Source organism: Nuphar pumila, chromosome 1 (genome assembly GCF_984573655.1).
Source record: "Nuphar pumila chromosome 1, dmNupPumi1.hap1.1, whole genome shotgun sequence".
In the NCBI taxonomy this organism is placed as follows: domain Eukaryota; kingdom Viridiplantae; phylum Streptophyta; class Magnoliopsida; order Nymphaeales; family Nymphaeaceae; genus Nuphar; species Nuphar pumila.
The window spans coordinates 31,517,072-31,589,160 of NC_143249.1; the positions used below are offsets into that span (position 1 = coordinate 31,517,072).

The 72,089-nt window shown below is 35.5% G+C and overlaps 1 protein-coding gene across 2 annotated transcripts; it reads left to right on the top strand.

Annotated features, from left to right (window-relative positions):
* The first annotated feature begins 1,402 nt into the window (after positions 1–1,402).
* LOC149848579 (uncharacterized) lies at positions 1,403–36,851 on the top strand. 2 transcript variants are annotated; one of them, XM_090011855.1, is made up of 8 exons: positions 1,403–1,660; positions 3,359–3,439; positions 3,595–3,683; positions 3,775–3,849; positions 32,492–32,550; positions 32,643–32,702; positions 34,550–34,747; positions 36,537–36,851. In XM_090011855.1, exons 1-8 carry the CDS (start codon positions 1,538–1,540, stop codon positions 36,566–36,568), a joined length of 717 nt encoding a protein of 238 aa, XP_089867981.1. In that variant the 5' UTR covers positions 1,403–1,537; the 3' UTR covers positions 36,569–36,851. The 2 variants fall into 2 exon arrangements, with proteins under 2 accessions (XP_089867981.1, XP_089867977.1); XM_090011851.1 differs by having other exon boundaries at positions 1,405–1,660; positions 36,520–36,851.
* The last annotated feature ends 35,238 nt before the right edge of the window (positions 36,852–72,089 follow it).

Genomic DNA, 72,089 nt, shown 5'->3' on the forward strand with positions numbered 1-72,089 from the left:
ACGGTTTGGGACATTTGAAGTGGTGATATCTTTTCTTTTAAACTTGTGGTCTTTGCTGGTTTTTATCATTTTTGAGTTTTAGTTAGGTTTTTTACTTTTCTCAAAATTGTGATTCTCTGCATTTCTAAAAAGAAACCTTTTATTTATTTTTTTTACAGTCAGCCATTCTAAGCTTGGACACTTGTTGCTGTCGAAGCCAGCAAAAGGAGTTGGGAAATCTTTTCCAATTCCCTCTCCATTGGAAAATATAATTAGGAAATATTTGGCTAGTTTTTTCCTAATAGGTACCATTTTGTTGTAGATATGAGAAAAAAATGATCAGTTGTTTTTCTTTCCTCATAATAAATTTCTTTTCTCAATCTGTCACTTTCAAGTGCCGCTCTCTATAGCACAGTTTCGGTGGGCACACTTTTGGACTAGGGTGGGCCCTGGTCACACAGGCCTAAACCTCACTGTTAGGGTATTTCAGGTCAGGGTGAGCACAAGCCCACCCTAGCACCAACCTGCCTCTGTCCCTACAAGGCACTGAGCCAAGTTGCTGTGATGAACACAGTTTTCTGGGTCCGAACCTACCACCAAAGCAGTCTATTATGGTCAAACTGGAACTCACTCAGGAGCTAAGAGGGAATGCCCATCATCCAGCCGAACAGGGAAAGCTAGGGTTAGCCAATTGGGCTGGGTACCCTATTGACTGTGGGGTGCCGGTCTGTTATAATGAGGCACAGGTGCAAAATGCAGCCCAGGCCCAATTCAGCTTGAACCGAGCTCAGCCTGATTAAATAACTGAGTTCTAATCAGTAGGGGTGTCAATGGGTCAGATCTGGTTTGGAACCAAGTAATCCAAACCAGATCTGATTTTGAGGTGTGGGTACTGGGTCTGAACCCAGGTCTGATCGGGTCCGCTATAAGAAAGATTATATTCGGGTCCTATAAGGATTACATGAACCAGGCCCACTTTATACCCGGTATTTTTTTTTATCTTTTTTTTTTATATTGAAAAATCACAGGTCTTAACCACGTCAAACTCGGGTCTGGATTGAAATTTCACAAACCATACCTGACTCCATGCACTAATCGGATCCTTTGGATCTGTGCTGGTTTCTAGTTGGACCTCTTTTTTTCTTTTATCACCAAGACCCTACGGGTTGAGCCCGGGTCGAACCTGTCCCATTGACACCCCTGCTAATCAGGCCGGGCAAGCCGTTCAACCTGGACAGTCTGGTGGTGACCTCGCTATTAGTTATGACATAACCGCTAGTGGTCTAGGGAGAAAAGGAGGGTTTCCAGCGCGCGCGTTTGGGAGAGAGAGAGAGATAGAGAGCGTCCGTTGATCTAGCGTTATCAGAAAGTTTAACACGATCTCCTTCGTCCATTTTGACTACTACTACTATAACTCTTCTTCTTCTTCTTCTCTCTCTGTTGCAGGTTTAGTGCTCTGGAGAATCGAAGAAATTGAGAGATATCCTTGTTGTTGTTGGAGGTGTTCTTAGATTTGCCTGTTTAGTTGTTTCTGAGTTTGAGACTTGTGGGGGAGCAGATGGATCGGTACCAAAGGGTCGAGAAGCCGAGGGAGGACAAGCCCATAAACGAGAACGAGATAAGGATCACCACCCAAGGGCGGGTGAGGAACTACATCACTTATGCCACCACCCTGTTTCAGGTACCCCTTTTTCTCCTTCTTCCTATTTAGAGAATCGCAAGTATTGATTCTTCCGATAGGTATTCCTTGATCGTTAATTTTTCCGTTCGTTTTTTCCATTATGCAACGCGCTTCTGAACCATGGAAAATTCAGGTTGGTGGAAGGCCTTGATGTAAAATATCCATTGGTATTCAAATTCTGGTCCTGGATTTGTGATGCTTTATTGGGTTGGGTAACGTCGATTGGTGTAAATTGGAATTTCCCATTTTTCTATAGATTGTGTTTATTGGTGCGATCGTTTATAAGATTTAACTCGTCATTATTTTAGATAATGTGTGGATGCGAGCGATAATGGGTGTTGGTTTGAGTTGAGCATTGCATAAGCGTCTTAAACATTGTTGAGTTCCTGTGAGATCTCTCTGTATGTGGCATAATTATAAATTTTAGATATTCATTAGACTGTTGGAGATCCCATGCTGAGAGTTTGAAAGTATTTTTTTATAAATCAATATCACAGATATCGCTAATATTTTGAGAATGTCATTAGATTATTGCCATGTGATAAAAAAGAAAAGGATTAAATAGGTAAAGTGATTCGGTATATCGCAATAATATTTTCATGATAATATGGCGATATTATCGTGATATTTTTAGTTATTTGTTTCTATATTTAGACTGAGATTTATTTTTTATTTATATTTTGATATTTTAAAACACTTTTATTTGTGTTTTTCAAAAAGATAATTTCTAAAACCTGTTGGTCGTATCATCCCACATCAATAAGAGAACCTTTCTACGAGGGTGTAATTCCTTGCGATGTATCCATCTTGCATAAGTCTGGATCAAGATCATGAAGACAAATCCATACTGGAATTGAGGGGGACATTTATGGCATCAGTCTCATACTTGGTTTCCCTCCTTGTGGTATCAACTGCTTATGAGCTACCGAACAAGGACTCTTCCGTCATAATTTATGCTATATTGGTATGTCTTTTTGCATGACTCCCTATTTAACATCGCGCCTTTCTTTAATGATGGAAATCTTGCATTAATTTGTTTCTTAGATAACTCATATATCATAATTACATCCTGTTATTCTCATAAGACATCCCAGAGGGGTCCTTTGCAGGTGTTAAAGTGGAACTATGTTCCTGTAATGATCGTTGGGAATGTACAGTTAAGTATGTAATCCAGTACCTCCAGCTTTTAATGGTTCAGTTGTCCCAGCAGAAATTTGTTATGGCCAGCTACTTCCAACCTCTGCCTAAATATGTAATCCAGTACCCGTTAGTGGTTCATTTATCATATTATGTGTATCTTTTTCTTTTGATTGATTAAGCTGCTTCGAAAGAATTGCATATCGTCTTCATTTCCTAATCTGAAAAGAAGGGGAATTGTTTCTTTAATTTTTAACAATTGGTTAATCTGATCATGTGTAGATGGTTTCATATGCATTATATCCTAGTTATAGTTCATATTCAAAATTATAATTCTTATTTTTCATTTCATTTTGTCAGTTCAGTATTTGTTTTTCTTCTTTCAGATTCTTTTTCCCTTTTTTCGCCTTTATTTGGTTAACCTTTAGTATGGATCCTACTGATTATTGTCCGCTTCATTAACATAGTTGGGATGGATTTTTTGAAGGGATTAATCAATATTGTGAAAGACGTGTTCTGGTTGGATCTAATTCTAATTGTTTATCTGGCCATGTCTTTTAGGAGAAAGGGTCCAATGAGATTGTCCTTAAAGCCATGGGGAGAGCAATCAACAAGACTGTGATGATTGCAGAATTAATAAAGGTGGGTATGTGCATGCACATGTGAACTATTTAGTTTTTCTCATTCGCTGCATATCTTTCATTGCAATAGTTAATGTCTTACTATAGCTTTGTATCATTGCTTTTTGGATTCTGAGGTTTTTTGTTTTTCTTTGGGTATATTTCTACTTGATCCAGAGAAGGGTAGCTGGCATTCACCAAAACACCTCAATTGGGTCGAATGACATAACCGACGTGTGGGAACCATTGGAAGAAGGATTGCTTCCGTAAGATTACTGTATAATCTGGATCATTTGCTCTCTGATTTGTCAATAATGAAGGGTGCAGTGACAATGGTGTCTCTATTTCAACATGCAGGCTTGAAACTACACGGCATGTATCAATGATCACGATAACTTTGTCTAAGAAGGAGCTGGATACATCATCCACTGGGTAAGTTAAGAATGTATTTGCTGGTTTTGGTTTTGTTTTAATCTGGAGAAAAGAGAAGAAAAGAAATGGCCTTTCATGCCAGACAGGATGTAGCTCTCATGGTTTGTAGATTCCTGCCTGTATTCTAATAGTGACAAGATTAAAGAACATGACTTTTTGGTTTGTTCTAGACTTGGATTTTGATATGCTTGTACTGTTAGTGGTGTATGTTGTTTGCTGATGATATTGTTTTGATTGATGAGTCTAGAGCTGGGGTTAATGCTAAGTTAGAATTATGGAGACAGACATTGGAAGCTAGAGGTTTTAAGTTGAGTAAGAGTAAGACTGAATATATGGAATGTCGGTTTAGTAAGCAACGAAGTAGTGATGGGAGTGTAGTGTAGCTTGGTGAGCAAGAAATACCGGTGAATGATTATTTCAAATATTTGGGATCCATCATTCAAAAGTATGGAGAAATTGATGGAGATGTAAATCATAGGATAAAGGTTGGGTGGATGAAATGGAAGAGTGCAATTGGAGTGCTGTGCGATCGTAGAATGTCATTGCGGTTGAAGGGAAAGTTTTATAGGACGACTATTAGGCCCGCTTTACTATATGGTACGGAATGTTGGGCTGCCAAGAGACATCATATTCAAAAAATGAGTGTAACTGAGATGCGGATGCTTAGATGGATGTGTGGAAATACAATAAAAGATAAGATTCAGAACGAGGAGATACGTAAGAAGGTAGGTGTTGCACCCATTGAAAATAAGATGCGAGAGAATCGTTTACGGTGGTTTGGACATATTCAGCGAAGGCCTAATGATGCTCCAGTTAGAAGGTTGGAGAAATGGGAAAATATATTAGTTAAAAAAGGTCGGGGTAGGCCTAGGAAGACTTGGATGAAGATGATAGGAAAGGATATGAATGCTTTGAACCTCACCGAGGCCATGGCATTGGATAGAAATGATTGGAGGAAAAGGATTCATGTGGAAGACCCAAAATGAATTTCTTTTTTTGGTTCATATCGCTGACCCCAATTGTTTTGGGATGAAGGCGTAGTTGTTGTTGTTTGTTGTTGTTGTTGTAATACCCTCTAGGGGTAAAATCGTGTTTTCACATGTAACACACACATTCACTTGAATATACGTCTTTTTCTTTTCCTATTTTTTCTTTTCTTTTTCCTTATTTCTTTTTTGTTTTTTATATCTTGGAGGGGTCCACATTATAGACGTTGGACCCCTCCAACGGTCATAAATATGACCATTGGAAGGGCTCCAACGTCTATATGGGAGCCTCTCCTTGGGTCCCTTGTAGCCTATAAATAAGGGGTGCTTTCCCCATTGTAATGTCATGCTTTGTAGTGCTTTCTCTCTCAGTAAAAAAATATTTTTATGCCTTTGTGCATTTGTGCTCCTTTGTGAGTGTTTCATTGTGCCTTTGTGCACTTATTCTCTTAGTAAATCTTGTGGGTTATTCAAGTCATTTTTGAACTTGATATTCTTGAAGATATTTTCACATGATATCAAAGCTTGGTTTATGAGAAGCTAGCATGTGTGCTGCATCATCAAGGTGACTCCCTCGAAAAATGTGCCCACTCTTCATTTTTGTATTTTGGCATGGAAATCTCTTGCAATCCTCTCCCCGTTTGACGTTCTACATGAAATAGCTAAAAGAAGACCCGTTGTAGTAAGTGCTCAAAGTGTGAAGATTCTTTTGTCTCTTATAAAGGCTCCTCAATGGAGGAAAAGGATTCACACTTTTCTCTCGGATTCAAACTCAACGGGTCAAACTATCATGTTTGGGCCGATAATATGGAAGCTCATATCAAGGAAAAATGACTTTGGGGTTACATCAAAGGTACGATTCTGAAACCCGAGAAAAAAATTACTATAGTTGAAAAATGTGAAATAAAAGTCCTTGAGGGAGAGGAAAAAGACAAGGCTTTTGAAGAATATAACAAGAAACATAAATAATGAGAAATGAAAAACTACAAAATTCTTTCATGGATTTTTTTCTACGGTTGAGACTAGGATTAATGCTGATATTTTGAAATTTAAAAAGACATTTCAAGTTTGGGAATATCTTGAGAGGATGTATACCTTGAGAAATTTGTCTCACAAATATTATCTCCAAAAAAGGGCTTTGACCCTCTTACAAGACAAAATGACTATTAGAGAATACTTTGCCGAATTATCATTTATTTGGGATGAGCTTGCTATTTTTGAACCAAAGTGGAGTGGAGCAGCAATTGAGTTACGATGCAAACAATTAAAAGAATTTCGATTTTTTAATTTTTTGAATGAGCTTAGACCCAAATTCGAGTAAATTAGATCTTCTCTTTTATCTTCTTTCACTTCTCCACCTCTTAAAGATGTTCTTACCTAGTTAAGTGGGGAAGAAACTCAAATATGAATGAGTAAAACCAATCAAAGTTTTCTAGCTATGCCTTCAAATAAGGATGATAGTGAAGGGGTCTATGCCGTTTCTAGACTCAGAAATAATTTAAAACCTTATAAGCCTCATCACTTCAACAACTTTCAAAATCAAAATCAAGGAGTAAGAGAAGAAGGTGACCAAAATGGAAGATAAAATCAAGGAAGGGAGTATGGAAAAATTATTTGTCATTTTTGTAAAGAATCAGGACACATTAAACCGGTTTGTCCAAAGTGGAAGAAAGTGACTATGTCTACCACATTTCAACCACACAAAGAGGAGAATCCATCTACTTCCAATATTAGAGCATTATCATTAAGTCAAGTCATGGAGGCTCTTCAACCTCTCCTTAAAGGATCCATTTTCAGTGCCGCCATTTCATCCTCTTCTCCTCTTGGTAAGATTCTTTGGCTTTTAGATTCGGGTGCCTCATTTCATATGACTCCCAATATTTTTGCTCTTTTCGAATACACAAGAAATATTTTACCTTTTTTTGTTTCAACCGTAAATGACGCTTTTCTTGAAATCAAAGGAGTTAAAATTTTTGAAAAATAAGATTTTTTTTATTCTCAAAGTTAGATTTATACCAAAATTAAATTTGCTTTCAGTCTCTTAACTCTCGAACCATGGATGTGATGTTAAGTTCTCATCAAATAAATATTAGGTACATGATCGCCAGTTCGAGAAGTTGATTGGGGAGGGCTTTAAAAAATGAGATCTCTACTACATGGAGTTTCTACAAATTCTAAAACATTCTTTTTGTAATCTTGCCCAACGTAAAGATATAAATGTTTGGCATAAAAGACTTAGGCATCCTAATTTCATCAAGCTTTTTTATTTACATTTTGTTAAAGATCTTTGTAAAAGTGACTTCACTTGTAATGATTGTATTCTTGAAAAAATGAGAAGTTTGCCTTTTGAATAAAGATCTATGTTTTCAACCAAACCATTTAAACTTGTGCATTCAGATGTATTGGGATCGACACCTATCATGTCTAAGGGAGGAGTTGCATATTCTGTTATTTTTGTTGATGATTATTCTAGATATTGTTGGATATATTTCCTCAAGCATAAATATGAGTTTTTTGCATTATTTAAGACATATCATATATTGATTAAAAATCAATTTAATTGTAACTTAAAGATTCTTATAACAGACTCTAGAGGTGATTATCTTTCAAACGAATTCAAAATTTATCTTGAAAATAATGAAATTGTTCATCAAAAATCTTGTTCCAAAACCCTTCAACAAAATGGTCTAGTCGAAAGAAAACATAGACATATTATTGAAACCACTAGAACTTTGCTTATTTCTCAAAGCGTTCCTAAAAGATTTTGGGCCAAAGCGGCTCTTGCATCCGTTTATCTTATAAATCATCTTCCTTCAAAAAATTTAAATAAAAACTCACCTTTTGAAATTCTATATAAAAAAGAACTCGACTACAGTAGGTTAAAAGTCTTTGGATGCAAATGTTTTGTTCTTACCGATAAAATGATAAACTTTCACCAAAAGCTATCTCTTGTACATTTTTTGGTTATTCCGAAACTTAAAAAAGGTTTTAGATGCTATGATATTAAAAATGATAAATTATATGTTTCTAGGAATGTAATCTTTTGAAAAAATGTTAGTGGTTTTGAAGAGTGTGAAAATCATAAAGATAATGTGGATTACTCTTTTTTGTTTGAGTTGTTATCTAGAAATGATGATGTTTTTAGTGATGATGAACTCGTATGCAGTGATTATGAAAATATAGAAGAGAATAACAACTCTCTTTATCCATATTTTGATCAACCTACCAAAGTAATAACATCTAGTGATCCTATCACCTATACACAAAGATATAATCATATAAACACTTTTAGAACTGCAATTGAGAGATACAGTGAATCTAGTGAGCCTACCTCCATAAATAATCTAAATCCTTATAGAACTGAAAGAGCTAGAAGAATTCCTTTTAGATTCAATATCCTATAAATCCTTTTCACCTAAATATAGAGTATGCCTTAGTGCTATTCATTCATATGTGAAACCTAAAATTTTTGAAGAAGCCAAGAAAATTGTCGAATGGAGGGAAGCCATGGATAATGAACTTAGAGTTCTTAGAAAGGCGAAAACTTGAGAATTTCAAGATCTACATAGTGAAAAGAAAACGATAGGATGTAGGTGGGTTTTTAAGGTCAAGACCAAGAGTAATGGGTCCTTTAAAAGATATAAAAGGATATAGTCACGAATATAGAATAGACTACAATGAAACTTTTGCTCCCATTGCGCGTATGGTTACTGTTAGGTGTCTTATTACTATTGCTTCAATAAAAAAATGGAACATAAATCAAATGGATGTTAAAAATAATTTTTTAAATAGTGACTTAAACGAAGAAGTCTATATGGATGCTCCTCCAAGTATGGATGTTTCTAAAGGTAAAGTTCTTCGCCTACGAAAAACTCTTTATGGTTTCAAACAAGATCCCAAAGCTTGATATGATCGATTTAATATCTTAATGATAGAAAATGGATTTACTTGATGTTATATTGACACTGCCTTGTTTGTCAAGAAATCCATTGCAAGAATCGTGATTTTATTATTATATGTTGATGATATGCTAATTACAGGTGACGATGCTAAAGGGATTAAGAGTATAAAGTCTATACTAAAAGATAAATTTGAAATGTCAAACTTAGGTTTTCTGACGTACTTTTTAGGCATTTAAGTTGCCTACTCTCACAAGGGTTATTTTTTTATCTCAAACTAAACTTGCATTTGAGATTATTGACATGCCAGGAATTACAGATGATAAAGTTTGTGAAACCCCTGAAGTGGTAGGAACAAAGTTAAAAATTGATGATGGGGTTCTCCTAAAAGATCCCACTCCTTTCAGGCAAATTGTTAGGTCTTTGATGCATCTTAGCATCACTAGACCTGATATTTCTCATGCCGTTCATGTTGCAAGTCAATTCCAGCATGCTCATACATCAGTTCATATGAGTGCAATTATTCGAATAATCAGATATATAAATGGATCTTTGAATAAGAGAGTATTTTTATCTTCATCTTCTGAGTTAAATTTAATTGCTTATACTGACTCTGATTAGAGAGGTGATCCAAATAATCGTCACTCCACTACTGATTTTTGCGTGTTCTTAAGTGAATCATTAATCTCTTGGAGATGCAAGAAACAACAAAAAGTGTCTCTGTCATCTACTGAAGCCGAATACCGAGCTATGACCACTATAACCATGGAGATTGTTTGGATTCATAAGCTGTTAGAAGACATAGAGGTTCATGTTCAAGGGCCCATGAAGTTGTGTTGTGATAACAAGACTGTAATTTATATTGCCAAAAATTACACTTTTCATGAGCGCATGAAGCATATTGAGATGGACTGCCACTATGCGAGAGAAGAATATCTGAAGAAAGTTATAGATCTACCTTATGTAACATCAGAATATCAATTGGCTCACTTTTTTATGAAGGCGCTCTGCTCTCCTAGATTCAATTTTCTCCTTGGCAAACTTTCGGTCATTACACTGTAAGTTTGAAGGGGGTGTTAAATTGTATCTCTCTCACACACATATATATATATATATATATTTACTTTTATTTTCTTTGTAATACCCTCTAGGGGAAAAATCATCTTTTCACATGTAACACACATATTCACTTGAATATGCCTCTTTTTCTTTTCCTTTTCTTTATTTCTTTTTTGTTTTTTATATTTTGGAGGGGTCCACATTATAGACGTTGGACCCTTCCAACGGTCATAAATATGACCGTTGGAGGGGCTCCAACATCTATATGGGAGCCCCTCCTTGGGTCCCTTGTAGCTTATAAATAAGGGGTGCTTTTCCCATTGTAATGTCATGCTTTGTAGTGTTTTCTCTCTCAATAAAAGATTATTTTTTATGCCTTTGTGCATTTGTGCTCCTTTGTGAGTGTTTCATTGTGCCTTTGTGCACTTATTCTCTTAGAGAATCTTGTGGGTTATTCAAGTCATTTTCAAACTTGATATTCTTGAAGATATTTTCACAAATAGATCTATGGGGGAGAGCAGGTTTCACATTTTTTAGTTGTTCCTCCAATATTTTGACTATCATTTCTGTTTCTGTTTGTGTTATTATAATTATAATAGCCATAATAATAACGATTATGTGCTGTAAATAGGCTAAGTAAAAAGCACCAAATGTGCAAGTATATCAATTAGGATGAAGCATGGTTGCAAATTATTATGAGAAAATTATATATTATTACTTTTAAACAGTTATAAAATAACAATAAATTGACAATGTCATAGCTCTCCATTTAAAACAAACATATCATGATTTTTATCTCCATATGTTCAATTCATTGACAGTCCATTTAAGTTACCTATTTTATTGACCTTGATTTTCTTACGTTTTTAACTTAATTATTTTGTCTAATTTAGCAAGATTTTTCTGCTAAAATCTCAATTAAATAAATAATGTGAAATTTCCAAGAAATTCATGGGCTGAAAAAGAAAAAGCCGTTTTGTCATTTATAACTGTGGGATGAAAGATATCCAGTAGTGCACATCCATGAGAGGAGTTTTCTGGGGTTCCTCTTCTTTTGGTGGGATTGACAGATTTGTGGGCTGATTACATGATGGACATGTTTCCGGTATGTCTTACAGATACTTCATTGTTTCACAACCATCAAATCACCCTATGGTCTTAATGACCCTCTTTGAAAAGGTTGTGTCCTGCATACCACTAGATTTTCTTAGTAAAAGGCCTTCATATAAAGATGTATCTCATATCCTGCAGCTATATCCATGCAGCATAGCCTTGGTGGCTGGGAGTAGTTTCTAGTTTGACATGTATTCTTCACTAAATGGTACCCTTCAGTGGTGTGATTTATTTATGGTTCTGTTGGCAACACCTTAATTTTTCCCTGTTAGCTATTCTGTTAAGTTTTCTCTTAGAATGTGCTTGGTGCTCATGGGTGGCGCTGAAAACAGTTGTGTAATAGACATTGGGCTTTGAAGTGACTGGACCATTTTGACTCAGGCTAAACTTTACTTCCTCAATCTCTTAGCATTTGATTTATCCTTCTCCCAGATCTCAATGGTGGCAGTATTTCAAAAATTTCATGGGTGAAAATAAAAATGAATCCTGAAAGATAAGGTCAAAGACTGCCTGTGAAATCATAAAGATTCTTTTGAACAAACCTCACATACTAGCAAATTAGCTTCAATGTTTAAAGATGTTCATTGGCAGGAGAATCTTTAGAAGAGGATTCTTTTATCCTGTAGCACAGCAAGCTAAAAACCATTATGACCTCCAGATTACTCTGATTGTTCGAGCAAGGTTGTAAATATTGTATCGTTACCCGTATCGGTCGGGCCCATAGTAACACCATATCATAAATGTATCATAATTTTTTAATAATTTTTTTTCAAAAAATCAAGAAAAATCAGAAAAAAATAGCAAAAAATCTAAAAAAATCATATAACATGAAACAATGATGAATTGCACAAAATACAACCATAAAATTACATATGAAGCATTTATGTCTCTATGAGCCCCATAAGACATCAAATATTCAAACATCAACTAATATAGAATCATAGATAATATTGCATGCATATTACAAGAACAATGCAAAATATTAAATATCTTGCAATTAAGAATGTGCCACAAGACTCATACTTTTATATTACATAAAAAAACAAAATAACCAAGTTTATGAACAATTAAGTGTTAAATAACCAAGTTTTTTTAAAACATATTACATAAAACCTCAATAATCATAATCATCTTCTTCTTCTCCTCTTCCTTCGACATCTACATCGTCTCCGAGATACGTGGGGTTTTCGTCATCTACCTCCTGTGCTCTTTCCACGTTAATCCATTGAATGCCTTCTTCATTCAAAAAATTCCATGGTTCTTCTTCAACCCATGCATCCAATTCATTAAAATGTTCCAAACTAATGGAATCAAATTTCTCTTTGTGCCTTCTTGATGATAACATTTCGATTTGCTTAAAAAGATGACATGAAAAAACTTAAAATTAGTTGAGTTTTGAATTATATAAAAAAACTTTAAATAAACACATGAAAATGATAAATAAACATTATAATTTTATATACCTCTACCTCAGTCGTAGGTTGTAGCGAACGTAGACGAGGTCAATGAGCCCTTTATGCTCCAATCTATTTCTTCCTTTGGTATGAATTTACTCAAAGACACTCCAATTTCTCACATACACTTGCACATGTTTGGCTAAGAATACGAATGTCAAAAGCTCTCAAATTTAAAACGTCACTTCCAAACCTGACCTATCAATGTCTAAAAAAAACAAGAAAATAAGAATTTAATAAGTCAATAACATATATATATAATCATACAAAACATCATAACTAAATAACAATATGCAATTAAAATTGAAATAGACAAAATACATTACCTGGATGCATCGTGGCACAGTTTCACACTACTGCAGGTCTCCCCATATCATACAATACATTATCATAAGTTTTCATTTCCTTATGAATTTGATTTTGAATGCTATAATCAGAGTTCAACCTTTCGATGCAATCCAAAAGTCTCTTATTGACTTCTCTATCCATTTTAAACGCAAGGAAACATCTAAATGCATGATTTAAATAATATGCTTAGAGGTTGATGAAGTTGCCTAGTCCACCTATGATCAATGATTTTCTATATAAGTATGTACAATTTTTTATGCTCCTTCAAATTATCTCTAATGACCTCTTTTTCCTTAACTATAGCCTCATAGATATAACCCATAACTGGTATTTCTTCACTCTCAACCAATTAAATCACTTTCACCAAAGGTATAGGTATTTTAACAACTTTACGCATGAATCTCAAAATTCACTTATGAATATAATATCTACAATTTCTCTGGGCTTTCTTTTTTATGCATGGGGATAAGCATTCCACTCATCTGATAAAAACAATTTTTTTAGTGCGACTCTATTCTTTACTAGACTTTGTACTGTAAAAAAATTCGTAGTGAATCTAGTAATTGTACTACGAATCAATTGAGCACCACCTGTGTACTTTCTTATTTGGCTCAAAACCCATGTATGATTGTAAATAAATTTAGTAATTTCATGACAACATTCAACTGTTTATTTTACCTTATCCATGAGGTCTATGCAATGGGCAACACACGGGGTCCCAAAGAATGACCTAGAAATTTCTGCCAATTCTTTACCTGCTGCCCTATAATTTGCTGCATTATCAATAATAAATTGCACAATATTTCGAGGTACAACCTCTTGCACAATCTGATAAAAAACTCTGAGCAATACATCTACTGTGTTGGGCGTATCAGACAAATGAATTGACTTCAAAAACATAGTTCCTTTGGAGCAATAGACAAAAAAATTTATTAAGGTCATTGACTTTTTGTCTATCCACCTATCTGCCATGATGTTACACCAAGTTTCTTTTCATGACTGTCTTATCTCACTATAATATGCCTTCACTTCTTTTATATTATCATATAAAACTATTACTCTCAGTGTTATCAAAAACGCGCCTTGAGGCGCAAAAACAAATATTTTTTTTTACAACAATACTTTTGAGACATAATCAATAAGAGTTTTGTAGGTTAATCTCATATATTTTCTAGTTATTTCAGTTATGTAATCAGTTTTTTAGTATATTTTAACTTTTGTTGGTTAATCTCATATATTTTTCAGTTATTTCAGTTATGTGATTAGTTTCTTAATATATTTTAACTTTTGTTGGTTAATCTCATATATTTTCCAGTTATGTAATCAGTTTTTTAGTTACTTTTATATGTTACTCATGTTTTTAGAATAATCTCATATATTTTAATTTTTGTAGGTTAATCTCATATATTTTCCAGTTATTTTAGTTATGTAATCAGTTTCTTAGTATATTTTAACTTTTGTTGGTTAATCTCATATATTTTCTAGTTATGTAATCAGTTTTTAGTTACTTTTATATGTTAATCTCATAGTTTTTAGAATAATCTCATACATTTTAACTTTTATAGGTTAATCTCATATATTTTCCAGTTATTTCAATTATGTAATCAGTTTTTTAGTATATTTTAACTTTTTTTTGTTAATCTCATATATTTTCCAGTTATGTAATAAGTTTTTTAGTTACTTTTATATGTTAATCTCATATTTTTTAGAATAATCTCATATATTTTAACTTTTGTTGGTTAATCTCATATATTTTCCAGTTATTTCAGTTATATAATCGGTTTCTTAGTATATTTTATCTTTTGTTGGTTAATTTCATATGTTTTCCAGTTATGTAATCATTTTTTTAGTTATTTTTATATGTTAATCTCGTATCTTTTAGAATAATCTCATATATTTTAACTTTTGTAGGTTAATCTCATATATTTTTCAGTTATGTAATCAATTTTTAGTTACTTTTAAATGTTAATCTCATATTTTTTTAGTACTTATTTGAGATTTTCTATTTCTTATTGATTGTTATTTAATCAATAAAGCATTTATTTATTTATATTTTTAGATATTTTTTATAATATTTTTTAAGTTTTCAAAAAAAAAATTGAGGCTTACGCTTTACGCCTCGGTTTTTGGTGGAGCGCCTTGCTACGCCTCAACGCTTTTCACAACACTGATTACTCTCAAAACATGATATGAAGGCATTTTATATTTAAACCCTATACTGGTTATAGCATCGGCCATGACCTAAAAATGAAAGGAATTTGCTGCATTAAATGAAATGCAGACATCATAGAACCATCTCCCAACATGACATCTCTCTGCTTGACTAAATGTTGAGGAATCATAATAGTGCGAATGTCAGGTTGTGCCCAAGAGTCAGTCGTAAGAGGAAAAAAGCTCTTAATAGAGCCTCTAGCTCTACCTCCTCTCGAAGAAGTCCCTCCTCCTCTTCTTTCTCTTCCTTCTTTTCTTTTTATGCCTGCGGCGATACCACTACTTACACTAGCCTCACCTTCTCCTTCGCTACAAAACTTTCTACTTTTTTATCCTATGATATGGGTTGTAGGATTCGAAGCAGGGAGTTCATTTTCGTAATACACATCCTCTCAGGGTTCTGTATAGCTCATTTATGCTTCATTCATCTCTCTTTTTTGTTTTTTTCCTCTCATATCATCAAGTAATTGTTTTCATTATCATTTTGCGACATTCAAAAATTTCCTTGACATGCATGCTTGCGTATTATGATGTGTCACCACTAAATGATGCTTCAACCGAGAGATACAACAACAACACCAACAACTACGCCTTCATCCTAAAACAATTGGGGTCGGCGATATGAACCAAAAAAGAAAATCATTCTGGGTCTTCCACATGAATCCTTCTCCTCCAATCATTTCTATCCAATGCCATGTCCTCGGTGAGGTTCAAAGCATTCATATCCTTTCCTATCATCTCCATCCAAGTCTTCCTAGGCCTACCCCAACCTCTTTTAACTAATATATTTTCCCATTTCTCCATCCTTCTAACTGGAGCATCATTAGGCCTTCACCGAATATGTCCAAACCACCGTAAACGATTCTCTCTCATCTTATTTTCAATGGGTGCAACGCCTATCTTCTTACGTAGCTCCTTGTTCCGAATCTTATCTTTTATTGCATTTCCACACATTCATCTAAGCATACACATCTCAGCTACACTCATTTTTTGAATATGATGTCTCTTGGCAGCCCAACATTCCGTATCATATAGTAAAGCGGGCCTAATAGTCGTCCTATAAAACTGTCCCTTCAACCGCAATGACATTCAATCGAGAGATACCACTTAAAAAAAATTTGGCAATAGTTTCTCTTGATTTTTAATCGGTTTTCACTCATTACTTGAGTGCTCCATTGCCATGTCGGATCTTTTGATGCCATCTTTCCTAAAAAAAACTCAATAACAAGCAAATAATATAGATTTTTTACCTTAACCCACTTTCTTGAGTGAAAAAATGGTGAAAATGCACTCTTGAGAAAATCGCAAAATCCCTCTCCCTTGCGCACCAATCGCCCCCCAAATCGATCTCACGACTCCTAGGGTGCGTGGATTCCCTTTTAACAGCCTCTAGAGAAATGTAGAAGTCGGCCCTCAAGATGCTTTTAAAACCAAAAACTTAAAAATCAAGTTTTGAGTCCTTTTTAAGTGCACCGGACCCGTATCGTATGATAAACTATGTATCATACGATGCGACACGATATAGGGGTGTATCATACGATAACTTGTATCACGATACGAGTGTGTATCATATCACAACACTCAAAAGTAACGATACATATCATACCGTATCGTATCGTACGATACGGTACAATACTGGGTTTGAGAGTCCATTAGCCTGTAATGTTGTTGTATTAAGAAATGACACAAGTAGTTCAAGAACATAACATATTATTGAAATTTGAGAAGGTTGTGTAGCGTTTAAGCTGAGTAATATTGTAGGTTGCATGTTTTAAATGTCTGTACTTTTATTTAAGCTATTGTATGATATCCTTGTAAAAGTATCTTCAACAAGATACTATGATCAAGACTTCAATATTCTTGATAAAGAATAGCACACATGTACAATAAGAACACTTACAACACTTGTGCATAAAAGCACAAAATCACAAACTCTCATAAATGCACCTAAGGCATAAAAATAAATATTCGAACTTTATAAGGAGCTTGGGCTGTGACTCAAAGCCATAGCATTTACAAAGGGGAGAGCCCCTATTTATATACATCAAGAGGCCTTGGAGGGGCCAACATATAGACGTTGGAGCCCCTCCAACGGTCATAATTGTGACCGTTGGAAGGGCCCAACGTCTATATGGTTGGGCCTCCAAGGTAGGTCAAAAAGTCAAAAAGAAAAAAAGGAAAAAATAAAAAGAATAAAATAGTAAAACTTACATGCATATTCGTAATGTGAATATGCACAAAAATACAAGAAATACCTAAACTACCCCTATGGCTAATAATGAGGAAATAAATATTTTATATATAAAAAAGATAATACACATATATATATATATATATAATATATGTATATGTAGTATCTATTATATGTATAAAATATGTATCGGATTACAAGATAGAGATACATATTTTAACACCCCCCTCAAACTTAGGGCAAGATGATCGAAAGTTTGCCAAGAAGAAAGTTGAAGCGTGGAGCACACAACGCTTTGGTGAAGAAATCTGCCAACTGATATTCTGAAGTTACATATGGAAGATCTATGATTCCTTTTAGATAAGTTTCTCGAACATAGTGACAATCCATCTCAATGTGTTTGGTTCGCTCGTGAAAAGTATGGTTTTTGGCAATGTAGATGACGCTTTTGTTATCACAGCATAACTTGGTGGACCCTTCTATAACAATTCCCATATCTTCCAAAAGTTGACGAATCCACGTAATCTCCATGGTAGTAGTTGCCATGACACGATATTCAGCTTCAGTGGAGGATAAAGAAACTTTTTGTTGCTTCTTACATCTCTACGAAATCAATGAGTCTCTTAAGAATACACAAAAACCAGTGGTGGAGTGATGGTTATTTGGGTCATCTCCCCAATCAGAATCAATATAAGCAATTAATTTTAAATCAGAAGAAGATGATAGAAACACTCCCTTATTTAGAGTACCCTTTATGTATCTTACAACTCGCAAGATGACACTCATGTGGACTGATGTTGGTCCATGCTGAAACTGGCTTGCCGTATGGACTGCATGAGAGATATCTGGTCTGGTAATACTCAGATACATCAATGATTCTACAAGTTATTTGTAGGGAGTAGGATCAGGAAGATGAACACCATCATCAATCTTCATTTTAGCTCCTACTATAGCAGGAGTTTCACAAACCTTTTCATCTGTAATACCTGACCTGTCAATGATCTCAGAAGCAAGCTTAGTTTGAGATAAGATGTACCCTCTATGAGAGTATGCTACTTCAATACCAAAAAAATAAGTTAGAAAACCCAAATTAGACATTTCAAATTTATCTTTCAAAATTGATTTTATACTCTTAACCCCGTTAGAATCGCTACCAGTGATGAGCATATCATCCACATATAACAGTAAGATTACAATCTTTGCATTGGATTTTCGAACAAACAAAGCAGTGTCAGTAAAACATGAAGAAAAACCATTTTCTATCATTAAAGAATTAAACCTATCATACCAAGCCTTGGGGGCTTATTTTAAACCATAAAATGCTTTTTTAAGGCGAAGCACTTTCCCTTTGGGAGTTTCCATTTTGGGTGGAGCATCCATATAAACTTCTTCATTTAGATCTCCATTTAGAAAATCATTTTTAACATCCATTTGATAGATGTTTCACTTGTTGATCGAGACAATAGTTATAAGACATCAGACAATGACCATTCGAGCTACTTGAGCAAAGGTTTCCTCATAGTCAATCTCATATTCTTGACTATATCCCTTTGCAACCAATCAGACTTTATATCTCTCAAGAGATCCATCACTCTTAGTCTTAACCTTAAATACTCACCTACACTCTATTGTTTTCTTACCTCTAGGAAGGTCTTGAAATTCCCATGTCTTGACTCTTCTCAGAACTCCGAGTTCATTATCCATGGCGGCTATCCATTCAGGACATTTTCGTGCTTCCTCGAAGTTTCTAGGTTCTATGTAAGAATGAATGACGCTTAGGTGAGAAGGATTCATATGAGATGAACCTAAGAGTTTTTCTATGTCTTTCGGTCCTACGAAGGTTCTCCTCACCTTGAGGAGCAGTTCTACTAGCATCATCATATCTTTCAAGGGCACTTCTGAAGGTGTTTCTATCTCGATGAGTATAGATGATGGGATCCCTAGGAGGTTCCCCATCATCATGTTGAGGAAATGAAGAGGACACACGACTGGTTTCCCTGGTTTCATTATCACTTGAGTCATTCTGATTTGACTCATCATCACTAGTATCATCACTTTCAGTTAACATATCAAATAGAAAAGAATAAACTACGTTTTCGTCATTAGATTCAAGGTTTTCAAAACCACTAAGATTTTTCAAAAAACTTACATTTCTGGAAACATATAATTTGTCATTTTTAATATCATAACATCGAAAACCCTTTTGGGTTTCAGAATAACCAAGAAAGGCGCAAGGAATGGCCTTTGGGGAAAGTTTATCGTTTTTATCAATAAGAACAAAACATTTACATCAAAAAACCCTTAACCTACTATAATCAGGTTCTTTTTCATACAAATTTTCAAATGGGGAAATCTTGTTCAAATTTTTTAATGGAAGTCTATTTATGAGATAGACCGATGCAAGAGCTGCCTCAACCCAGAGTTTCTTTGGAACATTGTGCGAAATGAGCAAGGTTCTAGTTGTTTCAATGATATGCCTATGCTTTCGTTCAACTAACCCATTTTGTTGTGGGGTTTTAGGGTAGGATTTTTGATGGAGGATACCATAACTTTCAAGATAACTTTTGAATTCGTTTGAAAGGTATTCGCCACCAGAGTCGGATCTAAGAATTTTTAAACTTCTATTGAATTGATTTAAAACCATGATATGAAAAGTTTTAAATGTTGAAAACACTTCATGTTTATGTTTAAGAAAATATATCCAACAAAATCTATTGTAATCGTCCACAAAAATTACATAGTACGAGAATCCTCTAGATATCACAGGAGCCGGACCCCATAAATCGGAATGAACAATTTCAAAGGGTTTTGTCGTAAACATGGATCTTTGTGAAAATGGTATACTTTTCATTTTCCCAAGAATACATTCATTACATAAAAAAATCTCTTTACAAAGATGCTTAATAAAAGACAAATAAGAGATTTTAACAATGTTGGGATGTTTCGGTCTCTTATGCCATACATGAATATCTTTGTTTTGAGAACATTACAAAATTGATTCTTGGGAACTTAAAGAAAATCAACATAGTAGGGGTCTACTCTCCTAGAGCCTTTCCCAATCAACCTCCCAGACCGGCGATCCTGTATCCAACATTTGTTAGAAGAGAATTTTACATCGCAACCATGGTCCGAGAGTTGAGAGACCGAAAGTAAATTTAAATTTAGTTTTGGTATAAAACGAATTTTTGGAATAAAGAAATCTTGGTTTTCAAAATTGCCTATTCCTTTAATTTCAAGAGGTGTTTCATCCGCCGTTGAGACAAACGATGGAAGAGAATTTTTAGAAAACTCGAAAAGAGAACAAGCACTTGGAGTCATGTGAAAAGATGCACCGAAATCTAGAAGCCAAGATGTCTTACCGGGAGGTGAGGAAGAAGACATAGCGGCTCCGAAAATGCCCCCCTTGAGAAGAGGTTGTAAAGCTTCTACGATTTGGTGAAGAGAAAGAGACCCATTTAACGATGATGGTCGTTCCTCCGGTTGAGATGTCATAGTCGTTGCAAGAAATTTCTTTCATTTTGGGCAAATAGGTTTAATGTGCCCTGACTCTTTACAAAAGTGACATGTAAGCTTGCTATAGTCCCTCTTTACTCCTTGACCACTTGAGTTTTGATTCTTGAAGTGAGGGGGCTTGTAGGTCTTTAAATTGCCCCCGGTCTTGAGACGTCATTAACACCTTCATTTTCTTCATTGTTTGAAGGTGTAGCTAAAACACTTGGGTTGTTCTTGCTTATACCCATCCGAGTCTCTTTCCCACTGAGTTTAGTAATTATATCTTCAAGAGAGGGGCAAGTGAAGGCGGATAAAAGGGAAGATCAAATTTGTTCAAATTCGGGCCTAAGCCCATTCAAAAAGTTGAAAAATCTATCTTCTTCCAATTGTTTACGGCAAAGCTCTATGGCTTCTCCACTCTACTTAGGTTCGAGCATAGCAAGCACGTCCCAAATAGAAGAGAGCTCGACAAAGTACTCTCTTATATTCATCTCCCCTTGTTGAAGCGTTAGCGCCCTTTTTTTAGAGATAGTACTTATGGGACAAGTCCCTAGAGGTGTACATCTTCTCAAGATATTCCCATGCTTGAGAAGCCTTTTTGAACTTGATGATATTTGCATTGATTCTCGTTTCTACGGATGAAAAAGTCCAAGAGAGGATTTTAAAATTCCTCATTTCCCATTTTCATGCTTTTTCGTATATTCTTCAAGCGCCTTGGTTCTTTCATCACCTTCAAGAATTTTTATCTCTCATTTTTCTAGCAAGGTTATCTTGGGTTCCGATTCGGGAATCGAGCCTTGGACATAGCCCAAAGCCCTTTTCCTTTGATGTGAGCTATCATGTTTCCGGCCCAAAGATGATAGTTGGACCCATTGAGTTTGAACCCAAGAGAAAAATGAAAGTCTTTTTCACCCATTAGAGAGGAGAGATGATGAAAAACAATACATACCTCAAGGGTTTTTCAAGTCTTTCTTGACAAAGGAGGCTTCTAAAATATTGCCCGAAGAGTATGATTCACTCCAAAAATTAATAGCTTGAAGGCACATTTTTCGAGGCACTAAAAAATGAAGAAACACATGATCCTTCTTCTTCAAATGAGGCTCTGATACCATGTAAAAATATCTTCAACAAGATACTATGATCAAGACTTCAGTATTCTTGATAAAGAATAGCACACATGCACAATAAGAACACTTACAACACTTGTGCATAAAAGTGTTAGAATTTTCACCGGTACCTGTATTGAGAAAGGAGAGAGAGAGAAACGAAGAAGAGAATGCAAGAGGGGTCTGCGACTGTCACGGTTTCTGTGTTAAAGAAATCGTGACCTAAACTTCATATTTATATTTGAATGTACAACATGGGTCTGGATCTATTATAATATCCAGACCCGAAAGAAAAGAAACAAAAATAACATACATACAATAGGTGGATGTGGCTCAAGTCTCGGGCCTTGATATCCAGACCCAAGATCCGTACACCTAAAACACCTTTTTCACCCCCCTCAAGTTGATCATGGTTTTGAACCATGAACAACTTGTCTTTAAGCATCTAAAAACGATATTTTGTCAGGCCCTTTGTGAATATGTCTGCAACTTATCTTTTAGTGTTGATTAACTCAGGCTCAATCTCTTTTTCTTCAACTTTTTGTCTAACAAAATGTTGGTCAATCTCAATATGCTTAGCACGACTGTGGTGAACTAGATTGAATGACATGTTGAGAGCACTTTGATTATCACACAACAAGATAGAGTGAGCAATCGTTTCTCCTACTTCAGTTAGGAGATGCCTGACCCACGTGGCTTCGGTAGTAGCTGCAGCCATAGATCTATACTTTGCCTCAGTGCTTGATCTAACAACCTTTTGTTTTCTACTGCTCCAAGAGACTAAATTCCTTTTAATAAAGACACAATATCCCGATGTAGATCTTCGTTCATCGGGATTCCCTGCCCAGTCTGCATCACAATATACAGTAAGTTCGCGCTCATTCTTGCCCAACGACTGCGGTGAATATATCAATCCGTCCCCAACGGTCTCTTTCAGATATCTAAGTATCCTCTTAACCGCTTCCATATGTTCAGTACGTGATGCATGCATAAACTGAGACACTTGATTGACTGAATAAACAATATCAGGTCGAGTGAATGTGAGATACTGCAACATTCCCATTAGACTGCGATACCTGGTGGGGTCGTCACACAGATCTCCATCACGAGCACTAAGTTTTTGGTGAAGCACACTTGGAGTTCCTAGAGGTTTGCAGTCTTTCATGCCTGCCTTGCTGAGAACATTCACAGTATACTTGTGTTGAGTGAGCGTCAAGCCATGAGACTGGTTATCAACTTCTACACCAAGGAAATAACGCAGGACACCAAGATCTTTTATTTTGAACATCTGACCTAGTAAGTTTTTCACTTCTTTGATGTGAGCTTTAGAGTTTTCTGTGATGACAATATCATCAACATAAATTAATAGTAGAGTGGTCACATCCTGACTTCTTAAAATAAATAGTGAGTGGTCCAATACGGAACGAGAAAATCCATGTTTTTGAATCTCAAGCGAGAAGCTATCAAACCAAGAGCGAGATGCTTGCTTTAGACCATAAATAGCTCTCTTTAGCCTGCATACATGGGTTTTGCAATTTTGTTTTTTGATATCCAGGGGGTTGTTTCATATAGACTTCCTCATTCAAATCCCCATGCAATAATGCATTTTTCACATCAAGTTGACTCAACTTCCATCCATGTTCAACAACCAGGGAGAGAATAATTCGAATTGTTCCCATTCTCACAATCGGACTGAAGGTCTCATCATAGTCTTGCCCTGCTTCTTAAGTGAACCCTTTTGCCACAAGTCTTGCCTTGTATCGTTCAATGGTTCCATCTGGCTTATACTTTATTTTGTAGACCCATTTGCATCCGACAACATTTTTGTCAGGTGGTCTGGGAACAACTTCTTAGGTTCCACATTCATGCACTGCCTGCATTTAATCATTCATGGCTTCTACCCATTTGGTAGAAGTGGCTACCTGATAGTACATAATGGGCTCATCTTCCTTATTGAGTGCAGTTAAAAAGAGCTGAAAATCCAAGGAGAAGTTGTTATAGCTGACCCACCTGTCAATAGGATGTCGTATGCGATTTGATTTTCTGACCTCAAGAGTATGAGAGGGAGTAGGATCGGTGACTGAGGCATGATCTGGATGATTTGATGCTTTCGGTCTTTGTCTAGAATAGGAAATGCCTTTGTATCTGCCCGGTACGAATGATGGTGCTTCCTCCTCATTCTGCGGTTGATGTCCTAGTGTTCTCAAACATATCTTCTTCTCGATGCACACAATCCGGAGAACATGCTTCATTGGAACTAGCAAAAAGTTTTGAACTCAGCAAAGGATAATAAACTTCAGTTGTGTTAGGGGACATATCCACTGTGTCGGTAGCATGATCAAATTTTTTCATCAAAGACAACATTTCTTGAGATTCTGATGCGCTTGTTGGTTGGATCATAACACCTATATCCTTTGTAGTCATCTGCGTATCCCACAAACCTACACTTCTGAGCCTTGTCCTAAAACTTGTTTCTCAGGGACTGATCAATATGCACATAACAAACACATCCGAAGACATGCAGATCGTGGTAACTAGGGTGAGTTCAAAAAAAAACAGTAATAAGAGGACTTATTTTTCAGAACAACTATAGGCAGTGTATTTATCACATGTACGGCAGAATGAAAAGCTTCTGTCCATAGCAGTGTTGTTAAAAATGCGCCTCAAGGAGCAAAAAGCGCGCCTTGCCTCAAGGCGAGGGCCTTTGTGCCTTGAGGCACAATTATAAAGCGTAAAAGCATGCAGGCGTACGCCTCATGCGCCTTGAGGCGAGGCGTGCCTCACCGTGAGGTGCGCACGCCTTATTTTGTTGGTCAAATGAGGATCAAAGCCCTCATTTGACCAACATTAACATGTCACCTCGACCCTAATAAGGGTCAGGAGCCCTAATTTCTCTCTTGCATCCCCTCTCTCACTCTCTCTCGCATCCCCTCTCTCCCTCTCTCTCTCTCGTCTCTCACACTCTCCCTTCTCGGCCTCCTCCTTCTCGCCGGAAGTAGCCGCGACACCGGCAACCCTTGCCAAACACCAGGTAACCCCGACCCCTCTCTTCAATCTCTCCAGCAGACACGAAAAAGTTTTAATGCAATACATGTCCTCAATCATCTTAGAGATGTTCTTCTTTTCTTTTTTTTTTGTTAACAATGATAGCACACGCGGCTCAGGTGACAATACTCAGCCTACAACAGTAGGCAGAATTTAAAACTTGTTAAAAGGCCTGTGGAACTGCTGCTTCACACCCGAGGAAAACCTGGGTTTAAATGGACGCTTCTGGACAATAAAGCAGACTTTGTCACAGACATATACAGTGGTAAGTAGACTTTGTCCCCATTGGTGTTTCTTGGCCTAAAATCTAGCCTGCGAAGAAAACATATACAGTGGTAAGCAGAAACCACATAAAGAGGCTTGAAGGCTTCAATATCGTGACCAAATTGCCAAAAGAAGATGGCTGGTTTTAAGAGCAAACATTCATTTTAAATCAACAACCAACAAGATCCGAGATGTTTGCTAGCATTCTCCTTGTTAATATGCACCAAAGGCATTTTTCTTTTTGGCTAGGCCACAGGAAACCACACCCCCCTCCCCCCTTTCCAAATCACCGACTGCATATTTGCAGCTCTCCACTTGGTAAAACCCTTAAGGTCCCCCTTGCCCACCGAGCAGTACACCCAATTTTGACCTTGAGGCAAAGGATGCCCCCTGCAAAGCTGAAGCTGGGTGCACACCCAGGTGGGCAAGGGGGACCCAGGGTTTTATGCTAACGTTGAAAGAACACAGTTAATAAGGCGTTTTTTGCCAGTTATTAAAAAACTCATAAATATCAAAAAATAGTGGTATATGGTATTATGTTGACAAGTTTTTATATTCCCCACCAAAGCTTTGATAATTTTTATAGTTTTTTTAAGTTAATTTTTTTTAGGCTTACGCTTTGCGCCTCGAGGCTTACGCCTCGCCTCAGATTTTGGTGGAGCGCCTTGCTACGCCTCAACGCTTTTCACAACACTGGTCCATAGGTGGATGGGAAGGTTACTGTCATGAAGCATACTCATGGCACTTTCAACGATGTCCCTATGTTTTCGCTCAGCAATGCCATTTTGTTGTGGGGTGTGTGGAGAGGACACCCTTCTTCCTATTCCGTTATTTTGAAGAAAAGAAATAAAATCACGAGATGAGAACTCCCCACCTCCATCACATTGGAAAAATTGGATGGACTCAGAAAATTGATTTTTAACCAAGGAAAGAAAATTTTGAAATAAAGAAAAGACTTCTGACTTGTTCTTTATGAAATATATCCAAGTGTATCAAGAATAGTTATCAACAAAGATCAAGTAGTATCTGCTTCCGGATCTAGAAACAATTGGGGCAGGTCCCCATACATCGGAACAAATTATCTCAAAACATTTTGAAGCTCTCTTATTAATGGAATGGAAAGGCAATACATGACTTTTGCATGAAAGACAACTGGGACACTTCTGATTTCTCTCATCCCCATTGAGACTTTCTTTTGGAATGAGATTATTAGAGACAAATTTCTCAATAAAATGACTCCCACAATGTCCTAATCGACTATGCCATAATAAAGGCTTATTACATTCAGAAATACTAAAAACATTGGCAGAAGAGGATGAACACGACTCTAATGAAGACTTTGAATCCAGATGAACAGGGCAGACATAATGACATGGAGCTTCTTCAAAGACATACATATTGCCTCGTCTCTTTCCTTCAGCAAATGTTTCCCTCGTGCGTAGGTCCTTGACCTGCACAGAGAAGGGAGTGAATTCAACTAAAGCATTATTATCATCAATAAATTTGGAAACAGAGACTATTTTTTTTATGTCGGGAGCGTGAAGAACATAAAAAGTTTAAGAGTGGAATATGACATGGGAATGATAGTTTTTCCAACATGAGAAACAGGATGGTGGGATCCATCTCTAGTGACAATCTTACTTTTTCCAAAATAAGGAATAGGGTTAGAAAGTTTACCTGCATCGCCTGTCACATGAGTCGCTGCCCCTGAGTCGACAAACCAAGTGCCTTCATCACTCTGCTTCAATTTCAACTCTGACAAGGCGGATATCATCAGATCTTTAATCTCTTCACTGTCTCTGATATTTCTGAACTTTCTTTTGGTTTCTGTCTATGGCCCCTTTCCTTTATTTTCTGGATTATGCCAACAATTCGCCTTGATATGCCTCATTTTGTTACAAAGGAAGCAAGTGAGGATGGATCTTTGTCCTTGCGCATGAGCTAACATATTGGGAGTGGGAAGAAGACCATGTCCTCCGTGTCCACTTCGCCCTTGCCCTCCTCGTTCTCGTCTTCTACCATAAGTCACTCCTGTGGCAAAAACTTCTTGGGAATTTGTGTGAATGTGAGTTTCTTCAGAGAAACCCTTTAGAGTCATTTCATACTGAATCAATTTAGCTCGTAACTCATCAAAGGTAGGAAGGACACAGAGGCACAATAAGAGTTTGTTGCACCATGTCACTGTCACTTACCGCACATCCTATAACTGCAATCTGATCTGTGATAATCTTTATCTTGTTCAAATAATCCATGATGGTCATGAAATCTTTTCTTAGCAACTGAAATTCTCTTTTGAGAAAAACCATCCTTGTTGAGAAACTATTTTTGATGATACATGATAAATATGATATGCTTTCATGATGCATATATATGATACATGATAAATGCATGATATGCTTTCATGAGATATGATAAATATGATATGCTTTCATATATGAAACTAAACATGTTATATTATGGCTGGATATGATGTGCTATGTATTTAACGAGTATTTGATGCAAGGTTATTTCACTTAAGAGTGAAGACAACTTGATCAAGTGCAACTAGTTGATGCAATCATACTACTCTGAAGAAAAAGAAAAAGCTTGATGGGCCATACATCCATAAAGATTATCCAAGAAGATCGGCTACTTCAAGATGAAGATTTTCTTCTTCTTTAGAGTTATATGTAACTGAACCTTCAGAAGCATGCATATTTCATATTAGACTATATGCTTTGAAATCATACAAGCCATTTATTTACAAAAATTAAAGCTTTCATAAAAGGATACGTTATGTATATTGTAGCATTTCAAAAACACCTTTTTGAAACAAATCATTGTACTTCCTACAAACATTTATGAAAAAGACATTTTGACAAGATATAATAGCTCATGATTTCAAAAGCATTAATTGTATTTCCTACAAGCATTTATGAAAAAGACAATTTGACAAGATATAAAAGCTCATGATTTCAAAAGCATTTATGTAAGAAAAGACAAAATGCATTGGTTCATAACACACATACATTTACGTAAGAAATTTTGGTTCATAATACATAAACATTTATGTAAGAAAAGACAAATTGTGAAAAGATGTATTGGTTCATAATACATAAGCATTTATGTAAGAAAAGACAAAATGCATTGGTTCATAATACACAAACATTTACGTAAGAAATTTTGGTTCATAATACATAAGCATTTATGTAAGAAAAGACAAATTGTGAAAAGATATACACAAGCATTCATTTGAAAAATGATGATTTGAGAAAATGAACATTATTTTTATACACAAACATTTATTGTTGAACAAAACATTTATTGTTGAACAAAACATTTATTTAAGAAATGACGACTTGTATTTGAAAACATTATTTAAAATACTCAAGCAATAATTGTATTTTAAAGCAATTAATTAAAGAAATGACAATTTTAATATATGTATTATTCAAAGCACTAAATGTATTTCAAAAATACTCACTCAAGAAATGACGACTTATATTTGAGAACATTATTTTTTAATAAGCATTAAATGGTACTTCAAAGCATTTACTCAGGATATGACCATTTATTTATTTAATACTAAAATCCACACTCAAGAATGTCGACTTATACTTAAAGTCATCATTCTTTCTGTAAGCATTAAAGGCCACCTCAAAAGCATTTGAAAAATAACTATTTATTTAATAATAAAATCCACACTCAAGAATGTCGACTTACTTAAAGTCATCATTCTTTCTGTAAACATTAAATGACACCTCAAAAAGCATTTGAGAAATGACCATTTATAAATAAAGTACTCAACAAAGCATTTATTGTACTTACATATATTTAAGTAAAGAAGTGACGATTTGTAATAAAAATACTAATGTATTACAAATCATTAAATTGAATAAAGACAAAACTACATGATAACTTACACTCTAACGTTCAATGTACTACAAATCATTTATTATAAGAATAGACCTTTTACAAATTATATCTCATCTAAAATATAGCAACGAATAGTGTACCCCAAATGTTATACTTATGGAAAGAAGACTTTTCAAAAAAGCAATATAGTACATATATCTTTTTACACAAAGTTATTTTTTAATTGACTTGACATCTCACATCTTAAAAGGACAATCATTTAAAAAAGGCAACGACTATTTTTTTGAGGCTATATATACACTAACAAAATAGTATTTCGAACAAAGACATGTGAGCTTATAAAGAAAAAATTTCCTATTCAATATTTGAAAAAGAGAGCCTAGAAAAAGAAAGAGAAAAAGTCAAGAAAAACTTTTTGACAAAGAGAATCATCTGTGTGAAAAGAAAAGAGCATTCTGAGAATCTTCATTCGTGCATTCATATCATTCTGAAGGTTCTATAGGAAGTATTGTGACTTTCTGTTATTCACTGTATCCCTTATCTGTTGAGAGAAGTAGACCTCTGAGAAAGAGGGTGTTTCCCTTCTCTGTTGAGAGAAGTAGACCTCTGGGAAAGAGGGTGTTTCCCTTCTCTGTTGAGAGAAGTAGACCTCTGAGGAAGAGGGTGTTGTACTATTTATCCGGTAACTCGGATTTTATAGTGAAAGGCTCAAGTGTTTTACTTGAGGACTGGATGTAGGTCAGTAACTCGGCCGAACCAGTATAAATTCTGTGTTTATTATGTTGTGCCTTATTGTCATATTTTTTATATTATCGATCTGCAACAAATTTCACTATTCACCCCCCCTCTAGTAGAATTTCAATCCTCGTTTGTGAAACCTGCGAATACGCCTGAACCAGTCGCTCCCAGAGTTGTAGTGCTCTACAATTGTCAGGGATGACAACAAGGACCTCTTGAGACAGGGTTGAAGTGATGTATGCAACAACTGATTGATCTTTCCTTTCCCAACCGAGAAATTCTGCATTTTTGACATACACGATCGAACTCGCCCCTTTATCATCTTTCTCTTCTCTCGGGACAAATTCTGGTGGGACTGGAGTGGTTCCATCCAGGTGACCTAAGAGACCTTGGCTCCTTATAAAAGGAATAATTTGTCTCTTCCAAATAAAGAAGTTTGAGGTATTCAACTTTTCAGAAACGAGTTGGTTGAGAAAACTTGAAGAAAGATTTGACTGAGAGGAATAAGGATCCATTGACAATAAAATTCAACAAGAGTGTTCACGAAATGCAAGAGTGAGTGCTCACGAAATGCTCAGCCCTCCCTTTTCTTTTTCTTTTCTTTTAAAATAATAAACAGGAGATCGCAGGCAGTCAGATTCAAAGAATAGAGAGACTGGACCTTTTTTTTATGCACTCCAAAAAACTAAGATTGACGTGATGAAAAAATACCTTCTCACGTTAGATATATTTTCATACAAGTAGAGGAAATGAGAATCAGGAAGAAAATTACACAGCAAAAATAATAAAAATCACGAGAAAAGCTGGAATATTTGAATATGCAAAAGTAGATGCGTGGAGATTGGGCAAAAGGAAGATCGAACAAATAATATCAACAAAAGGAGATCAAGCAGACAATATCAAATAAAAGACAAATCTGAAATAGGGATCATGATTGATTTGGTGTTTCACGTGAATCGATTTCAGCGATTCACGTGAAATACAGTCACACATTTTTACGGTCTGGATTCACGTGAATTTCAGATTCAAGAGAATATCAAGCCGTGAGATGTGGGTACACAGAAAAATTCAGAAAAGAGGGGAAGAATGAGAGAAGAAGAAAGGAAATGAAGAAGAGTAGAAAGGGAAAGAACGGAAAACCTCAAATCTCTGATCGTTGCACCTATCGGAAACCTTTTCGGCCCTTATATGGATCTCGACTCTGATACCATGTTAGAATTTCCACCGGTACCTGTATTGAGAAAGGAGAGAGAGAGAAACAAAGAAGAGAGTGCAAGAGGGGTCTGCGGCTATCACGATTTCTGTGTTAAAGAAATCATGACCTAAACTTCATATTTATATTTGAATGTACAACATGGGTCTAGATCTATTATAATATCCAGACCCGAAAGAAAAGAAACAAAAATAACATACATACAATAGGTGGATGTGGGTTGAGTCTCGGGCCTTGATATCCAGACCCGAGATCCGTACACCTAAAACACCTTTTTCAAAAAGCACAAAATCACACTCTCTCACAAATGCACCAAAGGCATAAAAATATATATTCGAACTTTATTAGGAGCTTGGGCTTTGACTCAAAGCCATAGCATTTACAAAGGGGAGAGCCCCTATTTATATACATCAAGAGGCCTTGGAGGGGCCAACATATAGACGTTGGAGCCCCTCCAACGGTCACAATTGTGACCGTTGGAAGGGCCCAACGTCTATATGGTTGGGCCCCCAAGGTAGGTCAAAAAGTCAAAAAGAAAAAAAAAGGAAAAAATAAAATAGTAAAAATTACATGCATATTCGTAATGTGAATATGCACAAAAATACAGGAAATACCTAAACTACCCCTATGGTTAATAATGAGGAAATACATATTTTATATATATAAAAGATAATACATATACATATATATATATATATAATATATGTATATGTAGTATCTTTTATATGTATAAAATATGTATCGGATTACAAGATAGAGATACATATTTTAACAATCCTATCTTGAGGGTTTTACTCTCTCTCTCTCTATATATATATATCTATATAAGAAAATTTTAGATGTTACAGTTTGAGAGAGTGAGAAAGAGGGCAGCAGATGCTAACCACTTTTCTAGCTAACTGCCATGCTAACTAGGCTTTTGAAGGGTTTTCCCCATGCATTACTTAAGTCTAACCGTACAGATGTGTTCAACATGGTCGATTTACTAGGAAATGACACTTGGATCATTTTTTTGATGAAAAACATGATCTTTTAAGCTTTCAATATTTAAGAAAATCTTAGACCGTCGTTTTTTAAACCTTATAAAAACCTACCTGTATCTTAGAATCGGATGATCCTAGAGTTGATTCCTATAAAATCAAGCATGTAGAATGCATATGTATGGTCAGATTCAAGGAAAACATGAAAAAACCCTTCAAAAACATGGTTATCTCGGCTGTTAGCTAGAAAAGTGGTTAGCAGCTACCACCTTCCACATATATATGGCTAATGGACAAGGGACCCCCTAGTGAAAAATTGTAATATTTTTAATGGTTTTTACATATCTGTCCCTCCAGATGTGATATGCATATTTAAGTTAGTAGAAATCGATGCTTGAATCATGTTATTCTAATGTGTGAGATTTTGCAAAGGTTGAAAAAACAACAACCTACAATGTACCAAAATTTTAACCCTCATAAAATCATATTTTTATGTTAAAAAAATAGTATCCAAGATTCGATTCCTACTATTTTGTTTGGAGTTAGATTTGGTCCTCCCACTATGAGTTCCAACTAGGGGCTTACTTTCTCATATGTGTGTGTGTGTGTTGTGAATCTGTTTTTTTAGTCTCATTGTACATCTCCATACCTTTATTTGTTTGTTTGGCTTACATATTCATTGCTACAGCTACCAACCACCCTTAGCGGCTGACCAGGTGAAACAGTTGATGACATATGATAACGGAGGTAACATGTTCTTCCAGCTTTGTATGACTTATTAATGTGAAGCACTTTTATGCACATCTCATCCATGTGCTTGATTATTTCAATGATTTCAGAGGGCTCCCCACGAGCAAGCGGCAGGGGGCGTGGCAGTCGTGGAAGGGGCAGAGCAAGAGGTATTGTGGTTATTTTGATGCAGAAATAACACCTGAGAAACATTGTTAGTTTGTCATGCTAAAAGAAGAAGGATGCCAGCTTTCTCGAGAGTACTTTTCTATTTTGAGGATGATGATAAACCTTTTGAAATGTCAAAACTTGCAGAAATTATTGACTAATGGGGCAAAGACTACAGCTTTTATTTATTCAATGTTTTAGTTTGCAGTTTTACCTAGACCCTTTTTTTCGCTTCTTTTCATGACTGAGGTCATGCCCCACTATTGTTTTCACGTAGCCAATGATGCATCAGCTACTAAACAATGTATTGGTTCTTTTTCCTCGCTCCTCCATATGAAAATTTATCAATATTCCAGTCATTGACACTGGAAGGGTATTGTTTCCACTATTTTGTTTAAACACTGATGGAGAACTTTCAATGGTGATGCAAGGGTTTTGAAGATTAGTTGTTTCAGTGTTCAGTTTTTTGAGGTTGACTTTAGATAACTAATGAGTTTTATCTGCTATTAAATCACTAGTTTTTTTAGTACTAATTTCATTGTTTGACGTGAGATTTTTCAATGTTACAGTTATTGAGGCTAAAAAGAGTATTGTTTCTGTGACTTTGTCTAGGAAAATGGTTTATAAGGCTTTTTATCTGATTTTGTTGATTTCTGTATTTATGTTTTGAGGAAGTAGTTAATTATGATTCTCTGAATTGCTAAACCATATCTAAGTGAGTAGGTTTTGATTCATGCATTTTTGTGAATTAAAACATTTACTCATCAAAGAGGTCTTTATATGTTCCCAGTGTTTTGAAGGCACTCTTCTTCCACTGGCATATGTCTGGAAAATGTTATTTTTGTTATTTATGTTCATGCTTTTCTTAAGAAAAGGAAAATATCAGTTTATAACTGTCACATGGACTCGCGAAATAGGCTGCCGCACCCGCATTGACGCAACGGGGGTGCGGGTGCGGGTGCGGGTGCGGGTGCAGCACCCGATGCAGTCAATAAACCCTGGGTACGGTCAACCTGCACCCAGGGTTGGTTTTGTCCAAAATGGTCCGTCATTAGTCGGGTTCGAGCTCGACCCAAGCCTGGACCAACCTTTGCTCGAACCCGACTTGTGTGAGCCTGACACGGCTCGACTTGTTAGCTAGTAAGGGATCCACACAACGGACCACGTTGAGCCTAGGCTTGGTCCGGCAGAGAGAGAGAGAGAGAGAGAGAGAGAGAGAGAGAGAGAGAGAGAGAGAGAGAGTCATCCCCTCTCTCCCCTCAATTGGGAAGAACAAGAGAGAGAGAGTCTTCCCCTCTCTCCTCTCAATCGGGAAGAGAGAGAGAGAGAGAGTCTCCCCCTCTCCCCCCTCAATCGGGAAGAACGAGAAAGAGAGGGGAAGAACGAGAGAGAGAGAGAGAACCTCTTCTGCTACCGCGCTCCACTGTGCTCCTCCTCCCAGTGAGAGAGAGAGGGGAAGAGAGAGAGAAAGGGGAAGAGAGAGAGAGAGAAAGGGGATGGGGCTCAAGAAGGGGCCTGGGGCTCGGAGCAGGGCGGGGCGGGTCAGGGGATGACCCAGGATGGTTAGGCAGGTCGGGGGAGGATCCGGGATGGGTTGGGGCATGGGGGTCGGGCCTGCCGAACTATATATATATATATATATATATACACACACACTAGCAAGTGTTTTTAAAGTGCCATATCGCCGCACCCGCACACGCACCCGCATCCACACCCGCACCTATGTGACATAGGTTTACAATCAATTCTTCTTTGTATGGTTGAATTGATTTGATTTCAACATCATACAGATCTTCGTTTGATAGATAATTATTACTGTCCTTGTTTAATCCTGACATGCAACTCACAGGTAATGGCAATGGGACTGGCAAATACAATGGAGGTGGAAATTGGGACATGGGTGGTCATGCGTACAACAGAGGTCATGGTCGTGGAAGAGGACGCAATTTCCGTGGCCGTGGAAGAGGCTATGGTGGTGGAGATGTGCAGCAAGAATCAGGAAACAATGACAGCAATGGAACAGAAGCACAGCCATCACAAGGGCATGGTGAGAGCATCTTTTCTACCATCAACTATGTCATGTCTATGATTCTTTTGGATACAAATCCTTATTTGTTGTTTGGTTGTGACTGCTTATTGCATTTTCTGCATTTAGTTGTCTACTTTTCCAACTCATCAGGCTTTGTGAAATAGTTGGTCAACTGTTATCTTGTGGTATCTTCATTATGCTTGCTTTGGTGGTAAGCCTTCTTTGTGCACATGTAAGAACTTCTCAAGAAATCTTCAAGCATAAAGGTTTTCTCTCTTTCCATCAATTTGTGTGTAACTTTGGTTTAATAATCTTTCTACCCTTTATTATGCATTTGACAAAAGGATTTGTTGGAGTTTATACTGGTTTAAATGCATTTTGCTGTACCTTCTCTCCAACACTTTTAAAATTGCAAGCCCCTCAAATTTTATGTTAGAAGCAAAGGGTTGACAAGGATCTAGGAGGAAATAGCAGAGTCAGATTAATGGTGAAAAAGGAATTCAAGTTACCTTATCAATTGTAATTTGGAGTTTCCTTTATTTTCATGGTTCCAGAAGCTCCCATCACAGTGTTTGTAATAGAGAATATGGTTAAGTTCCCCCCCTTTCTCCAGTCTCTCCTGTACTCATTCCAAACTCATTATTATGTTCTATTACTAATTTATTTTGAATAAATTCTTGGTCTTTCCTTTTTTTAAATCAACATATCTTTCATATTTATTATATTATTAAATCATGAGTCATATTTTCCAGTCAGAGCCAATTTGGCTGAGCTACATTTTAAGGTAGTCATCAGGTCTAGTATCACTGATGTTAAGGCGTACTTGATTGGTGGCTCCAACTCTTTGTACAAGGAAAATTATGCAAAGTAGGCTGAATTGTCATGTAATTTAGTTCTTTTTAGGAAGTATTACGATTTCTGTTCATTTTATGTGTCATCTTCCATCTGGCATATTAAAATGGTAAAATCTCACTTAGTGTTATCAGATCAATATATATATTAGTACTATGGAACCTATAACTACCATATCGATATTATGGCAGTCCATGGTTATATGTTTTTTTTCCATAACAGAGCGAGGGAGAAGGGCCCCTCCTTTACATCGTTAGGATATCAGCAGGACCAGTCCGGGGGCCTGCGTCGCCACTAGATGCGATCCCAATCACATTAACACTGAGTAAGCCTACAAATTGCCAAACATGGGTTACAATTCAGAACAGAGATACAGTGAGCAATTACCGAATCAATGAGTGTGGCTATTAGGCACTCGTCTCCTGCCTTCCACAATGCCTTTCAGCCAGAACGGTCCTTGGTTATAGCTTGGCAGGTAGAGCATATGAAGTGCTTTTGAGAATCCTTCTCTGCTGTCACTATTGTGAACCAGTTGCATGGAAACATGACACTTTCAGTTGAACCATTCTGAGAACGCTTCAAGTAATAGACTCTGCACCTTTTAGGTTTTTGAATCCAAGTCATAATATTAGTATCATTACTCTCTCTGATACACCTGCTTGATAGCAATTTCTTTGTATAGTTTATGAACCAGTTTGTTGTTATAATGATATATTTGTGTTTCATGTTTCTTTTTGGTGGCCAATTTCAATTGGGTTAGTTGTTTGGGGACCTTGATTGAAATTTATGTAGCAATCTGTAACTAGTTTATTGTTCTAATGGCATGTTCTGCTTCCATTTCTACTTCAGCTGCTATTTTTACTTTTTTTTTAACTGTTCACTTGGTCACGTCCTTTCTAGTGTGAGCAAGATAAGAAAATATATGCGACTGATTACAGGAAATGGTCGTGGACAGGGAGGGGGTCATGGGCGGGGACACAGGACTGATGAGCTGGCCCAAGAAGCTGCCTGAGTCATGACTAAATAGATGAATTTCGTGATGTTTTTGCTGAAGTTTTAGGACTCAGGGATTTTGATGCCTGCTCTACTTTCTTGAAGATTTTCTTGACCTAGTAATTTGCGTTTCTGTTGCTTGCCAACAGCAACCTTGTTTTTGTAGGTAGAATTTTCTCACTGGTTGCAGATAAATTGTCACTTTAACAGGGAAATTGTACAATTCTGCTTTGTTTTTTCCACTGAATAATTGAGCAGCACATTTTTTATTCGTAAATTGCAGGTTCTTTTTTCACAGGCTAGTAGCTTAAGTTCGGTCATTAGTTATTACTTGATAAATACTTTCTGTGGGGGGGATATGGAGAGCATGAACTGTGAACGATGGTAGAGAATGCTTGTGGTGCACAGCACCCTCTTCCTGAGGGTGATGAGACCCTACCTGTCAGCCCCCACTAACAAACAGATTGGATCAGGTTTTTGGGCGAGCAAGATTGATCGTTGTTTTATTAATGATCATTGGTTGTTTAAGTTCTCCCAATTGGCATTGATGTCCCTCCCTAAATCGGTGTCAGACCATAATGCTCTTCTGGTCTCTACTAACCATCGGTTCCCCAATGTTCGCCCATTCAAAATTTTCACGTCTTGGGCCTCTATTCCCTCATGTTTTAACACAGTAGCACAAGCTTGGTCAACAAGAATCCAAGGTTGCCCGATGCTCAGAGTGGTGTTTAAGTTAGCTGCTGTTCGTAGAGCTCTTAAAGATTGGAAGAAGTTAGCTGTTGGAGATTTGCAGGCAAGGAAAAATCAAATCATTGAAGAGCTCAATGATATTCAGGTGCAGGTGGACTCTGGCCCCAGTTTCTGATGAGGAAGTGGCACGTGCAGTCTTTGATCTTGATGGTTAGAGTGCGTCTAGTCCAGATGGATTTTCAGGTAAATTCTTTACTGTTTTTTAGGATTTAATTTCAATGGATATTTGCATGGCTATCAAAGATTTTTTTCGTAAAGAAAAAATGTTATTGAGCATTAATTGTACTCATTATTTTGATCTCAAAAGAAGGTGCTCATACCATGGCTAAATTTTGACCAAGAAGCTTGTGTAATTTCATATATAAAATAATTACCAAGATTATGGTAAAAACAATGTCCCTTATTCCTCAGCGCGTTGTTTTACATAACCAGAGGGCATTACTAAAAGGCCGTACTATTTAGGCAAGCATTCTTTTAGCCCATGAGCTTGTTGATAGTATGGCCCACAAGAAGGCTCTGTCTGTATTATTTAAAATAGACCTAGCCAAAGCGTACGACAAGGTTGATTGGTATTTTTTGGAGGACTCCCTTCGCCGTTTCGGATTTGTGGATTTCTGGATTCACTGCATTATGAGATGTGTCACCAGTCCCACCTTTTTTGTGGTGATAAATCGGGAACCAAGGCCTAAATTTGGCAGTGGCAGGGGTGTCCGTCAAAGGGGACCTCTTATCTCCTAGTTTCTTCTCGTCATGGAGAGATTGAGTCACAAGCTTGTTCTGACGGAACAAGAGGGTTCTGTTCTTCCTGTGAAAGTGAAAGATTTTGGTTGAAGCCATTCACTGTTTTCAGGCGATTCCTTGTTCTTTTTTTTGGACAAGAACCACTGGATCAATCATTTCTTGGATATCATTCACGAGTTTGAGGAGAAATCTGGGCTTTTAGTTAGCCCTGGAAAATCTGTTTTTATTCCCTTTAATTTGTCTCTGATACGTTCACAATATATCTCAAGGTTGTGTGGATTTGACCTATGGGTTCCTTACCTATTCGTTATTTAGGCCTGCCTCTCTTTTAAGGAAAATTGAAGAAATCGTTTTGTAAAACATTGGTGATTAAATTTCGCAAACGCCTTGAGAGTTGGAGCTAGAGGGTGCTGTCATTGGCTGCAAGACTTGTCCTCATTAAATCCGTGTTAGCATCCTTCCCTGTTTATTGGATGACATGCTTTCTTCTTCCAAGTTCGGTAATTGCTCACATGGAAAAAATCATGAGATCTTTTTTGTGGTATGACTCTGAATCGAGAAGGCGTTGCCATCTTATGGCCTGGGACAAGGTTTGTAAACCTAGAGGAGGGGGGTTGGGCATAAAAAAAATTGGCAGATCACAATGTTGCCCGCCTAGCAAAAATGGGATGGTCTCTTATTCAGAACCATCAAAATCCCTGGGTTCACCTAGTGCTGCATAAATACTTACATCAGTGTGGTTGCCTCATTTAGTTACCAGAAAATCTCATGGTTGGCAAAGCGTCATTCATGGATTACAATTCATTCAGGAGGATCTCACATGGTAGGTAGGCAAAGGGGATAATATTTTTTTTTGGCTGGATCCCTGGATCAATCACACACCTTTGATAGAATATCTGCCTGGACCTGTTAACATGGCATTGAGTAGATTTTTGGCCCCCAATCAAAGTAGTTGACATGATGAATTTAGATGCAGCCATACCCTCTAATATTCAACAGATCCTTTCAATAGCAGGTGTGAAATTGGATGGTTCTTTTATTAAACCAACCGTTGCTGATCATATATCTTTGGGATCATCAAATTTGTTCTTTACTAAATTGGTGTGGCAGATGGGTAGGACTAAATGGCAGAAGCATCCCCTTGCTAAGATTATTTGGTGTCCTAACCATTTTTCCAGTGCTGCATTAACCCTGTTTATTTGCTGCGGAAAGGAAACTATTGAGCTAGGGCCGTTTGAAAAAACTTGGGTTTCAGATGACAAATAGGTATGTTTTATGTGGGCTGGTGGAGGAGATGCTGGATCATATATCCTATAAAAAAAGACGAGCTCGATGACTGGAGCTACCAAGACTCCGAAAGACATGAAAACAAAGAAATATATGAAATGTTTGGGTCATATGACCCATCACATGGTACCATATTGAGTGAAGTCTGCATTCAATTGCCACAGGGTCCACAAACTGCACTATCTTCTTACCATGTTTTGAGAACAAATAGCTGGTATTCTTGGAGGGCTTCTCTTCTTCTCACCTGATGGTTTGCAAAGTTGACAAACATACATATCCAACATTGGGTCAGACCCAAAATCAGGTATAGTCAGATCTAGATCAGAAACGAGTCTAATCAATTGATTCAATTATATTTTAAAAACAGAAAATCGCCATACTGCCTTTGAAATTTGATGTGTTTTTGTAAATACCAAGAAATATATCAAAATTCTTAGCATATCCAAAATCATTGATTTCAGTCTTATTTAGAACCATTGTACCTTTAGTGCTATATTTTTTTAATAGGCAAATTTCTTGCAAACCTTGGAAAGATTAAAATCCAAGGAGATTGGCATGATGTTTTGTGCTGACCTCCTGACAATCACACAAATTTGCAAATTTCTTGCTAACCTCCTTTGAATTATTGAAGATTCACATGATATTTTGTCTCCTTCCTCATCATCATCCATATTCCCTTCCTCATGGCTCTAATTGTTACTCATGTACTTCTATATCAAGTCCTCAAATTGCTTGTTGTTCTGCTTCATCGAGTTCAAGGCCTTGGTGTTGGTGCTGCTCATTTTCTTCTTAGCTTCCTTGTTGGCGAGTGCTGCCTCTAGGAAGTCTCGAGCATGACCAATGCTTTTATTTAAGGAGTTGGAACCTTTTCATATTCTGTCACCCTGATCATCTTCTCGAGCTGCTTGTTGATCTTGTCGAAGTTGTCCTGCAGGCTAACCTAGTCATTGATCTTCATGGCATTTCTCATTTGCTCAACCGTCGATTGCATCTCCTCAAATCCCTTGTCCTCGCTGGTCATCCGAATCCTCACTGTCGCTTGTACCAGTCTGCAATCTCCTCCTCGGTGTCTCTCCCTTGGCGAATTGACAATCCATAGATTTAATAAACAAAAACTCATCCATGAAAATAGATATCCAGAAAAAAATAGAAGAATGAAACTCAGGATTAGCATTAGGGTTAGGGTTAAAGTTAGAAGTCATATCAGAGATGCACCTGTGACCAGAAATGAGAACCCATCCTGTTCAGTGGATAAAGCAACGAATCAGAATTTACAAGCAGAAATCAAAGGGGAAAAACACCAATAAGTAGAAAAATCCTGAAAATTTGGGTTTTTTTCATTTATGAAATCATGAATCCCCAAATTTGAATGAAGTGGGTAAGAAGGAATCAAAAGGAAATCAAAACAAATTAAAATATTTATACAAAAACAACCAGAAAGGGAAAGAGAGGGCGACCTCAGTGCTTGACCATGAAATGAAAACTTGGAAAACCCTAATTTTGTTATCTGATCGAACTGTGAATTTCAAATCGATGGAGCGATCACACAAAATCAGGATGCATCTTCAGAAACCAAACACGTGAATGCCAGGAGGTGCATAGATAATATCATGTGAATCTTGAATATCTTTAGTTTTTTTTTATTTATAACCTGAAGAAACCGCACCCGTCATGAAGACCTAGTAGTGTTGGCTCAGCCAGCCATACCTAGGGTCGTCTTGCAGGCAGCATAAAACTTTGAGGCTAGGACCCTTGCGCCCAAGGCCTATGTTCACATTGGCTTGCACAGAGGGGTGACGCCCATGAGAATTGAACCTTGACTGCCCGTCTAGCAGCCAAGGCCCCACTTCACTATGCCAACTCCTCTTGGGGCACAAATATCTTTAGTTGAATTTTAATCTTTTGAAGGTTCACAATTTTTTTTTGGAATTTGTGCTAATGTCAATATCATATGAATCTCCTTGCTTAGATTTTAAACTTTGCGAGAAGGTTCACAACATTTTTGCGAATTTTTGCAAATGCCAAGAGGTCTGCAAAAAATAATATGCCAATCTCCTTAGTTAGATTTTAATCTTTTGGAGGGAATTCACAAAAAAATTGTGCAAATTTGTGCTAATATCAAGATGTCTGCACAAAATATCATGTGAATCTCTTTAATTGGATTTTAATCCTTTTGAAGAGGTTCACAATACATTTGTGAATTTTTACTAATGCCAGTAGGTGCACAAAAAGTACCATGCAAATCTCCTCAATTGAATTTTAATCTTTTGAAGGTGGTTCACAAGAAATTTGTTAATTTGTGCAAATGTCAGGAGGTTCACAAGACATTTGCGAATTTATGTGAATGTTAAGAAGTTCGTACAAAATATCTTGCAAATCTCTTTACTTGGTTTTTAATCTTTTGAATGTTTGAAAGAAATTTGTGAATTTATGCGAATGTCAGAAGGTTTGCATAAAATATCATGCAAATCTCTTTAGTTAAATTTTAATCTTTTAGAGGAGGTTCACAAGAAATTTATGAATTTATGCGTATGTTATGAGGTTCGCTCAAAATATTATGTGAATCTCCTTGGATTTTAATCTTTTGGAGATTCTCAAAAAAATTGTGAATTTGTGTGAATGTCAAAAGATCTAAACAAAATGTCATGTGAAAATTAAAATGATCCTAAATAAGTTTAGAATCAATGATTTTGGATATGCAAGAAATTTTAATATATTTCTTGGCATTTGCAAAAAGATGCCAAATTGCAAGGATAGTACAATCATTTGTTGTTTTAAAAATATCATAACTTTTGATGTTAGAATCAGCTTTTCAAAACATCAGACAATATTTACAAAATATCACCTATATTTGTCAGGTAGGAGTGAACCTAATCGATTGCTCGACAAATTACCCAATCCAAACCTACTATTCCAAGGTTCAAGGATGAATAAATTTGATGTTTAAAAAACACAAATGAGGGTATAATTGAATATTGCTGTATTTTTTTAGATGAACACATTCAGAGAATATGACCAAACCCGAGTCCATTTTCCAGCACATTGTCAAACATCTGCCAACAATCCGAAAATGGAAGCAAGTAGCAGAACCTCCCTAAAAAAATGTTTCCCAAAACCAAATGCACAAGCTAAAATTCAAGTTTATGGACTGAAGAGCCAATCCCCCCCCAGTATTATGCTCGCACAAGCACGCTCGTCTTTGGAGTTCTTAAGGAATCTGTGCATTAGTGCTGGGTATAACTGCACTGGCAAAGCAGCCAGCTAAATCATATACCTATGAAGTCAAATTAGAACAAAAAATACCAAGCTAGGTTACATCTTTGGTTGTCAATTGCACCACAGAAAGTTTTTTTTGACAGAGAAAGCTGGGGTTAGGCAGACCCCTACCTGTTTATTAGAAAACACAAAGGTGCCATATATACACAATTACGTGGGGGGAACCCAATCAGGGTTCATGTGAGTCCAATGCTTATCATCAGTTGAAGTAGCCAAAAAGGCTAGATTTCGTGCGAGCTGATTAAATTCTTTAGGAATAAATCGGATCACACACCTTCCTAAACTAAATAAGCTTCTTAATGAGACAACAAAGATGTTCATGGTTATTAGATCCCTTACCCTCCATGGCCTTGTTTATTTGACTGACTGAATCTTTGTGAAAAGACTCCACTACTAGCCGGGATGAAATTGGAATCAAACTCATGATCTTTATCCAGCAAATAAAGTCTTGTTAAACTAATTTGTAATTGGGACAAAAGTCCTAAACGTCTTTCCCTTCTTAGCTAAGTCGGCCACCTTTATTTGGCTATTGGTTTTTTCATGTGAGGCTTTTACAGTTTTGTGCCACACTCCAACAATAGAGAACGGATGAGAGTCACTTTGGAAGTTGTGCTCTCTCTCTTTCTCTCTCTCTCTCTCTCTTTTCTCTATTTTTAGCCTTTTGAAAAGCTATATATACCCTTATATGTATTCTCTTTTTTCATCAAGCAATAAAGCAAATTTCTTGAGTGCACGTGAACGTGTCTCTCTTCCATGTGAGTGCCTCATTAGCATCTTTGCTTGAATGTGTGTGAGTGTGAGAGTCTAAGTGTGCATGCACCTAAGATATATTTGCCTCACCTCTTTCTTTAATATTCTTTATTAGTCATACCACTTTTTGTTATGTTATTTGGGTTCTCAAAATTCCAAGTGGTATTAGAGCTTTGTAGAAGGAGATCACACTCGCATCAAAACTATGACAGCAAGCTCAAGCAAGTTCATTGCCAACCTCTCCCAACTCTAAGTGCTCATATTTGATGGTGAAGACTATGATTTTTAGAGTCTTAAAATGAAGACTCTATTTGTCTCACAAGAGCTTTGAGAGCTCGTCCAAGTTGGTTTTGAAAAACTAGTTGATGATGCAACTCTAGCTGATGATGCAACTCTTGTATGGTTTTGAAAAACCATGGTTGCCCATGGTTTTTGGGCATGTGGTTTTCCAAAACCATGGATTTTGAATAAAATAATATAAAATATTAGTTTATATTATATTATATTATATTTTCTATACCTGGTCTACCCCTGATTAAATCTCATCTTTCAAAAATACTATATAGAAATTTGAAAGTTACTCTTTTAACTTCTTGTAGTTCAGAAAATTGTTGGGTCTACCATTGGGGGTGGAAAATTATTGTTTTGCCCTAATAAATTTATTAATTCTCTGAAAATGTTTTTAAAATAAAAATTACCTTTTTACCCCTATATAGTTGGAGATTTTACCGAAGGATACCACTGGATCGACAAATTACCAATTTGCTCTTGATAATTTGATTAATTATAAAAATATCTCTGAATTTCATATTTTGAGCAATTCTCTACTTGATTTTATCTAGATTTCAAATACAAGTTCAAGTCTTTATTTCGATCAATAATTACCTCAGAAATTCAGGTTTTTAAACTATGACTCATATCCATAATAGATCAGAATAAAAAACTTGAATTTTCTTCAGAATTTATTAATCATTAAAATTTTTGGGTATTATATTCTACCCTCCTTAAAAAAAAAATTGTCCTTGAAATTTACTGTACAAATCAATCAAACAATTCTAGATACTTCTCTTTGATGTTGTTCTCAAGTTTTCATGTACACTCATCGATCCCATGATGTTGTCATCTGACTTTAACTAGAGGGATAATCTTCGTTCTCAGTATTTGATCTCTTCTATCCATGATTTCTACTAACTTTTTCTCCATAGTCATATCTTCTCGAATCGCTATATCGTGATGTTGAATAATATGAGATAGATCATAAATGTATTTTTGTAACATTGAAATATAAAATATATTATGAATCTGTGCATATTGAGGAGTCAATTCAATTCTGTGTGCTATTTCACCAATTCTTTCTAGAATCTTAAAAGGTTCAACAAATTTAGAGCTCAATTTTCCTTTCTTTTTGAATCTGAACACACTTTTGGTCGGAGATACTTTAACAAAGACCATATCATCAACTTTAAAAGTGAGTTTCTTTCGTCTTTGATCAGCATAACCCTTTTGTCGATTCTGGGCAGCATGCAATCTATCTCGAATCATATTTACTTGTCGAGTATAATGTTATAATATCATTGGTGATTCTAACTTTCGTTCACCAATTTAATTCCAATAAAGTGGTGATCGATAGGGTCTTCCATATAAAGCTTCATACGACACCATTTCAGTACTGGTATGATAACTATTATTATAAGCGAATTCAGCTAGTATAATATGAATATCTCAATCTCCTTTTCATTCTAGCATACAAGTACATAGCATATTTTCTAGAGTTTATATAGTATACTCTGATTGTCCATCAGTTTGGGGATGAAATGCAGAACTAAACTTTAATTGGTATTCCATGCAACATTATGATTTCTCGAATATATAAATCTGCTAGACTTTTCAATAATTTATTTATACGAATGGGTAGAAAATGGTCTGATTTAGTTAATCAATCAATAATAACCCAAATTGCATCATGATATTTTCGAGTCTTAGGCAAACCTACTATGAAATCTATAGTAATTTCTTTTCACTTCTATTGTAAAATTTAAATTTGTTGCATAATCCCACTAAGTTTCTTATGTTGGGCTTTTACTTGCTGGAAAATCAAGCACTTTGAGACATAATTTGTCACATTCCTTTTCATACCATTCCACCAGTACTTTCTCTATAAATCTTTAAACATTTTTGTACTTTCTGGGTGAATAGTATACTTACTTTTATGACCATCTTTAAGTATTTATTTCTCAGTTCAGGGTTATTCGGTACCCATATTCGATCTTGCATCAAGATGCACCCATCTTATTTAAGTCGAAAAGAAACATCATCATCTTGTTGAGCTCTTTTTAGAAGTTCTTAATATTGAGGATATTTATTTTGTTTGGTAGCGATTCGAGTGAGGATTTCAGGTCGAACTATCAAATTAGATAATTGAATTCTCCCTGATTCTATTGCAAAGGGTTTTCAGTTGATGAAGTCTTCAATAAGTTTTCACTCTTTGTCTATGAGACTAGCTAAGGTACCTCTAATTTTGCAACTAAGAGCATCGACTACAATATTTGCCTTTTTAGGATGATAGTAAAGTGTGAACTCGTAGTCTTTAATGAATTTTAGGTAATGTCGTTGTCTTATATTTAATTTGCGAGAATAAATATTTGAGACTCTTGTGATCACTAAACACTTCGAATTGTTCTCCATATAAATAATGTCTCCAGATCTTTAGTGCAAATACAACTGCTGCAAGTTCTAAGTCATGGGTTGGATAAATCTTCTCATGGTTTTTCAATTATCTTAATGCATAAGCAATAACTTTTTCGTGATGCATCAATACGCAACTCAGACCTGTTCTGGAAGTATCTATGTATACCACAAATCCATCTTGTCTGTAGAGATAGCACTGAGGCTGTAGTGGGCTTTTTTTTTAAGATTTGAAAACTTTCTTCACATTTAGTATCTCAATCAAATTTAACACCCTTTTTCAGAAGTCTGGTCATCGGTGATGCTATACGGGAGAAATCTTGAATAAATTTTTGGTAGTATCTCACAAGTCCAAGAAAACTTTGAATATCCGTAATATTCTTAGGTTGTTTCCATTCTAACACAACTTTCACTTTGGCAGGATCCACATAAATTTTATCCTTTAAGATCACATGTCCCAAAAATATAACTTTCTCTTGCCAAAATTTGTACTTAGAGAATTTGACATATAACTGATTATTTCGCAGAGTATCCAGAATAATTCTTAAATATTCTCGGTGTTATTTATTCTTAGAATATATTAAAATATCATTAATGAAAATAATCATAAATATATCTACAAATGGCCTGAACACATGATTTATAAGATCTATAAAGGCTGATGGTGTATTTGTAAGTCCTAAAGGCATGACTATAAACTCATAGTGTCCATACCTTGTCTGGATGACCGTTTTAGAAGTATCTTTTTCTTTGATTTTGAGCTGATGATATTTGAACCTAAGATCAATCTTTGAGAATACCTTAGCCTTCTATAATTGATCAAATAAATCGTCAATACGTGGCAATGAATATTTATTCTTTATTGTGACTTGATTAAGCAATATGTAATCTATCACCACAACAAAGCAGTGGATTAGCGACGACCACATTCCATCGCTATTCCGTCGCTAACCAGCTTAGCGACGAATTAGCGACGACGAGGCGACAATATGCTTACGTCGCGAATTTTTCGACGCTAACTGGTGACAGAATAAATCTGTCGCCCGGTCCGTCGCTAATTGCGATGGAATAACGAGCGATGTATTCCGTCGCCAATCCGCCGATACTAAACGGCGACCTCAGCTTGGCGACGGATTTACGTCCGTCGCTAAGCCGTCGCTAGATTTATATGCATAGCGATGGATGTTTCCGTCGCTAATCCGTCGCAAACACGAAAAAAAATAAAAAAATTTATTTGAAAATTAAATACCAAGAACGATACAATTTATATTTCCTGTACAATTTATATTTCTTGTAAATAAAAAACAAACTACACAAAAAATTCCATATAAAAGGAATCTACAACAATTAATCATTCCACCTTAAAATTAAGAAGTTTAATTATTTACAATTCAACAATTACATTTAAGAAACAAAAAAAAATAGAACATCTTCAATACAGTTCTCTAATCATCGCCAAGATTTTGTGCGTCTTCTTCTTCATTGCCTTTATCTGTCCCTTCAGCTCCGCTATGTTGATTATCGCTAACAGCCTACACAAGAAAAGAACAGTCAGTATTGATAAACAAAATATAATGAAATAAATTACACACTATATGTGATTCTATCATGTGCTCATATGTGTTCTAAGGCAATACAAAAACTTTATATGTGATTCTATCATGCTCATATGTGCTCTAAGGCATGCAAAAAACTCTATATATGATTCTATCATGAATTATATATGTTTTAAGGCATTAAATTTTTTTTATATGTGATTATATCATGCTCAGATGAGTTCTAAGGCAGCTAGAAAAACTCTATATGTGTTTCTACCATGCTTATATGTGCTTTAAGATAGGCAAAAAGCTATATATGTGATTCGATCATGCTCGTATGTGTGCTAAGGCAGTCAAAAAATTGAATATGTGATTATAGCATGATCATATGTGTTCTAAGGCAAACAAAAAAACTCTATATGTGATTCTATCATGCTTATATGTGCTCTAAGGCAGGCAAAAAAAAAACTTCATATGTGATTTTATCATGAATGATATATGTTCTAAGGCAGTAAAAAAACTCTATATGTGATTTTGGCATGCTCATATGTGTTTTAAGGTAGTCAAAAAACTGAATATGTGATTATAACATGCTCATATGTGTTCTGAGGCAGTCAAAAAATTGAATATGTGATTATAGCATGCTCATATGTCTTATAAGGCAGTCAAAAAAACTTTATATGTGATTCTATCATGCTCATATGTGCTCTAAGGCAGGCAAAAAACATTATATGTGATTATAGCATGCTCATATGTGCTCTAAGGCAGGCACAAAATTGTATATGTGATTCTATCATGCTCATATGTGCTCTAAGGTAGGCAAAAAATTATATATGTGATTCGATTAAGCTCATATGTGTTCTAAGGAACACAAAAACTGAATATGTGATTATACCTGAGAGGGATCTGCAATCGAAGATCCCATGTTCAGCACAAGATTGTTGATCACATCTCGGAGAAAGGGGGCGACAATGTCATGGAAGTAGTTATTCATTGTGTCATTAATGATCTGGCGTACATCATCACCAGAAATAATAGGCTGCTGCTTGGAGCTTATGTCGGTGAAAGAAGTCTGTGAGCCGTAACTGGAAGAAGCAATAACTGGTGAAGTGTTCAGATTACTCCCAAACCCGAACACACAACCTTTTTTGGGTTCGCCTGCTGCAATCACCCATGCTGCAGGATCAAATGATGGATGCTAAGTAGCGTCATCGCCATATCGCTCTACCATTTGTTGCTCATATGCCTCCTACAAAATAATGTTTAAAGTATGCATTAATAATTAATGATAACATTATGATAACTTGCATATTGCAATGATTATTAATAGAATAAATACATACCGTTGTCGTTCTCGCCTTCTCTGATACGAAGACTCACGTGGTCTTCCGTTTATGTGTTTCAACAAACACATCCTTATATGGTACAATGTCTCCTTTTTCTACTTCCTGCAAAGTTAAAGGACAAAAGATTTAGTTCATAAGTTTGCAACAATACTTATAAAATTAATATTATATATTGATGAGTTACCATTTTCTTCAGATGGCTCCCAAATGTCTTAGATCCACCTGTGTGTAGATGAGCTTCAGGCATTTTTGCTCGATTTTGTGCAGCCTTCGCAGAGCAATTTCGAAATGCATCTCCCACCCACTTATCGCACATTTCATCCCAATAATCTCTCCTGATAGTAATAGGGCCATGGCCCTTCCACTGTAGTGAATCATCTATTACGCTAGATGTTTTTTTTGCTGCAGTCTTCATATTGTGCAACATGTCTGCAAATCGATTGACAACCACCTTCTGCCACACCTTCCTTGCATCATTTTCTTCTACCGTAGTTGCGAAGCGATTCGAAGCCTACAAATATTTTCAGAAAGTTAGTAGACATTACTTAAAAAAATTAAATATGAAACACATTAACTATGAGGAACAACTGTATACCGTGAACGAGGACCACAATCTGTCTAACACCTCCTTTGGGTACTCTTTCCATTGAGCAACCGGTCCTGGTAGATGTTGAAGAAGTGAATTCCTAATCTCTCGTACTACTTCTTGTGGCTCAAACCTCATGCTGCACATGAATTGGTACACAGTAAATATCAATATAAAATATTTATAAGATAATGCAATAATTGAAAACGAAATACTTACGGTCGATTATCGATATACACTATTCGAATGAGTCTTCTTGTGCCAGACTGAGAAGACCTTGCTTCCTGTGTTGGCTCATGACTTGTGTGATCAACTGGTGTAGGTGGGTCGTGTACAGGCGAAACATCATCTGTAAAAAAATATGTTAGAAATTCTTAGAATGCGCATTTGAACTAATCAATCATCCAATTAGTTAAATAATATACCTATCACAGGAGCCCGTGAAGATGAAGGCTGGGCATGGCTACTACTGGATGAGCGACCACTGTAACCTCCACGAACCATATTCTAACAAATAACATATGTCATACAATACATTCAAATAATTCACATCAAGTATTACAATACATTCAAGTCATTTGCATCAAGTATTACAATAATTCAAATCATTCGCATCAAGTATTGCAATACATTCAAATGATTCGCAACAAGTATTATAATACATTCAAATCATTCATATCAGGTACTGCAATGCATTCAAGTCATTCACATCAAACATTGCAATGCATTCAAATCATTCGCATCAAGTATTACAATGCATTCAAATCATTCAAATCATTCACATCAAGTATTGCAATAATTCAAATCATTCGTTGCATAAATTACAATATATTCAAATAATTTAAATCATTCACATCAAGTATTGCAATGCATTCGAATCATTCGTATCAAGTATTACAATACATTCAAATCATTCACATCAAGTATTACAATGCATTCAAATAATTCATATCAAGTATTACAATACATTCAAATAAAATTTTTAATCATTCACATCAAGTATTGCAATAAAACTCATTCATTCGCATCAAGTATTACAATATATTCAAATAATTCAAATCATTCACATCAAGTATTGCAATGCATTCAAATCATTTGTATCAAGTATTACAATACATTCAAATAATTCAAATCATTTACATCAAGTATTGCAATACAACTCATTCATTCGCATCAAGTATTACAATACATTCAAATAATTCAAATCATTCACATCAAGTATTACAATGCATTCGAATAATTCGTATCAAGTATTACAATACATTCAAATAAAATTTTTAATCATTCACATCAAGTATTGCAATACAACTCATTCATTCGCATCAAGTATTACAATACATTCAAATAATTCAAACCAACCACATCAAGTATTGCAATGCATTTAAATAGAGGTTTGTATTACAAGATTTTGCTCACTAGCTTGAGAATTCTTCCTCGTCACTTGTTTGACTTTCTTCTTCTTTTTCTTCTTCTTCTTCATTGTTTGCCCATCCACTTGGTACATCATTTGGATCACATTCCTTTATGAATGTTTCATCGGCCAATGGAGATATGACATGCATATCATGCGCAACATCGTGACCATAAGCGAAGTCATAGACATCATCTGATTGATAGTAATCGCTGTCTTCAACTAACTCATCTTCCTGTAACTGATCATACTCAGGGTATGGTTTGGACTTCACCTTGTAAACTGCCCACCGTTCATTTCTATTTGACTTTTTTATACTCGGATATGAAGTATAATAAACTTGTTGAGCTTGCGAGGCTAATATGAATGGTTCATATGTTCCAAACCTAGATTTATGATTCACCTCCACAATGCCTGAAGCTTTGTCGAGTCTTGTTGCAGTTGGATCAAACCAATGACACTTGAATAAAGTTACCCTGTTATTTATGCCTAAGTAAGTCAACTCCATTATTTTCTGTATAACATCGTAGCAATCCTGTTCATTTTCACCGTAGCTGCTACCCTTGACACACACGCCACTATTCATCGTTGATTTGTTTATACCATAATCTTTTGTATGGAATCGATAACCATTTACGATGTACCCGTTATAGCATTACAGAACTTTGGTCGGACCATTTTCTAAATCACATATTCCTTGATCTTTAACATCACCATGGCGGACCTACGCACAGACATAAATAATGATTGTGATCACGATCAATTAAGTAACTTAGTGTTGTTTATAAGTACAAAATTTATGTTAGCTTCTTTACCAACTGTTTCAACCACTCCACAAACTTAGTTTCACGTTCTTTTTGTACTTCTGCATTAATGAAATGTGAAACTTCTCTTTGCAACTCCAAATCAAACCGTCTGCAAACCACAAATACTTATATTACCGAGCCATGTATCCACATATAGAACATAAAAGGATTTATAATTGTGTTGCATCTACATATACTTACTCGATGTATGGGTCGATCGCTGAGCAATTAAAAAGAATATAGATGTGTGTTGCGTCTTGCTCTCGATCTGTCAAGAGCCTTGATCGGCAACTACCAAATGCATGCTCAAGTGATTGAAATATCGACAGCTTGTCAGCTACAGTTACTTGTTCTCCATCATCATTACGGGGCGGGCATGTGTAACGTGTTGGAATATGAGGTTCGAAGTACATAAATGAGAAATTTGAAATCTCTTCTAAAGTGTACGCCTTACAAATAGAGCCTTCTACTCTTGCTTTATTACAAACCTTTTTTTTGAGGTCGAACATGCATCTGGCAAAAATATACATTTCAAATTTTAAATATCTCTCATTAAAGAGACAAATATAAAAAAATATATACCTTTCAAATGGGTACATCCATCGATATTGCACAGGGCCACCAACCCTTATTTCATATGACAGATGTATGATCAAATGTTCTATAACATCGAAAAATGTTGGCAGAAATATCTTTTCTAGCAGACAAACAGTGGTGATGACAGAGTCCTCGAGATTCTTTTCATCTGATACTACAACCTCCGATGCGCACAATGTTCTGAAAAATCCGCTCGACTCAGACAATACCTCCCATATAGGTTTGTCTAACATATCATAGAATGATAGGGGTATCAATCGTTGCATAAAGATATGACAATCATGGCTTTTCAACCCATATAACTGTCCATCGTCAATCTTCACAGCCCGAGCAATGTTAGAGACATATCCATCTGAAAATCTCAATTGTCTCAACCATTGACATACATGTTTTATTTGATCAAGTGCGAGCACGTACTTTGCCTTTGGTTTCATTATTTTGCCATTATACTCTTTGAGTTCCAATTCTGGTCTTTTACATATTAATTTTAAATCTATACGGGCCTTCGAATTATCCTTAGTTTTTCCTTTAACATTCATTACTGTATTGAACACATTATCAAACACATTTTTCTCCACATGCATCACATCCAAATTATGTCGTATCAATAGGGGCAGCCAATACGGTAGTTCCCAAAAAATAGATTTTTTCGTCCAATTGTGATCCTTCCCAAAACCACGGAAGGGTGTAGGACTGCGAGCATCTGTTAATACATCTGGAAAGTATCACAATCTTCTTAGAATCTCTATGCCAGACAATCTTGAGGATGGACCTTCCGTTTCAGTTGTGCCTGCTTTAAATGCATTCTTTTGTCGTTGGAACGGATGGTCGCCGGGTAGAAATCGACGATGACACTCAAACTAGCAAGGCTTCCTTCCATGCCTCAATCTAAAAGCTTTGGAATCTTCCATGCAATACTGACATGCCAACCTCCCATGTGTGCTCCAACCAGATAGCATACCATATGCAGGAAAGTCACTGATTGTCCATAGAACAACGACCTTCATGTTAAAATTTTGTTTTTTGTGGGCATTATACGTGGTAACACCGTCATCCCACAATACTTTTAGCTCATCAATCAATAGCCTTAAATATACATCAAGATTTTGGCCAAGTGAGGTCGGACCAGAGATCAACAAAGACAAGAAAAGATTTGGACGTTTCATACACAAGCTTGGTGGAAGGTTGTATGGAGTTACAAATACAGGCCAGCATGAGTATGAAGTTGATCTACCCCCAAATGGATTAAATCCATCTGTACATAGACCGAGTCTAACATTTCGCACTTCCATTGCGAAGTTCTGATGAGTACGATCAAAGTGCTTCTAAGCTTCAGCGTCAACAGGATGCGTGATCTTGTTTTCATTGTGTCAAACTTTATTTGCATGTCATCTCATGTGTTTAGCTGTCCTTGAAGATATATACAATCGCTGCAATCTAGGAGTGATAGGAAAGTAGCAGAGCGACTTGTATGAAACTTTCTTTAATCTCGTGCTACCATTGCCTCTTGTCTTTGGCTTGAACCGAGGATGCCCACATGACGGGCATGATATGTTGTTTTCCTGCTTATTGAAATACAACATGCAGTGATTTGGACAAGCATCAATCTTTTTGTAACCCATACCTATAGCGTTGACCATAACTTTCGCACGATAGAAATTTTGTGGCAATTTCTCATCTTTGGGCAACATACTCTTCATAATCATGCACAAACGGTCAAAACATGATTGACTCAAATTATGCTCAGACTTCAAATTCATTAGTTGAAGAACTGCAGACAAGATAGTGTGACTCTCGCAACCGTTCCAAAGTGGCTCATCAACATCTCTAAGTAAATCATAAAATTTACTAGCTGCATCATTTGGTGATTCTTCATCTACGACAGTTCTTACATCACTAGAACTCATAGCAGAACTCAGTTCTGTTCCTGCGGCATCAAATATCAAATTCGTATATGAATTATTGTCCACCACATTCACCCGTGCATCAAAATTGTTTCTAAATTCTTCTCCATGAAACATTCAGTTCTGATAATCACTCACAAAACCCTTCCTGTATAGGTGATGTCTAATGCTATGAGGTTCTACAAATCGATTATTCTTACAAATCTTGCAGGGACACCTAATCTGACCTGTGGGATCCACTGTACTGACACTTGCCGTTGCAAATTCAATAAAACTGTCAACACCATCCATATATTCATGCGATAACTCATTGTCCACTATCCTACAGTATATCCACTCACGGTTTGCAGTCATTTTCTTATGATGTTACAAATAATAGCCTAACGAATTAAAAGAGAACAATCAGAATGCTACGATGAAGAAAATATCAAATTTATCATGCAATATATGATGTCATACAATAACAAGAATTTCGATGCATGCATTGATAACTTAATATTTTCATGTGCAAACTATTAATGACACGATACAAGCATTTGAAACATGCTTTCATTATACAATTTCGCATGGAAGTCATAATCAAATTGAAAGTAACTACATGCATGCATGTATACAATTACATCAAACATTGCAATACAACGTAATCATTCATATCAAACAAATTGCAAACATGTACCTGCATCAAACACACTTCAATATCTCACTAACTACTACCATGCCTAGCATGGACTCCGTACTCCAAAAATAAGAACACTTCAATATTCATACATTAAAATCATGCTCAGCATGATCTCCGAACTCTAACAAAGCAACCCTAAATATCAACAACTAAGTGAGTGTGTGAACAATAAAGTGTTACATCTAACAAATTAAATAACATGTGATACGCTTGCATCACTTACTCACCACGAGTATTTACCCGATTTGCATTGTTTTTGTCACTTACTTACAACAGGCGGCTGAGCACAAGCTGGTTCTATTGAAAAATCTACACAAAAAATGCTGTTTTAAAATGAAGTCACCACGAAAAAAAAAGAGGTTGTTCTGGTAAGGGGTCGACTCCCCTGCTGTTCCGGCAGGGGGTCGACCCTGTTACGGAAGATAGGGGGTTAACCCCGTTACGGAACATAGGGGGTTAACTGACCCCCTGTTCGGGCAGAGGGTCGACCCCCAACCTTTCCGCTAGTGAGTCGACCCCCTGCCGGAAAGGCAGGGGGTCGACCCCGGCAGAATGTCGACACCTTGTCGGGGTCGACTCTCTGCCGGAACAGGCAGGGGGTTAACCCCATGCCGGGGTCGACCCCCTGCCGGAAAGGCAGGGGGTTAAACTCCCTGCCGGAATAGCAGGGGGTTAACCCCCTGCTGTTCCGGGTTAAACCCCTGCCGGAAAGGCCGGGGGTTAACCCCCTGTCGGAAAGGCAGAGGGTTAAACCCCCTGCGTTTTCGACAGGGGGTCGACCCCCTGCCGGAAATCGCGGGGGGGGGGGGCATCCTTTACCTGTCTTCGAGTGGTGGGACCGGCGGACGGTGGGACCGGTGAACGACGAGAGTGGGACCGGCGAACGGCGAACGGCAAGAGCGACAAACGGCGGGAGCAGCGAAAGAAGAAAAGGAAAAGCTGTCTAGGATTAGGGTTATTCGAAACTTAGCGACGGCTTAGTGACAAAATTAATCCGTCGCTAAGCCAACGTAAATCAAATTTACGAAACGAGCGACAAAATATATTCCGGCGCCACGTCCGTCGCTAAGTAGCAACATACTAGATTTTGTCACAAACGTCGTCGCCAAATGGTGCGGCCGTAACGACAAAACAGTATGTCCCAAAATCTGTGGCTAAGTAGCAACGGACTGGGCGACAGACTATATTCCGTCGCTATTTTCGTAAGCTTCATTAATTATAGCGATGAATGTTTGTCGCTCGTTAATTTGTTGCTAACTAGCGACGGAATATTTCCATCGCTAAAGTTTGTCACTAACAACATATTTTCTTGTAGTTTCTACATAGTCTTAATGACTCATCTTTTTTCTTTACAAATAATACTGGTGCTCCCCAGGCAGACATACTTGGTCTAATAAATCCCAACTCCATTAATTTTAGTAATTGCTTTTTTAATTCTGTAAGTTCTGCTGGTGCCATTCTATAAGGAGCCTTAGAGATCGGTGTAGTTCCTAACAGTAACTCAATACCAAATTCGATTTCTCTACACGAAAGAAGTTCTGGTAATTCATTAGGAAAAACATCTAAAAATTCATGAACAACATCTAGACTTTCAATAAAAAATTTTGTCGGCTTGGCAAGGGTGATGTTTACTAGAAATGCCATACATCCTTTCCTCAAATATCTCTGAGCCTTTAATGAAAAAATAACTCGGTTTTAAGAGCATGCCTAGATGACTTAAAATCCACCTTAGGAATCCCTGGTTGAGTAAATATCACTTTTTCTTCCTTACATAATATTCTTGCATGGTGTTGATGTAGTCAATCCATGCTCAGTATAACATCGTAATCCAACATATCCAGTAAAATTGGATTGGCAGATAAATTTTGTTCTTCAATATTTACCTCTAAATTTGACAAATATGACCTACAAAAACACTTACATCCTATCGGGTTGACCACTTTCAGTGCACAATTTAATGACTTGATAGGCATATGCAGTAAAGTAGCTAACTTTTCGAAAATAAAAGAATGTGTTGAACCATAATTAAATAAAATAAGTGCAACATGTCCAGCAATAGATAAAGTACCTTGAATCAGGTCACCTTTGGTGAGTTGATCAACAATGGTAGCATAAACACGACCTAATGCCCTTTTATTTTGTGGTTGATGTTGTTGTTGTTGTTGCAGGTACAGGTACTAGGGTTCTGGATGGAATCGGTAGCATCTTTAACACATTTCGGCTGATAGTGATTGCCTGACTCTAAACTGCTGTCGTGGCCTCTTTGCTGGAGGGACGAACCTTCTTCCTTTCAAATTTCTTTTATGCCAACTCATTTGACTTCTAATTTGAGAAGCTGATCTGCCAGATTGACATTTTTAAATTTTTTTCCAATCTTCTTGATAGCTACTTCCACTGCCTTGTCCAAAGTTTCTAGCCTATTAGTGAGAATCTTGGTTTATAGGGCCGACTTCAATCCTCTAGTAAATTTCATTGCCCTCTCGTGTTCTGTATTATAGATGTGTGGGTAGTATTTTTCCAAATTTCTAAATTTAGTAATATATTCAGACAAAGAGAGTTCTCCATGTTGTAATTCAAAGAATTCTCTCATCTTTCGACTTCTATCATGCTTCAAAAAATATACAGCATAAAAAACTTCAATGAACCATTCCCAAGTAATGGGTCTGTTGTCAAATTTAATTTCTAAGGTGGATGCCCATCACCTTTCTGCATCTTCCTTCAAATAGTATGCTCCATAATCGACTTTACGATATTCAGGCACTACCAAAACACAAAAAATCTTTTCTATTTCTCGAATCCAAACCTCTGCAACTTCTGAATTCGTCTTTCCTGAGAATGTAGGTGGATCTAATAGAAAAAATTTCTCATAGGAGACTTCACTATGGTTGTGACAAGCTTCTAAAGATATAGTTGGATCTTGCTTACATTGGGTCTGATCTCTTATGGCAGTTGCTAGATTATTTAGTGTTTCCATAACAAATTTTTGTTGATCATTATGCTCTTTTGATTTCTTTTGTGCTTGAGTAAGCATCCTTTAATCAATCATTAAATAATAATCAGACTTGAATTAAGATGAAAAAAACATTTATTCATATAAACAAATATAAATCAAGGCTTATATTTATAAAAATTTACATATTCATAAAAGACTAACAAAAATAAATCCTATAAAAATTTGGGGAATCGACCCAAGTAATTCTTCTTATTTTTAATCTGCCTCGGTCAGTGAGAAGGCCCCAGAATGTCTGGATCTGCAGGATGAACTTATCTGGTAGGAGTTCCTAAATATAAGTTATAGCCTTCCCTAGGTTACATTGGGTTATAGTTTATGGGTTCTGGTAGTTGAACAAAAAAGATAAAGTCCAAAGGGTTTAAAGTTGGTTCAAAGTCTATAGGAAGTGGTATAGGGGCTAGAGATGAGTTAGAAGAGATAATTATTAGTTTAATTTCTTGAGGAAGAATCCCTACATAAGATCGTTGATCATGTAAATTCTCAGTTGCTAGTTGTTTCTTAATGCATCCTTACTTTATCTGACATTCTCTTTCTATATGCCCATTTTTTTGACAAAATAGACATTCTTCCAATTCTAAAGGACATGGTTGTGATGGATGGGATTGTGAGCACCTATGACATTTTTTTACTTTTTTTTTTCTACTAAAAGTTGTTGGACCTGACTATCTAGGATATCCATGATTCCTTGTTGTACCCAGTAGGTTTTTTCTAATTTTTCAATAGTCTCGGCCAGTTCTTCAATAGTCTTAGCCATTTCTTCAAGAGTCATCTATAAGAAAAGAAATAATTAAAAAAAATAAGAATTTAAAATAAATAATTACAATGTGATGAAGGGATAGGGTGGATCTCGAACCAGATCTCCAAAAATTCTCCTATGATACCAACTATAATGCCTTAAGATTAAAAAAAAACTTTTTAAAATGCATAAAAAATTAAAAAATTTCTTTTCTTTTCAAATAAATAGCAAAAATGATTTTTTGGCTTACGATTTTAAACCTTGGGCACATTACATTTCACAAATCATAATATAAATAAAGACAAATTTAAATTTACACAAGCATTATATATAATCTTTTACATAAGGTTCAGAAAATAAAATATTTAGGATTAAATTTTAAATAAATCCTAAATTAATCTCGAGATCATAAGAATTTGGGTTCTTCGATGCCTCTCTTGTCGAACATTCACTGCTTTAAAATCTACTCCATATCTGAATTTGTAATCTCCATAAAACAGGGTAAGACTTATGACAGCCAGGTAAGCTATAAATCAAAATCAGATAATTTGAATATTAAGCATGATTTTAGTAATTTAAATTCTAAAAAAAATGCATGCATCAAAGAACAATTATATAATCTAAAACATAATTATGTGTGATATTATCAGTGCATATTTTTATAGCAATTTTTGTGAAAGAAAATGTCTTTATTTTGATATTTATCGTCACTCTTAGTACGGTAAGGACTACTCATATTTCAGACGAAGCATTTCAGGAGTATATTATTTTAATGTGAATTATCAGTATAACTGAATGAACAAACTCTCAAAGCAACCAGTCAATGACCGAGAAGAGTCTTACGATGACAATAAAAAGGAGAAACAGATGCATGCACTGGCTGCAGCTGTGTGAGGCCTATCACCAAGGACATGTCGATAGCTTCGGCCTTCTCAACCCGAGTGACAAGAGGCCCCAGAAAAATCTATCGCTCTAAAAAATCATCATTATAACAGTGACAAGAGTTCTTTCAAAGGACATAACATTTTTGAAACTAGGCTCAATAGCTAAATCATTCTTCTAAAATAAACACTAGGGTCATACGTACCCAGCCCATTCAACATTGCTTTGAAAAAACAATCACTCGCTTGTGAAGGCGAAACTATTTAAGTTTGTGTGTAGACATGACTCATACAACAAATGGGCACCTTATTGCACTTCTTGGGTTTAGAAGGCCCATACAATAAAATCTTTTAAAAATCAATATGCTACACCACAATTACTCTTTTTATCACAAATTGAAAATCATCTAAGCTTTGATCATAATAGTTATAAAAATTTGGGCAATTTTAGTTCAAACTCATAAAATTTATAATTTTATCATTCAAAACAAGTATTTGCTCATGCAGATGCTAAAATATGCATATGATCATAAATAAAATTTAAAATACTCATGCATGCATCAGAAACAATATGCATATGATCATAAATAAAATTTTAAATACTCATGCATGCATCAAAAACACATCTAATATAAAAATTATAAGATTTTGATAGAATAACTTACCTTGATTTCTGATAGAACGAGGTAAAACAGGATAAGACACTCATGCTTTGATTTATTCTAGTAAAATTTATTATATTAGATCATATTTTTTTATTGAATTTTGGTCAGTATTCACCCTATAAAATTAAAGGAAGTTCTTTTTAAGGAATTACTAAAAAAATTTAAAATTTATTTAAAAATAATCTTAAAAATTTTATAAATTTTTTATAGAGTTTCCTCTGTAATAACTCAAGTATTCAAAAAAAGGTTTAGACTTGAATTCGAGTTGTAAAATTAGAACCTGACTTTGCATCATAAATATTTTTATAAAGATTTTTCAAAAAATTTGACCCGAATATCTTAAAAGGATTTTAATTTTTTTAAAAGAGTCTCTTTTGTAAAAATTGAATTTTCTTGAAATATCTAGAAAAATTTTGCCATAATTTCTACTAAATTAATTCAATTTTTCTAAAATATCAGAAAAGTTTTTTGCTAGAATTCTAATTAAAATAATTCAAAAATGCTTTTGAAAATTTTTGTCAGAATTATTGCTATACTAATGTTATTTTTTAGATATCTATTAAAAGGTTTTTGCCAAAATTTCTGCTATCATTGTTCTATTTTTTGAAAATCTTGTAGAGAAATTTTGCTAGAATTTTTGCTATCATTATTCTATTTTTTGAAAATCTTGTAGAGAAATTTTGCCAGAACTAGTGTTATAGTAGTTCTGAGTACTTAAAAATATTTAGAAGAATTTTAACAGAACCTCCCCTACGTAGAGGCAGGGTTGGATTAAATTTTGACAAAATTGTCAACATTTAAATCTAGAGAGAGAGGTCCTATGGTTTAGGAAGAAAGTAGGAGGTCCTATAATTATAAATTTTGTGTCTAGAAGAAGGGTTTGGGTACTAACCTGATTTAGAAAATTTGAGCAGCACTTTTGCGATCCTAATTTGATATTTCTGCTAAATTTAGCAGAACTCTTGGTGGTAACACTTTTGAGGTTGATTCTAACTCGTCGAAGCTTTTATGAAGAAACAGATCTCACTCAGTAAGAGAGGGAAGAGGCTAGAAGGGGTTTGTGAGAAAAAAATTGGTTTAGACGGAGGTTTGGGTTTGAAATCTAGAGAGAGAGCTTAGGGTTAGAGAGAGAAATAGGAGAGAGAGTGCTTAGAGAATGAAGTGGGGTTCAAAACATGGGAGAGATAGAGAGGGTATTTATAGGGGAGAGAGGAGGTGTCGCCCCCTGTGGGTCCCACTTCAGGTGACACATGTCATATTTTTAAATAAAAAAATGATTCTCCTTTGACACTTGTCATTTTAGAAATAAAACATTAATTTCTTCTGAATCTTGTCATTAGAAAAAGCAAGCTTGGTGTCACCTCCTCACTATGGGGTGACAACTAGCAGCTCATGATTTTGGAAAATCATGGATTTTGAATAAAATAATATAAAATATTAGTTTTATATTATATTATATTATATTTTCTATTTTTTATACTAGGTCTACCCTTAATCAAATCCCATCTTTCAGAAATACTATATAGAAATTTAGAAGTTACTCTTTTACCCTTCTACAGTTCTAAAAATTGTCGGACCTGCCATTGGGGGTGGCAAATTATCGTTTTGCCCTTAAAAAATTTATTAATTTCTTAAAAATGTTTCTAAAAGAAAATTTACCCTTTTACCCCTATATAGTTAGGGATTTTACTGAAGGATGCTACTGGATTGGCAAATTACTAATTTGCCCTTGATAATTTGATTAATTACAAAAATGTTCTTGAATTCCATATTTTGAGCAATTCTCTACTTGATTTCATCAAGATTTCAAATATAAATTCAAGTCTTCATTTCGATTAATAGTTACATAAAAAATTCAGGTTTTTAAACTATAACTCATATCCAGAATAGATCAAAATCAAAAACTTGAATTTTCTTCAGAATTTATTAATCATTAAAAGTTTTGGGTATTACACAAGCTAAGCTCAAGTATTTTTTATAGTGTTTTTATAAAAAAAGTGATCTTTCATTTGTCATGAAAATTTATCTTAAGAACTTGCTTCGTGATCACCTTGATTAAATAAGGTCAAATCTAAAAGTGTTGTAGGATCGAGGCAACGAGCACTAGGGGGAGGGGTGAATAGTGTTTTTAAATAACATTGTTGGAATTTTAAAGGATTTTGAGATTCGCAAAACAATCACACAAAGAACACAAGAATTTATCCTAGTTCGGTCTTTCAGACCTACATCCAGTCCCCAAGCAAAACTCACTTGAGATTTTCACTATCAACTTTGTGTAACCAAAAGAACATACAGACCAAATCCGATCTAATTTTCAGTAACAATCCTACTGAAAGCAAGCAACTCCTTTAAACCAAGAAGTCCTTTCCTTTACAGAAAAATATAAGTAAGCAACTTACAACCAACCTACGAGCCCTTCTTATGAATGCAAATGGAATGCAATTGACTTCTGAGGTTGTTGAAATACTCAACTCACAAATTCAATGTCTCTCAAAAGAATTTGAGTGAAAAACTGGAGTGAAAATATCAAGTGAGTGAGAAAATAAATACTTGAATGAATAGGAGTGAAAAGCAAAGAATTCGATCTTTGTAATTCAATGTAATTTGATATGATTCGATTCAATTCGATGTTTTTAAGTGTGGAATAGATTCATATTTATAGTTGAAAGATTTCATACATTGAGGGTATGAAAGGGTGTGAAAATAGTGCATTTTGAATGATCAAAACGTTTGAAAAATGAAAAGACATGCCTTTTAAAAGTTACAGAAAAATGGCAAAATTAATCGACTGGAACAGTAGTTAATCAAATGAAATCAAATATTAGCAGACTGACAGTTATCGTCGGTCGACTAATGTGTTTAATAGAGCCGTTTGAAAATCTGAAGTTTGAAACTTAGTCGACTAAAGAAAAGGTTAGTCGACTGATAATATCATCAGTGGACTGAAAAATCTTTCAGTCGTCTGCTACTAAATTTTTCTGAAAACACACATTCTGTCCGGTCGACTGATAAAATCTTCAGTCGTTTGCTGCTAAATTTTCCAGAAAACAGACATTCTGTCCGGTCGACTGATAAAACCTTCGGTCGACTAATTTTACAAAAAAAATATTTTTGCTTAGAAAATTTGGCGCGAAAAGATTGGTCGACTGGTGAGTATATTGGTCAACTAATAAACATGAAAAATTAAGTAAAGAGTTTTCTAAAATATTTTTCATGAAGGGTTCTTTTAGAAAAGTTTTTCTAAAGACTTTTTAGGTGAAATGCAATCGAAATATGCACTCTAAGTAAAGCTCTTATAAGAATCTAAGACTTTTAATGAATTTTACATTTGCACACTAGTCTTCAAAGATTCTTCATCGAATTCTTCAATTCTTGTTATCTTTCTTCATTGCCTTAGCTGAAATACAGTTGATTCACTTGTTCATCATCAAAACCTTGTACTTGAAGTATCATGTATGACTTCATTGCTGTAACAATTTCCCCCTTTTTGATGATGACAAACTAGTCAAAGATAGAGCATTTGGATGCATAGATGGAGATTTTACTCCCCTTATCAATATGCTGCAAAACATAAGAAGTTAGCACAATCAAAGCACATATATATAACATATTGATTGTTTTGCATTTCCATCATTACTTCATGCATTCCTATGTCTTTTTCATGAATGCAATTTTCAGTGCTTTCACATGATGCAATTTCTATGTTTATCTTTTTCTTCACATTTGTCATAATCAAAAGGAGTAAGTGCAGTCATAGCATAAGCAAAATGCGAATTCAAGTCCAAAATATTACAATCTAAAAATTAACAAAGTTCATGAAAAGTAATGTTGTTTTATCAAAGCAATAACAGTAAACAAGGTTCAAGAAAAATGTTAGTCTTAAAAATTTTCAAGTAAAACAAAAATTTCAAAAAAAAATTATAAGTCTAATAATGAGCAAATACCTAGTTCTTCAAACATGGCGAAAAGCCAAAATTCATCATCACAAGCCTCATTGATATTCTTTGGTTCTATTTTAGATATGAAAGCAATATTTGCAATATATTTTTCCAATTGCCTTCTAGTTTGAACACCACTCTTTATTTCTTCAATAATTTGCTCATGTGGATGATTGAAAACTTCTTTCCAAACCAGTGGAAGAAGAATATTTTCTTGAGAAGTGCTCTCTATCAAAGGTTCTTCTTGTAGTATGACTTCTTCTCCTTTGCTTAGAGGTATAATCTGCTCACAATTCTCATCAAATGCAACATGTAAAGTTTCTTCAATGCAAGATGTTCTTTTATTAAAAACATGATAAGCTTTGCTTCTAGAAGAATATCCAAGAAATATTGCTTCGTCTGATTTTGAATCAAACTTATCAAGATTATCTTTGGTATTTAACAAGAAGCATTTACTAAAATTTTTTTTGAAATATGAGATCTTTGCTATACGATGATAATACAATTCAAAACATGTTTTATGTAAGATTGGTCAAATAAGAACACAATTTACAACATAACATGTATTTACTGCTTCAGCCCAAAATTATTTTGGTAAATTTTTATCTTGAAGCATAGTTCTAGCACATTCTTGCAAAGTTCTATTCTTTCTTTCAACCACTCCATTTTGTGGAGCCGCTCTAGGAAAAAAAAGTTGTAAGATATACCATGTAAATCACAAAACTTTAGAAAAAAATCATTTTCAAATTCACCACCATGATCACTACAAATTTTAATAATAGATGTAGATTTTTCATTTGTAATTCTTCTACAAAGTTTAGAAAATTCAGAAAAAACATCATTTTTGCTTTTTAAAAAAATCACCTAAGTAAATCGAGAATAATCATCTACTATAACAAAAGCATACTTGCTACCATTCAAACTTTGAATTCTAGATGGTCCAAATAGATCTAAATGTAAAAGTTCAAGAGGACGTTTTGTTGAAACTATATCTTTTGCTTTAAAAGAACTCTTGATTTGTTTACCCATTTGGCAAGCATCACATAAGTGAACCTTCTTATATGATATTCTAGGTAGGCCTCTAACAAGATCATTCTTAGATAACTTAGAAATTAATTTAAAGTTAACATGTCTAAGTCTCTTATGCCATAACCATTGAATTTCATTTGAAGCGATAAAATATTTTTCATTAATAGTGGGTAACTCATCTAGATAAAGTTTATATACATTATTCATTCTTTTACCTTTAAAAATGATCTTTTTAGATTGAAAATCAGAAATTAAGCATAAATCATGTTCAAAAGAAATATGAAAACCTTTATCACATAATTGACTAATGGATAATAAATTATGCATTAAAGCATCTACTAAAAGAATATTTTCTATCAAGGAAAATTTTGGATTACTAATGTTACCAATACCGATTACTTTTCCCTTATTATTGTCAACAAAGGTGATGGTTCCTCCATCTTTACTTTGGAGGGTGGAAAAAAACTCCGGCCTTCTAGTCATATATTTGGAACAACCACTATCTAAGATCCATTTGCTCTTTATTTTGTGTACCTACAACAAATGGAAGACAAAGCATTTGACCATTTTCTATTTTTGGGTCTATGAGAGTTAGTCTTAGGAACCCATATCCATTTGGATTTTGTTTTCCTTTGAGAATAAATATTTTTTCTATAAAAATATTTAGCATTTCTAGAAAAATCATGTCTAGACTTATAAGCTTTATAAGTACCATGATTAGATGCATTTCTATTATAACTAGAGAATTCAGTTCTTTGAACAAATAGTTGAGAATTTTGTCTTTGATTCTTCACCATATAGTTTGATCTATTTTGAATATCAAAGAAGCTATATCCCAATCCGGTTTTGTTAACTGAGCATTTTTTAGAACCAAGAAGTCTTTCTAGATTTTCTTGTCCACTAGTGAACTTGGTTATTATAGAAAGAAGATCATTTGATTTTTCTATTAGACTTGTTATTTCTTCTTATAAGATAGTGGTTCTTATTCCAATTTCTTTTATCTCAGATGCTTGACAAGAGTTTTTCTTCTTGAGATCTTCTATCTCTTAAAATAACACTTTGTTTTGAGAGTGAAGAGTTGAATTTTCAGTTTTTAAGTCTTTGCTTTTAGAACTTAGACTCTTAAATTTAGCATATAAATCATTAAATGCTTCTAATAAATCATCATACTCATATTGACTTACCGAGTCTTCGTGTGCTACAAAGCACATGTTGGCGACTTCTTCATTAGATTCTTTATCGGAAGAGAAGTCACTATCATCCCAACTTGCTTGAAATGCCTTTTTCTTCTTGAATTGGTCCTTGGGTTTGATTTTGAGAAGAGAACAATCTGTCTTGATGTGTCTAACTTTTTTGCGTTAAAGCACTTGACTTCATTAGGATTGGAAGAATCCATTTTCTTTACCTTTCTTTGAAATCTTCCCTTTTTGATGAATCTTTTGAATTGCCTTGTGATGATGACAATATCTTCATCTTCTTCTGAATTTTCAGAGTCAGAAGTGGCCTTGAAATCAAGAGATTTCTTCTTGGGTTATTCTTCTTGTCTATCTTGAAGTTAAACTTCATATGCCATCAAATTACCAACTAAGTCTTTAAGAGAAAGGTTATTTAAATCATTGGCTTCCTCTATAGTTGTGGTCTTTCTCTCCCATTCAGAAGTTAAACACCTCAGGACTTTTCTAACTATATCTACTTGCGAATATTCTTTCCCAAGGGATTTGAGAGTATTAGTAATATCGGTCATTCTTGTTACCATGTCCGATATAGACTCATTTTGCTTCATTTTAAATAATTTGAATTTATGAACCAAAGAAGCAATCTTAGATTCCTTTACCTTTGACGTACCTTCATGAGTAACGAGAAGAGTATGTCAGATTTCATTTGCTGTAGAGCATTGAGAGATGCGATTGAACTCTAACTTGTCAACGATACAATACAGCATATCCATAGCTTTGGCATTGAGTGAAGCAGTCTTTTTTTCTTTATTGGTCAATTGGCTCAAATCAGTTGATGGCATTTGGTACTTTTCTGAAACAACTCTTCAAATTTTGAGATCCATGGATTGTAGAAATATTATCATTTTTACTTTCCAATATCCATAGTTTGTTCCGTCGAAGAGAGAGGGAAGAACAAAGGAGCATTCTTCTTTGTGCTGAGATGATGTTGTTGCCATGCTAGATGATGATAAGATCAAAATATAGCAAACCTGCTCTGATACCAAATGAAAGTGTTGTAGGATCGAGGCAACGAGCACTAGAGGGGGTGAATAGTGCTTTTAAATAACGTCGTTAGAATTTTGAAGGATTGTGAGATTTGTAAAGCAATCATACAAAGAACACAAGAATTTATCCTGGTTCGGTCTTCCAGACCTACATCCAGTCCCCAAGCAAAATCCACTTGAGATTTTCACTATCAACCTTGTGTAACCACAAAAACATACAGACCAAATCCGGTCCCATTTTCAGTAACAATCCTACTTAAAGCAAACAACTCTTTTAAACCAAGGAGTCCTTTTCTTTTACAGAAAAATATAAGTATTACAATCAATCTACGAGCCCTTATTATGAATGCAAATAGAATGTAATTAGCTTCTAAGGTTGTTGAAATACTCAACTCACGAATTAAATGTCTCTCAAAAGAATTTGAGTGAAAATCTGGAGTGAAAATATCAAGTGAGTGAGAAAATAAATACTTGAATGAATAGGAGTGAAAAGCAAAGAATTCGATCTTTGTAATTCAATGTAATTTGATATGATTCGATTCAATTCGATGTTTTGAGTGTGGAATGCACTCATATTTATAGTTGAAAGATTTCATACGTTGAGGGTATGAAAGGGTGTCAAAACAGTGCATTTTGAATTATCAAAATACTTAAAAAATGAAAAGACACGTCGTTTAAAAGTTATAGAAAAATGGCAAATTAGTCGACTGGAATAGTAGTTAGTCGACTAAAATCAAATATTAGCAGACTGACAATTATCGTCGGTCGATTAATGTGTTTAACAGAGCCATTTAAAAATCTGAAGTTTGAAACTTAGTCGACTAAAGAAAAGGTTAGTCGACTGATAATATCATCAGTAGACTGAAAAATCTTTCAGCCGATTGCTGCTAATTTTTTCTGAAAACACACATTCTGTCCAGTTGACTGATAAAACCATCGGTCGACTGCTGCTAAATTTTTAAGAAAATAGACATTCTGTCCGATCAACTGATAAAACCTTCAGTCGACTAATTTTACAAAAATGACTTTTTTGCTTAGAAAAATTAGCGCGAAAAGATTGGTCGACTGGTGAGTCTATTGGTCGACTAATAAACATGAAAAATTAAGTAAAAAGTTTTCTAAAATATTTTTCATGAAGGGTTCTTTTAGAAAAGTTTTTCTAAAGACTTTTTAGGTGAAATGCAATCGAAATATGCACTCTAAGTAAGGCTCTTATAATAATATAAGACTTTTAATGAATTTTACATTTGCACACTAGTCTTCAAAGATTCTTTGTCGAATTCTTAAATTCTTGTCATCTTTATTCATTGCCTTAGCTGAAATACAGTTGATTCACTTATTCATCATCAAAACCTTGTACTTGAAGTATCGTGTACGACTTCATTGTCATAACAAAATCAAGGCATTTCATCATACATCAAGTCATGTTATATGAATTTTCCTATATGTTACTAACCAGTTTTTCTTACATCTGACATAGTTCTTAAAAACCCGATTGTCCTATTAAAAAAAGCTTACCTAGTCCTATTTTAGGACTATCCTATAGATATAGGTCTATAAGTCATCCCACAAATTGATGAAACAACCTAAAACTCATCTAATGAACACATAAACCATCATAAACTCAATCATTGTCCTAAAAACTGCATTTCTCAAACAAAACGATTCCATGTTTTTTAAAAAGTTGAAAAATATCTCAAGTCCTCTTTTCGATATTTTTTGCTCTAAAAAGCTTGTCTTTGTCTTTTAAAAAAGAAATCTTTGTCTTTTTCAAAATTAAAAGTTGTCTTTCATGCGATTATAAGTGACAATGCACTTATTTTCTCTTTATCCGATCTCATTCAATCAAGACTTCCTGCTCACAATCATCAGGTTTAAGGAAAATCCCTTGTGTGAAATAACATAGTAGCTTAGTTTATAAACCGGCCTCGTTTGACCAAACCTATCTATAACACAAGCACTACAAGAAGACCCTAATGTTAAGCTATGTATATGCCTTTAACTATAATCTTGCACCATCAAACCGTCTATGTTTATATCTCTGTCATTATCTATATCTATGTCTTTGTCTTTGTCTTTGTCTTTGTGAAGATCTCTTTTAGCCAACCTTTAGCTCTTTTCGAAGAGCATTACCTCATTATGCAAATAGCCCTTAATTTGATGTGCGTTTGAAATGCGGGACAAAGTGTCACTGCGGTGGGTTTGCCACGCGTCTGCAATGCCCTACCCCAGGACAAGATGGCCCCAACAAGGGTTGTTTTGTCTAAAAAATCAAGGATACCATAGTTGTATTGATTAGGGACAAAACGAGCCTTATAGGGCTGTTTTGTCTAACAAATCAGGGATGACATAGTTGGATCCCACAAGCTAGGTTCGGTTTAGCCGATCTCAGCTTAGCTGAGTTTGGCTAAGAGGCAGCTAGGGCCTTGACCGAGCCAGGCTCAGTTGGTCCTAACCGAGCTGGGCACAGTTAGAAGGAACCGACTTGGGCTCGGTTTTACTGACCTCAACATGGCTAAGCGGCAGAAAGGAGGGGGTCCTAACTAATCTAAGCTCGGTCTAACTAAGCTCAGTCCAACTAAAAGGCAACAATGGCAGGTGTTGCTGCTGTCGGAAGAACTTGAGGGTGATGGCGATGCAGGTGGAATCATTGTGGCTCCTCCCTTTGAATCCAAGCCCATGCCCGCCACAGGTGGCGCTACAAGGGAGAACTGAGCACTGCTCTGGTTAACCCAGACTGATAGTAGTCATGGTTGTTGCCGCTGGGTGTTGTCGAAAAAGTCAGAGAGAGAGAGAGAGACACGACAACATAGGTGGCATCGCCATGGTTCACTTAGAGAGAGAAAGAGTGAGAGGAGCTCTGGTTGAGAGAAGAAAAGAGGAAGGAGTAGACGAGGAGGGGAGAGCTTATCAGAGATCGAGGGGTGGGGGCTGAGCTTGGTGCTCACACTACAACAAAGCAGTAGATTAGCGACGACCACATTCCGTCGCTAATCCGTCGCTAACCATGTTAGCGACGGATTAGCGACAATGCGGCGACAGTATGCTTACGTCGCGAATATTTCGACGCTAACTGGCGACGGAATAATTCCGTCGCCAGGTACGTCGCTAATTGCGACGGAATAACGAGCGCTATATTCCGTCGCCAATCCGCCGGTACTAAACGGCGACCACGGCTTGGCGACGGATTTAATTCCGTCGCTAGATTAATATGAATAGCGACGGATGGTTCCGTCGCTAAGCCGTCGCTAGATTAATATGAATAGCGACGGAATCATTCGTCGCTAATCCATCGCAAAAACGAAAAAAAATAAAAAAAAATTTATTTAAAAATTAATTACCGAGAACTGTACAATTTCTATTTCCTGTACAATTTATATTTCCTGTAAATAAAAAAAAACCACACAAAAAAAATCATATAACAAGTATCTATAATAATTAATCATTCCACCTTAAAATTAAGAAGTTTAATTATTTACAATTCAACAATTACAATTAGGAAAAATAAAAAAAATAGAACTTCTTCAACACAGTCCTCTAATCATCGCCAAGATTTTATGCGTCTTCTTGTTCATTGTCTTTATCTGTCCCTTCAGCTCCACTACACTGATTATCGCTAGCAGCCTACACAAGAAAAGAACAGTCAGTATTGATAAACAAAATATAATGAAATAAATTACACACTATATGTGATTCTATCATGTGCTCATGTGTGATCTAAGGCAATAAAAAAACTCTATATGTGATTCTATCATGCTCATATGTGTGCTAAGGCAGTCAAAAAATTGAATATGTGATTATAGCATGTTCATATGTGTTCTAAGGCATATAAAAAAACTCTATATGTGATTCTACCATGCTCAGATGTGCTTTAAGGCAGGCAAAAAACTATATATGTGATTCGATCATGCTCGTATGTGTGCTAAGGCAGTAAAAAAATTGAATATGTGAATATAGCATGCTCATATGTGCTCTAAGGCAGGCAAAGCCAAAAATTTTATATGTGATTCTATCATAAATGATATATAACATGTTCATATGTGTTCTAAGGCAGTTAAAAAACTCTATATGTTATTATAGCATGCTCATATGTGTGCTAAGGCAGTCAAAAAACAGAATATGTGATTATAATATGCTCATATGTGTTCTTAAACAGTCAAAAAACTGAATATGTGATTATAGCATGCTCATATGTGTTTTAATGCAATCAAAAAAACTTTATATGTGATTCTATCATGCTCATATGTGCTCTAAGACAGACAAAAAGTTAAATATATATATGTGATTCTATCATGCTCATATGTGTGCTAAGGCAGTCAAAAAATTGAATATGTGATTATAGCATGTTCATATGTGTTCTAAGGCATATAAAAAAACTCTATATGTGATTCTACCATGCTCAGATGTGCTTTAAGGCAGGCAAAAACTATATATGTGATTCGATCATGCTCGTATGTGTGCTAAGGCAGTAAAAAAATTGAATATGTGAATATAGCATGCTCATATGTGCTCTAAGGCAGGCAAAGCAACTTTATATGTGATTCTATCATGCTCATATGTGTGCTAAGGCAGTAAAAAAATTGAATATGTGATTATAGCATGTTCATATGTGTTCTAAGGCATCTAGAAAAACTCTATATGTGATTCTACCATGCTCAGATGTGCTTTAAGACAGT

What these genes read in the sequence shown, in the direction of transcription:
- LOC149848579 (XM_090011851.1), top strand. Translation starts at nt 1,538, where the DNA reads ATGGATCGGTACCAAAGGGTCGAGAAGCCGAGGGAGGACAAGCCCATA. An exon ending in TGATTGCAGAATTAATAAAG is followed by an intron (nt 3,440 to 3,594) that starts GTGGGTATGTGC and finishes TACTTGATCCAG; the next exon opens with AGAAGGGTAGCTGGCATTCA. An exon ending in TGGAAGGGGCAGAGCAAGAG is followed by an intron (nt 32,703 to 34,549) that starts GTATTGTGGTTA and finishes TGCAACTCACAG; the next exon opens with GTAATGGCAATGGGACTGGC.